The sequence below is a fragment of the Octopus bimaculoides genome, chromosome 13, assembly GCF_046866305.1.
Source record: "Octopus bimaculoides isolate indiv1 chromosome 13, ASM4686630v1, whole genome shotgun sequence".
Classification (NCBI taxonomy): domain Eukaryota; kingdom Metazoa; phylum Mollusca; class Cephalopoda; order Octopoda; family Octopodidae; genus Octopus; species Octopus bimaculoides.
The window spans coordinates 616,456-684,710 of record NC_142940.1 but is presented as its reverse complement, the minus strand read 5'-3'; the positions used below and the strand labels follow the sequence as shown (position 1 = coordinate 684,710).

General features: G+C 36.4%; 4 protein-coding genes across 9 annotated transcripts in view; 3 read left to right on the top strand and 1 right to left on the bottom strand.

Moving 5' to 3' along the window:
• Positions 1-10,603: 10,603 nt before the first annotated feature.
• On the bottom strand, positions 10,604-38,668 carry LOC106871443 (nucleotide sugar transporter SLC35D2). Its single transcript, XM_014917913.3, has 12 exons — positions 37,724-38,668; positions 35,574-35,607; positions 24,080-24,166; positions 23,386-23,453; positions 22,646-22,717; positions 19,927-19,995; positions 19,138-19,240; positions 18,375-18,467; positions 16,663-16,809; positions 15,271-15,353; positions 13,625-13,736; positions 10,604-12,527 (listed from the first exon to the last, which is right to left on the bottom strand). Exons 1-11 carry the CDS (start codon positions 37,840-37,842, stop codon positions 13,649-13,651), a joined length of 963 nt encoding a protein of 320 aa, XP_014773399.1. The 5' UTR covers positions 37,843-38,668; the 3' UTR covers positions 10,604-12,527; positions 13,625-13,648.
• Positions 38,669-41,541: 2,873 nt separating this feature from the next.
• Positions 41,542-50,065, top strand: LOC106871433 (B-box type zinc finger protein ncl-1). Of its 3 annotated transcripts, none has more exons than XM_089361350.1 (2): positions 41,542-42,000; positions 44,784-50,065. In XM_089361350.1, exon 2 carries the CDS (start codon positions 44,817-44,819, stop codon positions 47,010-47,012), a length of 2,196 nt encoding a protein of 731 aa, XP_089217476.1. In that variant the 5' UTR covers positions 41,542-42,000; positions 44,784-44,816; the 3' UTR covers positions 47,013-50,065. The 3 variants fall into 3 exon arrangements, with proteins under 3 accessions (XP_089217476.1, XP_014773371.1, XP_052828253.1); XM_014917885.3 differs by lacking the exon at positions 41,542-42,000 and adding an exon at positions 42,032-42,435; XM_052972293.2 differs by lacking the exon at positions 41,542-42,000 and adding an exon at positions 42,476-42,627.
• Positions 50,066-53,056: 2,991 nt separating this feature from the next.
• Positions 53,057-58,260, top strand: LOC106871432 (mpv17-like protein 2). Its single transcript, XM_014917884.3, has 5 exons — positions 53,057-53,360; positions 55,378-55,539; positions 55,766-55,842; positions 57,195-57,323; positions 58,077-58,260. Exons 1-5 carry the CDS (start codon positions 53,189-53,191, stop codon positions 58,134-58,136), a joined length of 600 nt encoding a protein of 199 aa, XP_014773370.1. The 5' UTR covers positions 53,057-53,188; the 3' UTR covers positions 58,137-58,260.
• Positions 58,261-65,373: 7,113 nt separating this feature from the next.
• The window catches only part of LOC106871442 (very long chain fatty acid elongase AAEL008004), a 14,994-nt gene continuing 12,112 nt past the window's right edge, over positions 65,374-68,255 (top strand). The window contains exons 1-2 of one of the 4 annotated variants that reach the window (XM_014917911.3): positions 65,374-65,967; positions 66,696-66,725. The gene's annotated coding sequence lies outside the window, so the exon portion shown is untranslated. Of the gene's footprint in view, positions 65,968-66,497; positions 66,726-67,757; positions 67,778-68,255 lie in introns of those variants that run through there. The other 3 variants (XM_052972290.2, XM_014917910.3, XM_089361351.1) reach the window with 3 other exon arrangements.

Genomic DNA, 68,255 nt, shown 5'->3' with positions numbered 1-68,255 from the left:
ACACTTTCAGCGCACCCACCCCCACTACTAACTTGGTCGCCCAGATAGCGGAAGCTATCGACTACCTCTAGTTTTTCACCCTGGAATGAGATAGAAGTTGTTTCCTGTTTGTTTGCAGTCTTTATTGCACCTGAACATCTGCCACAAACAAAAACTAACTTGCTAGTTAACCTGCCTTTGATGTTGCTGCACCTCTTATGTGTCCATAGCTTGCACCGGGTACATCTTGCATTGCTAATTAATTAATTAATCAAAATGACAGGTCTGTCAGACTTTCAAAGAGGTCAAATTGTTGGTGCTCGTATGGCAGGTGCTAGCGTAATGAAAACAGCCAAAATGTTTGGTGTATCAAGAAGTACTGTCTCGAAAGAATGATAGCCTTTGAAAAAGAGGGAAAAACCTCGTTGAAACAAAACTCTGGAAGCAAACCAAAACTTTCAGATATGGACTCTTATGTGAATTGTTAGAAAGGCTCGCAAAAGTACAGCTCCTAGAATTACTGCAGAGCTTAATAACCACCTCGAGAATGTAATCAACTTGTCCCCTCCCCACAAATTTCAAGCCTTCTGCCTTCAGTAGAAAGGATTATCTATTTTGCAAATAGTTCCCTATTTCTGCTCATTAGTGTTTCCCTGACATAAACAAGAACTAACATTATTACAAAACAAGAATCATTGAAGTAGAAGCTTCCAAATATTGGCAGAAATTCTTGGTATTCTGTAAGTTGTAAGATAACAACTACCAAAGTACATTAAAACTTCTGTTGCTGGGAGTGGTTCTAGAATATAATTGTAGTAATTTTGGAATATTAAGGTTGCTTTCATTGCAGAAATTAACAAATATTTTGGGGTCAAATGATAATGATAATTATTTGCATGAGAATTGTTGTGTTTGGTCGTTACATTTTAACATTCTACCAAAGACTTGCAGTGAAAATGAAATGGTTTTATGTTCATGGGGAATGTTCATTGAATAGTTGCATTTTCTTCATTACCAGCCTCATTTTTAATGCTCCTGTGATTTTGGTTTCCCCTAGTTGGTGGGTCTGGAGACAGAGCCAGTGCCCATAGCCTTCACAGACTCTTCTAGATTCATGCAGCTGATGCATTTAAGGTTTCTCTTGAATCTTTGCAAACCAACACCTTCAAGAAGGGTACCAAACAAGGATGCTTTGTGATATTTCTCCTGGCTCTCTACATTCACAGGTCAAGTTCTGCAACCTGTCACTGTGGTTCCAGACTCCTTCCATCCCAGTGCCTAGCATACTAATCAAGAGTCATGCAAAAGAACTTTAGATAAACAGAAACTGTATGGTGTATGTATATATATACATATATATAAAGATGCTAATTCCTTTACATATGAAGTGATTAGCACCCCCACCCCCACTTCTTTCCTTTAACACTATTAAACAAAGCACAATTTGCATAAATTTTAATTTGTTTTCTTTTATTGTTTTGTTTTTTTAGGGAAATGATGACATTTCTTTCTAAAGGAAAAGGTTGCAATTGTTGTTTTGAACTAGATCAGTCGTGAATGCACAGACAATCCAGTCATGACCAAGGCACTATGAGCAAGGCACTTGGGACTACATTGTCAAGCACATCCCTTTTGAAGACAATACGAAGGGAGATTTGGCTGCTATTTCTAGTGTGTTGTGTTACTACATAAAGTCTCCACAATTCGGTTCGTGTTTGTGATGTGTACCCAATAAGTGGCTGTAAAATTAGCGTTCTAATTAAAACAACTTAAAAACAATGAAGTAATGGATGTAATAAATTATCTAAATATCAAAACTGATCAATAACATGGCTAGGCTCGTTATAGAAGTGAGAGGATTAGTAACGAGCTAATTTTGTATACAACATGCTATCAATCAAAAATTGAAGTGTTTGTTGCTGTTGTTGTTGGTTTGACTTCAGCTCTTTTAAAAATGTCTCCAGCAACTTCATGGCAGAGCTCGATGTCACTGATTGAAAGTTCAACAGATTAGATTTCCCAACATGGTAAATCAATCAGAGTAGAATTGGGCTAATGTATTGATTCCAGCATTTTTAACATAGTCTTTTAATGAAGTGGTTTATTTGTGAATTCCATTAAAAAAAAAATTCTAAAATATTTTCATGGTTTATTTAGAGAAGAAACAACAGCTCTTATGGCCTTATTTCAGCATCTCTGAATTTATCATTGACTTTGCCACTAAGGTAGGTAAGGGCTGGCAGGATGGGGGGGGGGGTAGATTTGGTGAAGAATTAGGTCTTCCAAACAGCTTCCATCTACCAAATTTCTTGCACAAGGTTTGTGTTGACATGAAGCTACATATAACACCCTTTCCCAAGGTGCCACACACAAGGATTGAACCTGAAGTCATGTAGTTGTCAGAAGTGAAATCGTTAATCACAAAGCTATACTTGGAACCTGAAAGTTGAGATGATTTAAGAGCTGAAGTGGAATCCGGTGCCCAGATTCAATTCCTTACTGAAACCATGTTCATTATAACTCTGCTTATAAGGAAAGGATGAACATCACACAATCACATTTCCACTGTTATTTTTGAATTGTTGTTTCTATGTTATAAGTGCATGCATGGAGATGTGGTTATGGAATTTTAAGGAGTTTGTTTTCAAACTACATGGTTCCAGGTTCAATCCCTCTGTGTAACTCCTTCAGCAAGTGTTTTCTGCTATATCTATCCAGTGAGTGGAATTTCATATATTGAATTCACAGTTTATAAAGGAATGAAATAGTAGAGAGAAGAACAAAGAGTAAAACAACAGACAGACAGACAGATAGATAGATAGATAGGAGAATAAAGTTCGCAGCTCATCCTTTTCCAGGGGGTATGAAGGTTGGTCCATATTTTTGTGAAGGTGTAGGTCCTTAAGTATAATTCCAGGTAAATCCAGGTAGTATATTGGAAGCATTTTGAATGTATATTCAGCCATAGAAACGAAGACAAAAAGGAATCTTGAATGAGATGTGCTCCTCTGACCTGTCAAGGTGAGTCAAATCTCAAAATATGTGCTGAGTCCAACTATGGCCATCCATCCAACTCATGATGGTGTAGGAAGCATCCATAAAATGATTGACAACTACGGTGATGATTATCATGATAATGATGATGATGATAATATCCACAAACATCTTACTGGTTTGTTCAAAGTGGTTCCTGTGGATGAATTCTCCTCCCTGTTTAACAAATTCTCCTCAAATTCCATCAATAGTTTGTTGCTTTCTAATTTTTCAAAAATTACTTGTCTTCCTCCAAAGGGACTTCATTAAAATCCAAGACCCCTTAAATAACCCATCAAAAATTCATCAGGTCCACTTTTTCTTTTTTACACTTCTTTAAAATGTCCCATTTTTCGTTTGTGTCCTGTCTTCAGACTCTCACCATTCTTAACATTCACTCACACCTTTCCATTGTTATTTCCATATTCTGCCAGTTGTTACAATACTCTTTCAATATAAAGTTCCTCAATCACTTCTTGAGGTGTTTTTTTCCTTTTTCTTAACCTTCAACCCATTTTCCTTTATCCTCACATCCACCTCTCCTTACTTCTCTGTCCCATCCCTTTTTGTTTCCCCTCTAGCATCATGTCAGATATCTCTGTTAACTTTCTGTTCCCATTTCTTACCTAAATGACAGCCCATTTCTCTGCCGGTCTCCATTTTCTTCTTTTTTCTTCCATTTTTTTTTTCAGCTGTCTCAATTGTAATGTCTTTCACTCCAGTATTGATCTGTTTCTGCATTTAATGCGGCATATTGATTCTTCAGGTCCAGCTTATACACTTCTCTGTTGTCACTTTTATTCACTTTGTCAATATCAAAAAGTTTTGGGGGTTTTTTTTTTTAGATTTCTAAAAATGACTTTTTAGCTTTATCTTGATAAACTACTTTGCTTATGTTGTAATATGAATGAATATCTCTCATCTTCTGAACAGAAGCAAGTCTTAATCACATTAATCCTTCTGCAACTAAATGAGATGAAATTCATCAAGTTTTCAGAGCTGGTCTCACTCAGGTACGCTTAGATTCCTACATCTATCAATTTGGGACCAAAGAATAGTTTGGTTACACAGGGACCTTACTTTACACACACACATGGGTATAGGCTTCTTTCAGTTTCTATCAACTAAATCCACTTTGAAAGCTATGGTTGGCCTGAGACTATAGTAGAGACACTTGTCCAAGAGACTGGACTTAGAAATATTTTCCCACACACATGCCTACACCCTGATATTTCTACACACACACACACACACACACTTATGTGCATTTGTATGTATCTATGTGCTTGCACTCTAAGGTAAACATGTAAGCCCAATAACACATAAACACAAATACATTTAAACACAAACATAAATACATTTAAATATAGAGCGTTTGACAATACCACAATGCTTTGAAAACTGGTAGGTCAAGGCCAATCAATTTTTCAGCTTTCCTGATTAAGAAGATATCCCTGTCATACACACACAAACACACACACATGTACATATATATATATATATATATATATATATACATACATACATACATGTGTGTGTGTGTGTATACACATATGCGTACACATACACATACACACACACACACACACACACACACACACATACACACATACATATATATACTAAGTGCTTCTTTCAGCTTTCCATCAACCAAATCCATCCACAAGACTATAGTAGAAAGAAATCTGCTCCAGGTGCCATGAAGTGGGACTGAACTTGAAACAAGATGGTTGGGAAACAAACTTCTTAACCACACAGCTATGCTTGTACCAACCATTCTTACAGATATATATCATCATTGTCATCATCATCATCCTCATCATTTTAAGGTCTGCCTCCCATGCTGGCATGGGTCGGCTGGAATGGCAGGAGGCTGGCCTGGCAGAAGACTGCACCAAGCTCTACTCTCTGCTTTGGCATGGTTTCCAATAATGTGGAATGGTCAGAGCTGGGCATATTTCATCATTGGTTCCCGGGTCAGGTTTGTCTTAGAACTAATCATCAACAACAACAACAACTAAAAGCTCTGATACTAACTACTATACTAGACATTAGATAATGTAGTCCAAGATACACTGTGTCTGATTGAAGAAACCGCATAGTTTCAGGTCCTACACCTTTCATTATAGGTCCACTTTGGATCAGACCTGACCTTGGACTAAACAACAGCTGGCAGCAGCAGCAGCAGCAACTACCACCGCCACCACCACCACCTAATGTTGTGTGCTGAAGGCCATAACACCTGGCTCTGTCCACCACAAGGCCACAGCTTCACACAGACACATCACCATTGTTGTACTCACAGTAAATCAACTTGTCAGACTCTTCTCATGTTTACTTTGGTAGTTTTTATTGATTTATTTTGTTTATTTTATGTAAGCAATATTATGATTGGTTATAGATTTTTCAACCAACCACTCACTGGTTCATTATATTTCTAATGAGAAAAAGAAAGAGAGAGAGAGAGGGAGTGTGTGTGTGTGTGTGTGTGTCTATGTGTCACAATAGTGGAATAAACAACTTGATATATTGTAGTTCATTACAACAATTCATTGGGAATTCACAGATATACACATACATACACACATGCATACACACACATCATCATCATCATTGGTTTACATCCACTTTTCCTTGCTGGCAGGAGTTAGACAGGCTACTGTGATCTGAGTCAGTTGCCATTGGCAGCCAACTGCCTTCAGAGACTGCTGTTTGCATATTTTACTTTTGGTTTGGCTTCCGCGGTTGGATGCCTTTCCTGTCACCAACCACTTTATTGAGTGGATTATTTATGTGTGTGTGTGTAAGTATAACATCCTCCCCCTCCCCCTCCTCCTCCTCCTCATCATCATTTAATGTCTGTGGTCCATGTTGGCATAGGCAGGATAGTTTGAGAGGATTCAAAAGGCCCAAAGACTGCAATGTGCTCCAATGTTTGCCTTGGCTTTGCTTCTAAGGTTGGATCTCCCCTCCACCCTAATACCAACCACTTTACACAATCGACTGGTTGACACCGGCACAAAAGAAGTTGGACAGTCTTCAGCAAGAAATGATTAAAGGACCTCACAATCTGAACGCATTCACTTTTTATTCGTGAACCATTTTACAGAGTGTCCTCAGCACTTTTGTCATTGCACCAGCATTAGTGAGCTCCCTAAACGGCTGAGTAGGGCTGTGTGTGTGTGTGTGTGTGTGTGTGTGTAAGCTTCTGAACATGCATCATATTATCATCTGAATAACAGTTTCCTTCACATGGCATTGATTGGTACTCTGCAGTAAAACTGAACTCAGAATCCTTCAGTTCAAATGCAAACTTTTGAGCCACACAGCCAAGCCAGAACCACATTATTTTTTTTTGTACAAGAATCTGGTGGATGTCAGAATTGATTGATTGCCAGATAACATGATGCCGTTGGCAGTCTAATTACATTCTGAGTTCCAGTCCTACCAAGCTCACCTTTGTCCCTCACATTCCAGGGTTACTGGAATGAAGATTTACTCAACCAAAAGATCAAGCATTCAAATCATTCTTTTATCAATAAATATTAAAATGTTTCCATGTCCATTTAGATTCTGATTTATTGACACCCTATTATACAATGAACCCTTTGACCCCCAACCTATTTATAACCCTTCCTCCTAGTTATATATAATCTCCAATTATAATTTGTTATCATAATTTTCTATAAAAGTATTTTGTTAATTTAGGTTATAAAGACCAAATTAATAACGATAAAGTTTATCACTTGAGTAAATCCCAATCAATTATTAATTTCACAATTGAGACTTGGAGACTTCACTTTCATTAGAGATGGAAGCATGAAAGAGTTAATGTGAGTCTTGTTATTTTGTTAAATTATTCATTTTGTGACATTTATCTCTATTAAATCTGCTTTTCTGATGGAATACTAATGTTCCATTTAGTGACTTCTCACCGACAACATTAGCAAGAGCTAAATGTTTGCATGTTTGGAGAGTTTCATAATATATTTATGGCAGTAATTTCTCTGTTGTTAATATTGTAACAACTCTTGCTTATGTTTTGTAATGGGTCTCTAGGTTAACGTTTGGCACCTGATCTTGTTTAACTGGTTTTATCTAGTTTTCTGTGAAGAAGATGAGAAACAAATATCTTCTGGGATATGCTACCAGTCTGTCAACTCTTTCTTATTGACTTGGGATATATTCTTTTCTTCACACACACACACACACACACACACATAAATATATACAAATATATCTATACCAATCTTGCACATATAAGCGTGTGTGTGTGTGTGTGTGTGGCTTAGTAATAATGAGAGAAAAAGAAAGAAAGAAAAGAGAGAAAAGGAGAGGGAAAGATGGAGTTCAGAAAAGATGACAATTTTTTGCTATCAAATTTTGGGGTTAATGACCCAAACTTCGTTTGTTAATCTTTGAATTTTCCAAAACTTTCTCTCTTCAAGAATAGTTAACAAATATTGTTGTTGTCGTCGTTAAAGATGAACCCAGTCTATTTTGACATTTGGAATCAAAGAAGTCCAATGATTAAGAATTCTCTGAGATTAATCAGAGACATCACCTTCCAAAGTATCTCTCACCAATCTCTTCCAATATTGGAAAAACCATTATTTACCAAAGACATTAAATATTAATGAAATACAAGGAATTCTTTAATGTTTTTAATTGCAGACGTTATTAGTTTCTGTTTTTCAAAATTTCTCTCCTGATAATGTCAGAGCAATTATTTTGCAGGTGAATTTCAGGTGTGTCTAGTTATTTTGCAATCACCACACTTTACAAACAGTTATTCTAATGAAGCAGCCTCAAGGGTCACTTGACATGCTAGAAATAATAGCCAAATCCCCATTGCACTGTTTTAGGTAAGAGCATGTTGGATAATGCAAGACTGAGATTCCCTGAACATAGTATAAAGGCAGAGTGGTTCAGACTGGACTGTCTGGATCACTGGTCTGCTTCATCAGGGATGACCTAGGTCTAAACAAAAACAACAACAACCTTTTTATCTTTCCATTTTTCTTAAAACCAAACATTAATAATTTTCTCATTAATTCTTTAATGAGATTTGTATAGTTCACTTTAATATAATTTTTAGATTCAATACAAAACTGAAGCAGAACTTCCCGGCACAAAATGAAGCCCAGAATTGAAGGGCCTTAAAGTAAACAAAACTTTTAGACAGGACCTTTATAGTATCAAGGAAATGGTTGGGCTCTGTTTGCACCATCATCATCATCATCATCATTAAGTTAGCACTCTGAGCAAAATGCTTGGCAGCATTTCATCCGTCTTCACGTCCTGAGTCCAAATTCTGTCGAGGTCGACTTTGCCTTTCATCCTTTTGGGGTCAATGAAATAAGTACCAGTTGAGTGCTGGGGTCAATGTCATCAACTATCCCTCCTCCCCCAAATTTCAGGCCTTGTGTCTATAGTAGAAAGAATTATCATTATTATTATTGCCAAGCTGCAGCAATATGAACACCAAAAGAAAAAAAATAGAACACATTTTCGGACTGATTTCTCTCCCAGATTTTTGAGACATATCTTGACACCATCTCAATGCATAACCGATTCTCTGAAAGTTTGAGGAATCAATCAATCTGTTGACTCCACAGCTATTATCTAGAAGCTCATTGCTTTCTCTTCAGCAACACAACATCAGTCACCAAGTTGGAAAAACAGATGCTAAAATGATGATGATGATAATGATGATGAGCAGCAGTTGATTAAGAATTTTTGACTCTGTTTAATTTACATCACATAATTATGTCAAAGTTGTACCTAACCACACCATGAAATGTCAAAATTGCACAAACAGCATAAATGAAAGTTGCTATTGTTTAACCCTAGGACAGACTACATTAACCGATGTGTTCATCCTTATTGTTGCTGCTTAGCTCCAGGTCAAACTTCAACCATCACACTTGTGGCCATCCCATCTTTTATCCAGATGTAATATGTCTAAGATTATACTAGTGTCCTTTCTATATATGAAGACAGAGGGAGATTTGGCTGCTATTTCTAGCAACCAAGTAACCATACAGGATCAATAATCTAACATTTAAACTACTGAGAACTTTTGTCCCTGTAAGCAAGTTTCCCCCCTCCAACACCTATACAACAATTATGAAGACACAACTGCCCCACAGGCATCCTGTGTCATCTCCCAATCATGATCGAAGGACCGAAGGCCAATTTGTCATTGACTATAATCCATTATAAAACTAATTAAATTGATTAAAAATAATCCATGGAAAGAAGCCTGAGAAAGATCTCCAACAAAACCAATTTGCAGAAAAGTGAATTCATTGGTAAACATGGCCATGGAACAATGGTTGGAACAAGAGGACTGGTCTTTTAATTAGTTACTTTAAAGGGTTTAAGTGTGGCTGTGTGGTTAAAATAGTTACTTTTCAACCACATAGATCTGGATTCCATCTTATTGTGTAGCACCTGAGGCACAAGTGTTCTAACATAGTCTCAGACTGACCAAGAATTTGGAGGATGGAATTTGGTAGATGTTAACTGAGTAAAAGCCTATATATATATATATATATATATATATATATATATATATATATATATATATATATATATATATATGCCAGTTTTGTTTAACTGGCCTGTTAAAAGCAGCCATCAACTGCTGGGAAATATGTTGTGCTAGTAAAGACCTGTTGAACTGAATGAAATCATAGTCATGGCCGATGCCAGTGTCATGTAACTGGCCCGTTAAAAGAATTCTTCTATCATTGGGCGATATGTCACGCCCTACAATCTCAATGTGCTGGATTTGCCCACTTCTAGAACACATGACAATGACCCATAGACTGTGGTCAAAGTGCATCCAAGAAATTGACCTCATCAGATTTATCAAATTTTATTTTTGACATAATTAAATTAAAACATATTTCAAGCACACATGTCTCATTTCCTTTGAGGCTCAGAGTATATATATATATATATATATATATATATATATATATATATTTGTTTTGCAAGATTTTTGATGTGAAATCGTGTGTTGAAACAGATGTTGTTATATTTGGGGATGGTCATATTGTCAGTTTAGCCAATAAAAATACACGCACTGTATATTTAGTGTTAATTTGCTTCAGCTTTATATTACATTACATTACATTAATCCTATTTCGGCCAGAGTTCTTTCGTCACACTTCTGTGACCTCATCAGTGGTCTTTTGTTTTCTTCTTTCTTGTGTGTCCCACCTTGCTAACTATCAGCCATTATGTATTTTGTATTCCTATTGTATGTGTCTACTTTGTGGGTTAACAAGGCAACCAATAGTTTTATGCGAAGAGATCTTCACAATTGTTCAAGCGTGCCACATGGCAGTGTTGGTACTTATCTACATTTTGGTCATTCTCACTGTTCGATATTAGTGTATATATCCATATATATGGATATATATACATATATATGTATATATATCCATATATATGTATATATATACATATAACACATTTCAGTTTGAATACTTGATAGTTTATTTCTAATTAAAAATTTATATATGAAAATATTCAAAAAAAAAAAGAAAGAAAAAAAAGAAAATATTGCAAAGGATATCTCTGGAATATAAATTGAAATATAGATTTATTTCCTTATTTTCAGCAGTTCTGATAATTTTATAATTCATTATGCCACGGAGAAAGGAGAAAAGGAGAGAGAACATTCGTTGTTCTTTGAGATCAGGTGTACATGCATGTGTGTGTGTATATACATATCTATATAATATAGATAGATATATAAATGTCAAGTGACAATAAAAACAAATTAACATCAAACTGACTTGATATTTGTTTACTTTTTTGTAGAATACATGTTTACTAAACTTTCACAAAAGGAGGGTTGACAGTAACTGCAAAGTTTCAGTCTGGTAGCTTTTGTTGGATGAAGGCTAGCAAGCTGAGGCTTCAAAGTCACTACTCACACACACACACACACACATTCTCATACAGATTAATGCAGCTATGGAAGAGGATGTTGATTTGGTTGTGATGATGATGAGAGTATGGTCAAATGATCAACTGAGCTGCTCCCAACGTATTGTATTTTTGTGTAAATAGTCGAGTATTCCACAGACATTTATACTCTTAACGCAATCCTCTGAAAGGGTCAGTGTGACACAGTGTCTGACAAGGTTGAATCTTTGAATTACAGCGATAATCCATTGAAAAAGCTTCCACAGTTTCCATCTGCAGGTTGATGTAAAAGAGAATTACTCCGGGTGGAGAACAGTGAGATTGAACTTGGGACCACATGACTGTGAAGTAAACTTGTTAACCATTCAACCATGGAACCATATCACACAGATCAATCAGCTGTCCAGTCACCGTTATTGGAATCAATGAAAAATCAATGTTTCTTATTGGTTGTTCATAGAAGAAACTAATATGGCATGGAAGTTGAAAACTCAAAAGAAAGATTAAAACAAATGAAAAATAAACAAGTGTTTAGGAATTAAAGAATTTTAGATTCGTCTGGGAGGTTTTTTTTTTGTTTATTTTAACCAACACGGCAACCAGGCCCAGGCTGGGGCAACCATAAAGTATGTAATATCGTTTGTAACATTGATGTTATGTTATATATATATATATATATATATATATATATATATATATATATATATATATATACGTTTGTAACATTGATGAAGCTTATATTTGATATTTGTTAGTCAATAATGATGATGATGATGATGATGACAAATACAAGTCTACAGTTGACTATCAATATGAAAATTTGATGCATAAATTGTCGCCAGGAAAATGGTGACAGAATTAACGAAAGTAACAACTTAAAATACTTTTGATTGCCATCACAGTATGAATCAAACTGGAACGACAGCCAACGACACTGAAATAGGATGGTAAACCCACAGCAAAATGCTTTTCTTAGAATATAAAAAGTCTTTTATTCATAAAGTAATGATAAGAAATGATATGAACAAAGTTGTTTTTACAAGCACACACACACACACACACACACACACACTGATGTCATTTTTATACATGTTCAGAGCTGTCATTTTTTTTTCTCTCTCTCTCCAGATCTCAAACATACAATTACAACAATGTTTTCTCTTTGTCATGATATGGCTTTCTCGCAACATATCTCACATTTCAAGAGTCTTTAGGATTTATTTTCATTTCATAGAATGGCCTGCTTTCATATCACTTGTGAAAATAGGTTTGAAGCTGAAACCAGCTTTTCTTCACATCTATTTTAAAAATGAAGAACTGAAAATCTTCGATAACAGTTTCCATCAATATAAAAGATATTTACAAGCCGTGAAAAATTGCTTAGAATACAGTACATAATTAATTAAAAGAAAGAAAAATATAATTTGCTCAATAAATATTGTAGTGAGTGTCAAAGTTTGTTGAGATTCGTAATAATGGAACCAACAATATTTTCAATTTAACACAAGTCCATTGGTTTCCAGAAGACATCCAACCAATTTCTGGGCTTCAGTCAAATGACATCAAACATCCTGAAAGAAATTTATGGAGAGCGTCAAGAAATTTGAACAGAAAGATTATTTTATGTTAATTAATGTTAACGACTTTTGGTTCAACCTATGCCAGCAAAGAAAACTGGCATTGAATGATCTTTCTTTTACCATAATGTGACAGAAAATATTCTTGCATTGCTTCACAAAAATACCATTCTCTCATCAATGGGATGAAGAACAAAGACTTCAAATTGTTTAAATAGCTCAAATTATTTTCTCATTGGTAAAGAAAATAAAAATCATTTTAAGTAGATAAGAAAGGGTTTCCTTGTCAATAAGAATGAACTCTGAAGGAAACTAGGGGCCAGATAAAGTATAAACCCAACCCCCACAAATTTTCTAGTTTTATGTAAAAAAGAATAGCATCAATGCATGAGAAAATAGAAGCACCATTGTTTAGAAGGAACCGGTTAGCTTATAGAAGGTTGTAAATAGCTGAGCCAGTCAAATTCTCCGACAATTTTACAGAGAGAAGATCCACAAAACAAACTGATTTATTTGCTTCCACTTATAAAATGGGTCTAAACCCAGAAACTGGAACTACTGAGATTTTGCCAATAATTCTTAAAACAAGCAAAAAAGCTTTATGCCAAAACACAAGAGAGAGAGAGTGAGAGAGAGAGAGAGAGAGAGAGAGAGAGAGAGAGAGACAGACAGAGAGAGAGAGAGATAGAGAGAGAGAGAGAGAGAGAGAGAGAAAGAGAGAGCATTGTATTTTCTCTCCCTAATGGAGAAATCTGCAGATTTATCTCTCTGACTTCACATATCAGCAAGGTCAGAGAACTGATAATTTATCAGAGAAGCTGATTGTGTTCCAAAGAGAAAATGATTTGCTAAATCACACACGCACGCACACAGAGGTTCACTGCCCATCCATTGTAGTCATTACTTAAAAATTTCACCCTGACCAAAAGGTCATCAGTTGGTGTTTGAGGGAAGAGACTTTTCTTTAAAACTGTCGCTGGATTTGAACTCAGAACATAAAGGAATGTATTTTGTTTGACACTCTACCAATTCTGCCAACATCAGTAACAATGACAACGACAACGATGATGATGATGATAATAAATGAATACCTTCAAATAAATAACTAAATGGAACTAAGCTCGTTGTAACTGATTTGAAGATTTTGGTGCATCTGGTACACTTCGAAATGTCATGTAGGTGTACATTAGACTGCCAAAGACACTGCAAGAGAAAACACATTGAATTAGAAATTGTCAGATATCAGCAGCAACAGCAATAAGTAAGGCTTTCAGCTAAACATATAAACTTGGATGCACAACCGAAATTGATGGAAAGAAGGTCAGAGACAGCCCTTGTCAATGTGTGAAGAGCTTGGTGAAAGAAGGAGCTAGGTTAGGAGCACAGAGTTTAAAGGTAAGGTATTATCAAGAGAGGTCACCTTGCTGAGTTAAGGTGATAACTGAGTGCGGGTAGAGTGAAGGAGAGAAAGAGAAAGGTCACTTGGTTGAGTTAAAGGGATTGGTGGAGTGAAGTTAAAAGCGCTATCTGTGGAGAGTAATGTCCCCTTACCTGAGAGACAGAGAGAGAGAATGTGTAAGACTTAGCTGTTGAGTCTTGATCACGTAGACCTATAAGCAAAGACATTCCAGCCATGACCATACCATTTTATTTCCTGAATAAGACTACATTGTGTGTGGCGGTTTCTTAAAGCCAAAGGGTGTGATCTAAGGTTTGTTTGGCAGTTACTTTTAGCAGGTTGAGCAGCATTTAAAAATGCTCCTGGTATATTTTAATGTAGCAAAGGAAAAGTGAAAATGATATTAACAAAAATTGGACAGAATTACAGAAAGATTCTTGTGCCAAAAATGACCAAAGCAAGACGAAAGGTGTTCTTCCATCAGGATACTGCTTGGCCACATGACATTCCAGAGGCTGGAGCGGTTTGAATGGGAAACAATGCCCCACCCACCTTATTCACCAGACATTGCCCCACCTGATTATCATTTATTCCCCAGTCTTCAAAATCATTTGGATGGAAAAAATATGAATTCTGTAGACAAGGTCAGAACAGTATTGGAGGAGTATTTTCCATCACAGACAAGTGATGGGAGAGGGGCCTTGAAAGTCTACCAGGTAGATGGAAGAGCATTGCAGGAAATGAAGGAGAGAATATTTTAGATTAGAAAAGAACTTTGTTTATTTTAATTATGAAAAGTAAAAGAAGTATGAAAAAATCCGCATTATTTATGAGATAACCCAATATATATATATATATATATATATATATATATATAATGAAGGCGCATGGCCTTGTGGTTAGGTTGTTGGACTCAATCATTAGATCAAGAGTTCAATTCCCTGACTGGGCATTGTACACTTTATGTTGCTCCAGCCCCACTTTCAATCAGTGGGGAATGTTGGCCTGTTTGCCTGGCCATCGGAGTGGCATCATTGGAAGGCTAAAACAACGCAAAAGCACATAATGGTCAGCATTGTGTAACAACATCTGATAGCTTGGTTGGTCATGTGATTACATGATATATATATTTATGTGCCAGGCTTCCACTGAATTTCACTGAGAAGACTTTAGCAGAAGTGAAGCTATGGTAGAAGGCATTTGCCCAGCTCATGATGGGATTGAACCAAGGATTTACTATGGATGTAGAGAAACCACTTTAACCACTCAACCATCACAATTAATGACACTAATTATTAAAAGCGTTTGACTAAAAAGTCTGCTACAGTTCTCACTTACCTTATATTTAAACCAATAAAATTAGTGTAACTGAATATATAGTCACCACCAATAAACATTCCAATGTATGTAACTAACAGATTCTGAAATGGAAATAGGACAACTGGAAATTAATAGTAATTAACAGACTAAGCGAAATTTGGCTAAATTAACATTTGTCAATTACAATTTATGCTAATTATTTGAAAAGATTAAAATATTTGGCCTTTATAAAAATGAAACCATTATAAGTGATATTTGAGATGGTGTGTGTTTGTGTGTGTGTGAAAAAGTGCTAGTTTAGAATTGGTCTGATCAGTTGCACCTGCACCAACTGCAATCATTGAAATGCTAATACTTAAGTGTGACAGACAACTAAATGCACACACACACACACAAATGAGTAGGCCCTGTCTATTGTGTACAGGGAATAATAAAAAAGAGAAAAAAGGACACAACACTGGAAATAAAGTAAAATAATAAAATCCAGATATTGTAAATTTGTGTGGTTTTTGAATGTTTACTGTATTTGTAGTAGATATTTCATAAAGTGGAAAGGTCAAGATACTGGCATGGTTGGATGGTCTGACAAGACCTGGCAAAGCCAGAGAATGGCACCAGGCTCCATTGTCTGCTCTGGCATGGTTTTTATGGGGTCTGATGCCTCTTTCTAACCCCAATCACATTACAGGTGCTTTTTACATGACACCAGCACTGGCAGGGGTCACCAAATAACTTGCAAGATAAAAACCCCGACTGGGAGAGGGGGTGGTATTGAGGGAGGAGGTGGCTTTGTGCCAGTCGATGACAACAGAAGGATAGACATAGGAGAGATACTTGGCTGTCCCAGTCAGAGGAGTTAGGGAGACAGAGAGAGAGAGAGAGAGAGAGATGGTGGTGGAAATGTGTTGGAATAATGGTACAATGGGGATGAACATAAGAGGTAAAGAGGATTGGACAGGGAAGAGGCTAGAGGGGGATGTTTCATAAAAGTGTGAGGGGAGATGGGACAGAGGTGATTGTAATGGTGAGGAAAATAATACTGTATGTATAGTGTATATACAACATACTATTTTATATAATATTGTAAATATATATATAAGATGCTATTGTATAAAGTTCTCGCGGGTTGCCAGCTCCTGTCAAACCATCCAACCCATGCCAGCATGGAAAACAGACGTGATGGTGATGTTCTTCTGTATACAATACTGTATACACTTTGTCCTGTTCCTATTTCCAACCTAACAGAAATCAGCACAACTCAATAAATAAACCTACAGACTATCACCATTTCTGTAAATTCCTGTTCTTAGAAGTTAATTCCGTTTAATCTTAGATTTATGTTATTAAGCAGATGGTTAAAACATTTTCAACAATTCCATTTAATAAATGAAAAATGCTGAAGTATCTTACCTTAATGACGCCAACAATAGTTGTTGTCAGAGCGGAGTTATAAGACGTACAGAGAACAATGGAGAAGTTAAGAATAAAACCCATAACACAAGACATTAAGAAACAAGCAATAAATACAGGATCGGACCAATGTGGGAAAGAAATGATCTGAAAATAAAAGAAATAAAAAATAAATACAAATAAATTTCTTATGAAAGAGAAAACTGAAAACTTTAAATCTACAAATTTAAATATTGAAAATTTTTACATAAAATTGTGTATACAACAAAATGTGTAGAGCACCATGTATACAATAACTGCCACTTCTGTTTAAGATGACAGCAACAATAATGAATGAGACTTCACAGGGGATTAACCTCACAAGTTTTGGATCATTGTACTCTTGGTTCAAATCTTGTAGAGGTCAACTTTCCTTTTTATTCTTTAGGGGTTAATAGATGAAGTACCAGTTGTGTATTGGGGTTAATTTTTTCCTCTCTTTGGTCTTTTTCTGGAGGAAATCAACTGAAATGAGAAGGGATGGAAGCTGCAAGGTGATATGTCACAATGGCAACTTTATGATTCCATCAGAGGCTGTGGGTGTAGGGGTGGGGTGGGAGACCAAAGCATGCCATGTATTCTCCACAGACCCTCACTGTCAAATCCTATAAAACATATTCTGTGTGTGTGTGTGTGTGTGTGTGTGTGTGTGTGTGTGTGTGTGTGATGTTATAATTACAATAGTAAAAAAACACATAATATAATGTGAAGACTGGAAAGTTCTTTCTTGGAACCAGATTAATAATATTTAGGTTAACTTCAACACCTCATTAAAAAATGGGCCGAAACACTGATAGTTGTTAACAGCTGAGTCCAGTATTTTACCGCATTAATACAATAATAAAGGTCAAACGTTCTTTATTATTTTCTTTAATTGTATTCTTAAACTTTGAAAAAGCTTGAAATGACATCAGACAGCATAAAACATTGACCAATGAAACATTTTGGCTCAGGGTGGCCAGTTATTAAAAAAAAAAAATGTGTCAATCCCATCTTGGAAAGAAAACAGAGTGAAATAACGACACAATGTGTGTGTGTGTGTGTGTGTGTGTGTGTGTGTGTGTGTGTGTGTGTGCACGCCCCCTCTATATTGCAAAAACTAAAAAAGAAAATGTAAAACGTTTCTTGAGATGTTCTTTGGATTCTGCTAATCCATTACTCTAATGCTGCTGATGATAATCCTTTGTACTAATAGACACAAAGCCTGGAATTTGTGGGAAGGATTGTCTCGACTTCAATACTCAACTGATAATTGTTATATTGACCTTGAAAGGATGAAAAGGTAAAGCTGACTTTAGTAGCATTTGAACTCAGAACACAATGAACTGGAAGAAATGCCCAGCAGCTAACATTTCTGTCAGCTTACTGCCCTTAATAATAATGCTTTCAAATTTTGGCACAAGGCCAGCAATTTTAGGGGGGGGGGGTGGCTAAGTTGATTACAACTAGTACTTTATTTTCTTGATCTTAGAGGGATGAAAGGCAAAGTTGACCTCAGCAGGATTTGAACTCGGAAAGTAAAGACCTTAAGAAATGCCACTAAGCATTTTGTCCAACAGGCTAATTGGCTCTGCCTTAGAAAGGGTGATCTGAATAATGAAGTGATTTGTAAATAGATTAACTTTAATTAAAAAAATAAAATATTTTAATCTAAAAAAAAAAATGATACTCACATCTTCTAAACCTCCAGTAAATTTTGCAATCATTGTCGCTGGAATAAGCATAAATAAACTATTGTAGAACAGCAAACCATGCTTTCCAAGTTCCTGAAAGATATAAACATAAAAAAACATTTATAAAAAAAAAATATTGTCACTAATTTTGTAAATATAATTCTATAAATAATTAAATTTTTATTTGAGATACGTTTTGTTTGTTGCTCAACCCAAGTCAACCCTGGTTGACAGTCCTCTGATCAAAGACACTAGCTGTGACCAATCTATCATTTTAGGATGTCTGCAAGATTATATTATTTAATGGACTCCTTTATGATGTGATTTGAGGGAAATTTGGTGCTGTTTCTATCAGGTCAATCATATCACAGAAGCTCTGTCATTGGTTTAGACAAATTTCCTTTTATGTGATTGTGTGAAAATATTTTAAACATTTTCTTAGCAAAATTAATTAGTAATGCATTAAATTTCATTTTTTCTCAGAAACATCCTGGAAATTTTAACCAAGCTGCAAGCAATAATTCCATTTTACAGGTATTCATACTCCCAGGAGTAATGACCAGTTCAGGGTGATAAATACCCCTGGTCAGTGGGACTGAGGAGTAGCCAACATAACTGTTGAGAGAGAGAGAGAGAGAGAGAGAGAAATGGGGAAAAGAGAGGAGAGAGAGAGGGTAGGAAGGAGACAGAGGAGAGAGAGAGAGAGAGAAAAGACAGACAGACAGAGAGAAAACAGAGGAATCAAAAAAGGTAAAGTTCTTACCTTTGCATCTAATTTCTTTTTTGTATAAACACCATTCAAAGCGGTGAAGAAATCATTTAAAAGTATAAAGATATAACCTATAAGGTCAAAGGTCAAATCAGAGCTGGAAAAAAAAGAGAGAAAACCATCAAAATGAAAACTGTAAATACATATAATATAATATAAGATAATTAACGGGTTTTTTTGTCTATTTTTTTTTTACACCAGAATGGATAAGACAAGACTTCAGAGTCTGGATTCTTTTTCAGTTTTCCATAAGCTGGATGCTCTTCCAGTTGCTAACTTTTACCTTTTCCCAAACAAGACAAAATTCCTCCCCCACCACTCCTAAGTCTATTGAACCATAAACAGTCCAGACATGCTTTTGAGGTGGATTGCAAATAAACAACACCAGCTGTATGGTGGTGACAGTTTACAATCAGAGTACATCAAGATTTTCAGTTAAACCTTCAGCAAGTTGTGTGCAGCATAAATCTGTGTGTGGAGGGATTGAAAGGTTTGTAATGGGGAAGGAATTGCAGAATGTGTTTAGTGGAAGGTGTCGTGTGTGAGAGAAGGTAGGGATGAGGAGATGATGAGTTTGAGCTGGGACCTGACCAGTTTGAAAGAGTGACCTGCAGAGGTTATGGACACTGCCCACTTCTGAAGAAGCAAAAAGAGGGACTTGTCAGCGGTTGAAGATTTACTAATTAGTGGGGATAGTATGGATAATTAGGAAGAAAATGTTAAACGTAAAAATACTTTTATTTTGGTTAAAACTAAAAAAAGAAAAGAAAAGAAAAGGCTTACCTTGCTGCTATCAGAGCACCAAATATCATCAAGAACACTGTAAATTGCACATAAGTTTGGGCTCTAGTTCTAAATGCAGAAACAAACAGAAAAGAAACGAAAAAAAACATTGAAAGTTAATAAAAAAAAGATATATTTCTAGAAATCTATTAAATTGTTAAAAATCACAATATAAAATAACAATGTAAACTGTTATTAATAAAAAAAATGTGAAAATCAAATATCTTTTCTAGTGATTTCTTTTGGTTACAATAGCGTCAAACCAATTCCATCAGTTCACAAGTTCTATAAGAGAGAGAGGTGTGACACGATGGAGGTGTGACACGATGGAGGTGTGTGACGTTGTGAATGGACAACAGACTACAATTGATCTGAAAGAGAAGCTGAATATGAGAGGAATGCGAAGTAGAGAGAGAGAAAGAGAGGAAAGACTACACTGATAGGAGAGATGAGATCTAAATAAAATGGTAGAAAATGGATAGAATGTGATGAAGAGTGAAATCTAGAAAGACATGGAACAAAGCGGTTGTGACGGATTTTATGATTGCTTTGTCAAAAGAGATGACAAAGGAATGTGACAATTAACAACAAGCACAATCCAAGGAGACCTACACTTACAAGCTGGTATGGCAGGCAAAGAGGATGCTGAAACAATAGTGATGGAGTCTGGGATATTCTTAGTGTTCTTCTCCTCTGCCCCCCCCCCCACTCAGCCCGACATCCCTATACCACTTTCTTGCTTCTCACTACTCCTCTCTTCATGGCTCTCCCACCTACTCCACACACAGTCACTTCCCCATATTCACAGTACCCTATTGTACATATATCATGGGACAGAATTGGATCTCTCCACTGTCAACCCACTCCACCATCTCTCTCTCTCTCCAGCTGTCCCACTCTGGACCTTCTACTTGGCCAAGAGTGGAAGAGACAATGTCTGCTCGTGACTGCATAAGTACCAAAAGTAATTAGTAAAAGTATAAAGTGTATTACCAAGTCACATTTGCTTGCAAAGGATGGCTATGGTGTGTGTGTGTGTGTGTGTGTGTGTGTGTGTGTACATACGCACATACATGTTCATTCTCAACAAACGTTGAACAGAAAACATTCAGAGCCTTGTTTGATACTGTCACTAGACATGTTCAGTCAACCGTGTCAGCCGATGCCAGCTGGGAACCTATAACCATTTCTAAGACCAATCAGCTGACTATCCTCTACCAATCAAGTCCTACTGAAAACATTTACTAATTTGAGTAATGAACTCACAGTGCAAGCTTCAAACATTAGTCATTTGTCACATAAGTCATGCATTTCTATTTCAACATTTTGAAAATCAGTGCAAACTGTAAAACTGGTTAAATCTTTAACTATAATAATAATAATAATAATAATAATGAAATATTTTAACTATTCTCAGTACATTTTCAACTTCTATTTTCCCTATATATATAGGCCAACAGGTTTTAGGGTCTGACAATACACCATAAAGTTAAACCCTTTACGGATGGGAAACTCAGGGTAATTTCATAAACTGGCCTTCCCCAGTAAAAAAAATATACTGCTCTACATCTTAGAATGTGCTTCTTCTCCAGATTTATGTTTTCTACAAACAATATATCATCATCATCATCATCATCATCGTTGTTTAATGTTCGCTTTCCATGCTAGCATGGGTTGGACGATTTGACTGAGGACTGGTGAAACTAGTTTCACCAGTCCTCAGTCAAATCAGTTCTAAGATCCAATCTAAGACACATCCAGCTTTGTTCCTAATGTTTTATGTTTTAAAATTCCATTGTATTTGTCTATTGTCTGTTTAGTATTGTGAATAATAAAAGTTATTGATACAGGTTAGCAACTCAGCAGTTTACTATTGAGAGGGATAAAGAAATGTTAATGTGGTACAGGTGGGAGAGATACCGTCTTTTGTTTGAAAACATTGGTTTACTTATTTTCACACACAAGTGGTGTTGAAAACACATGCAGACTGCAAAACACAAACATGCACATGGGAAGAAAAAAAACCTTATTTAAAAAGAACAAATGTAGAACAGTTGTGTTTTTAAAACAGCTTTGAATGAAAATTCATTACCCTTGTGTGTGTGTGTATAGAGGGTCGGCCAAAAGTCACCCGAAAGTAAATCAAAATTCCAGGCAGCACGGAATTTTGTCAGTGAACAGGTCGTGGTCTCAAAGCGACGAAAATATTTTGACAAATTAAATTTAAATGTTGAAGTGAATCTAATGGTTTTGTGTGTTTCTTAAATGGCTTATAAACACCTTCCATGCTGCAATTGTTTTCATTCCAACACACGATCAGGTCACTTGCTATGCAAGTGCATCTCCATAATATATATGTGTGTGTGTGTGTGTGTGTGTGTGTGTGTGTGTGTGTGTGTGTGTGTGTGTGTGTGGAACATTCCTGTGGCATGTAAAAGCACCCACTACACTCTCGGAGTGGTTGGCGTTAGGAAGGGCATCCAGCTGTAGAAACTCTGCCAAATCAGATTGGAGCCTGAATTTCTTTTAATATAAAACCTTCAAAAATATTAAATGAATTTTGGGGAAATAATTTCCTTAAAGACAAACTTTGACTTTCTTCAATTCCAATATATTTGCACCAACAAAAATCTAAAATATTCCACACGTTTCATTGCAAGGTTCAACAGAACCAATTTTAAAGATGCTAGGAATATGAATGAAGCTTAATAATACTTACTTTAATATAAAATATTCTAAAATCATGGTAAATAGAATTGAAAATCTTCTCAGCACAGTGAACATGGGCAAACTGTAAAGACAAACAGAGAGTCATAAGTTGAGGGGATTCCGCACACACGCATCCCATATACTCGCACACGATTCCCACCACCATTATCACCACCTCCATCCCTATTATTATAACAAGCAACTACAACCCCTCACCCTCCATGTCCCAAATAGATCTCATTAAACAAGAAAGCACCAAATAAAATTGCTTCCAAATCACTTTTAAAAGGTTTCCAATCCATTCCCTGACAAGTATTAATTAAACCAGATAATTAAGACAAATTCAGTATTAGTAAACACTGCCTAATTAATTAATAATCAAAAATGAAAACAATTATTTTTTCAAATAATCAATGTAAATAGAATTCCACTTTAATTAAACATTGTTAAGAATGGATTTAGATATTATGTTAATGAGTTCCTTCCTTATCAATGTTGAGTTCAGATCCCTATGACCTTCCTCTCTTCCACCCCCACCCCCATCTTCCGTGCCATGGGATTGCTACATCCCCTTGGACACAGGCAAATATATGTTTGGAAGAAATATTTAAAATTTTAAATTCTTCTGAGAAACTGAAGTTGGTAAAACATTAACAAAATGAAATTAAACAGTAATTATTAACTTAAAATTATATTTGTTCTAAAGAAACAATCCAGTGGAAAGATTTCAAAGAATTTTAAAACTCTTACTTTAATTTTTTGGTGCCGCCTAATCCAAACAATAGATTTACCACATAGACAATTGGCAAAGGACACACCTAGAAATAGAAACCAATATACTGAGAGAGGAAAATTTATCAGGTAGACAATTGGTAAAGAATGCATGTAATAACAGTAATCAATATATATATATTGATACAATTTACAAATCTAAAGTTTGATTGATTGTTATTACAGTTAATATTGTTTCACCCACCAACCCCTCCTACTATATATCCCAGCATCCCACCACCATCACAACATTACCCCAGACCCCACACCTCAATTACCATAAAATATTCAACAATTACATAGGGTTCCTGCTCTGTAGAACACTGTACCAGCCATGGTTCCTATGTTACAATTTAGTAAACTGATCACTTGCTACTATGAAAACATTGGATCAAAGGTTGGAAACCCTGTCAATTCTATTTTGTTGAAGATGGAAAGCAGTTCAAAATTATGTCTTAAAAATAACTATTGTCTAAGAAGACACCATTTCCTGTCCAACCATGGCTATTCTCTTACAATGGTTCTCTTAAAGAATGACAACACAAAAAATATTCTCTTAAAAAGTAAGTGTAGATAGCATACACTATAAAAATGGGACTAATTTGCTCTGAATATCATGATTAAATTAATAACAAACTCATTTGAGGTATTTAGATATTTAATAAAAACTTACCTTTCGAAAAATATCAGATGTAAACTCTGGAAATTTAACAATATTTAATTCTTTGCCAATAAATAAGACTAAAAGACATGCCACCATCTAAAGAAGAAACAAATGAATAATTATAAAATACGAAATAAAATTTTAGTCTTGGGATATTGAAAATATCAATGTTAAACTCTCTCCACCACCACCACCACTACCATTCTGTTGGTCTATGTTTGATATCAACAGTCATAGAATGTACCATCCATGGTTCCTATTTTACAGTTTGATAAACTAATCTTTTGATACAACATAAACATTGGTTTATTGATTGAAAAGCCTGTCAGTTCCATGTTTGAGTGGTGGGCAGAGCAATTCAAAATAATGTCTTAAAGATTAGGTAACACACTATTGTCTCCGAAGACAGTGTTTCCTGTCCCATCATGCCCTTCTCTTATAATGGTTGTCTTAAAATGCTTCTAAGGTTTGTGGGGTTCAGTTGAATGTTAATTGGGCTGTAGGGTGGGTAGTGGTGGAGAAGTATTGATATATGTATATATTGGTGGGGGTGGGGGTGCAGTCTTCCCCTCGTCTTGACATTGTTGTGACTTTTGTATAAAAACCAAGGACAGCATCTGTAGAAATGGCATCATTGTTCACAGTTTGCTGTGGAAACAAATCTGGACATTGAGCTGTTCATTGTTTGAAAGTCTAAGAAATATTAGCTTTTTTGGAAATAGCTGATTGTTGGTAACAGCTAGAACCTCTGGCCATGTAACACCTTCCTTTGTAAGGCTTACCTGAGACCGTCCAACCCATGCTGGCATGGAAAACACACGTTAAACGATGATGATGATGATATATATATATATATATATATATATATATATGTATGTATGTATGTATGTATGTATGTGTGTGTGTGTGTGTGTGTGTGTGTGTGTGTGTGTGTGTGTATGAACCGATTTCATTGGGCAATATTTTAATAAGGAGAAGCCATAGAAAACTCCAGCTGAATGACAAGTATTTACTCCCAATCAGCTTTTATTTCCTGTCTGACAAGTGTCCAATGTGGCCACCACCTACGGCACGGGCAACATCAATGTGATAAGAGAATTCCTCCCAGATGCGTATCAGAGTATCACGATCCACTGAATTGATTCACTGTTGTTATTCAATATTGAAGGGCATTGAGGTTAGTGGGTGGCGTTCATGTCCCACCACCACCACCCTGGAGTCCATCTAATGTAGATTGGCTACAGCTGGGTCGTACAATTTCCAGCTTTAACAACTTTGAAAGGACACCAATTTTGTTTCTAATGGTTTTCTTGATAATCAATACTGTAACAGATGGACTTGAATAAGGCGGGGAGGGGAGTGGGGAATGTGAGGGAAGACAAACTGAAAAAAAAAAATCAATAAAACCAAACTATTTTATAGTATTGAACCCCAGGATGCTCTCAATTGAATAAACTCAAAAGACTTTCCAGCTGTGACCATCCTGACTTGTTTTCAATCACTCTATGAGACCATGATATCTAAACTGTCTCCTTTTTTAAGATGAGAGGATATTATTTGAGGGAGATTTTGCTGTTATTTCTAACAGGCAGACTGATTAGGCAGTGGTTTCAACATTGCTCTACTTTCAATTTCTATAGAAGCAGGGTCACAGGGGACAATGTATTTGCTAAATCACTGCTACTTTGTCTTTTTTTTTTATCCCAAAGGGATAAAAAGCAAACTTCATTGCTAACAGAATCTGAACTGAGAACAGAAAGAATGGGGACTCAATACTGTGAGGCCCTACAGATTCTATTTGGGCCCTACAGATTCTAAAATCTCACTGGCCTTTAATTAGGTTATCAGTGTTTTTCTGCAGCAACTAATTCTAGTGTATCACTGGTCCTGACCAAGGATGAATAGAAGTGGATATTGACAGAGGATAAAATCAAAGCTGGACCAAGGAGGCATCAGAGTAGATAAACAGTGCCCCCCGGTGGTGCTGAACACACCATGCAATTAAGCATTAATAAAATAAGATATTGTAATATAATATTTACAAGTGAACATGCTGCAAACAAACGAGAGTCATGAGGGGAAGTGGTTGTCTGCAGCTTCAGGTAAGTAGGTTGTATTAACCACAATTACACAAACACTACTCAAAGTTGGGATATAAAAACCTTACCCGACACACACACATACACACACACACATACACCACACACACACACAGAGAGACTCTTTGAACTGTTCTAAATAATACCTGTGTTCTGTACATTTGGCTGAGAGCCAACTGAAGCTATTCACGACTGTTGAAATGTTACATCACCATGAATGAAATGAATATCATCATAATAATAATAATCCTTTCTACTGAAGGGGGAGGGGGATTGACCCCAGTGCATAACTGGTACTTATTTTATTGACCCTGAAAGGATGAAAAGCAAAGTCAACTTTAGTGTAATTTGAACTCAGAACATAAAGACAGACGAAATGCTGTTAAGCCTTCTGCCTAGAATTTCTGACAATGCTGCCATACCTCATCACCGAATAAGAATTTTTTTCTAGACTAGGCACAAGGCCAGCAATTTCGGGAGAGGAGATAAGTCAGTTATATTAACTCCAGTGTTCAACTGAAACTTATTTTATCGACACCAAAAGGACAAAAGGCAAAACTGACCCTGGAATCATTTGAACCCAGAATGTAGAGATGGATGAAATGCTGCTAACCATTTTGCCCAGTAACAATTCTGTCAGCCCCACCACCGCCACTACAACAACCCTTGTCCAGGCCAGGGTCCAGGAGGCAGCTTTCCACTCCATATACATTATCAAGTATGATTAACAGAAGCTTCAGTGTGATTAAACATTGTTATCTTAAGATTCATTTATTTTGGGTTAAAAGTAGAAGAATGGGGCCACATTTTGTCTTTTATATTTTTATTAATGTTTTCATGTTGTACTTTTATTTTTTCTTTCAGTAATTAGTCAAGAAACAAAGATTGGAACAGAGGAATACTAACGGAGGAATTAATAAAATAAATCAAGTCAGGATTTAAGTTTTATTTGTAAAGAAAAATAACAAAAACAAAGGAAATTAGGCTGTAAAAATCTGTTAAGATATGAAAAAGAGAATTCTGAAAATGACGATGGTCTGGTATTGACAATGGACCATTATCACCATCATCATCATCGTTTTAATGTCTGTTTTGCATGCAGGCAGAGGTTGAACAGTTTTAGAAAAGCTGGTGAGCCAGAGGACTGTATCAAGCTAGGCTGTCTGTCGTAGCAGTTCCTACAGCTGGTTGCCCTTTCTGACACCAACCACTTTCCAGAGTGTACTGTGTACTTTTTTCATGGCACCAGCAAGGTCACCAAGTTACTCGTGAGACATGAGTGGAATGAGAGAAATAGCTTTGTGCCAAGTGTTGGGTGGTTCAAAAAGAGTTGATAGAACAATTTGAAAAATATTATTGTGAGTAGTGAAGATACACATATTTCAGGTCATCGCTGTCTATCTAAGAGAGAAGTCAAGAGGCCAATACTTTAGATAGTTCACCTCTCGAAGTAAACTCTTCAAGAAATTCTAAGATATGAAAAAAATCTTGATAACAAGCTCAGACATAAAGCTACAAGATGTAAGAAGTCTTCCAGTCAACAAGAACACATTTTACACTGTATTTCATTAGTTATGATAAAGGCTGTAAAGGTTAATTATAGCAAATTACCTAACCCTAGTCTCATTAGCTATAATGAAGGCCTAATCTTTATAGGCTTACAGAACCCTTGAAAAACATCTTACAGAACCCCTACATCATTATATATCAAAGTGTTAAGCCCTTCCGTTTTATAAAAGCTCATTTCATAAAAGATTAAACAATTTATAAACCTATCTTTGAAAGGTTTGGCATCAGACACCATAAAGAATGTTTAAGAAATTCCATCATAACAAAAATCTTGATCAGACCAAATTCCTCTGAAGAGAGAATTTTTTCCTGTAGGATCTCTTTACTACCTTCTTGATGCTAGGATTTCAAATATCTGAGCATATTTAACAAAGTTAAAAATAATGAATTAAATGCCAAAATTACTCAAAAATTCATTTACATATCATTAGTCGCTTTATCTCTATTTTTTGCAGAACCTCTCGCAACCTCTTGGCAAAGCCTGCTTTGAAAATGCTAATTAGACAATAAATTACTTGATGTTATCTCGTTAAATGTGACATAGACTGTGAATTAAAGCAAATTACTTGACACAATTTCTCATTAGTTATGCTATACACTATAAATTCTAGTTAATTACTTGATGTAATATCTCATTAGCTACAGCCTGATACTGGAAACTGCTATCATCAAACAACGCAATGGCAACGATAAGGACAGCTCTAATAAAACCGAACGACCACCTTTTGGCACCTTACAACTTCAAAGGTCGAGGTGGCTCAGTAGTTGAGGACAACAACAACAACCACCATTACAATTGTTGAAGAGCCAAACTGGGACCTGTTAATTGCTACAGTGCCCCCTATTTGGATGGAAGTCTGTAAAAGTCCCTTCCTTCTATTTTTTATCTTTTACTTGTTTCAGTCATTAGATTGCGGTCAAGCTGGGGCAATGCATTGAATTTTTAGTCAACCCTGGTGATTTTTTTTTTAAAGCCTGATACCAATTCTATCAGTCTCTTTTGCTGAACTGCTAAGTCACAGGGACATAAACAGACCAACAACAGTTGTCAAGCAGTGGGGGGAGGGGACAAACACAGACACAAAGACACACACAACAGGCTTCTTTCAGTTTCCATCGACAAAACCCACTCACAAGGCTTTGGTTGGCTAGAGGCTATAGTAGAAGGCACTTGACCAAGGTGCCATGCAGTAGGACTGAACCTGGAACCATGTGGTTGGGAAGCAAGCTTCTTACCACTCAGCCACGTCTGCGTTTAGTGAGAAACTCCACCTCAGTATGTCGAGAGCAACTCTTTTGTTCAGATTCATTGGCCCCTAAACACTTCAATGACTGACTAACAGGGTTAATACCAAATAGTTTAATTAATCTCAAATTGGAACAGTAAAATAGCTTCAATAATGAACAGCAACGAAGCCCTTCGCTCAGTGACAGCCTTCACAAAATGTCCTACTTTATCTTAGCAAAGCTTTTACAACAAAGCTCTCGACAACAATCTTGTCAAATAAACAACAGAGATACAAAATGCATTGTTGCTTAGCCCTAGGTCAATTCTGATTGAGGAAACATGCAAGAAATAGCAGCCAAATCTCCCTCAGAATAACAAGGTGTGCAGGGAAATAGATGTGTTAATGTAATTCAATGTAAAGAAATAAAAAAGATAAGATGGTCATGGCTGGAATGTCTTTGATCACAGATCTCAATTAGGGCTGACTCAAGACTAAACAACAGCATTAGCAAACATGTCTCTACATAGTTGGCTGATCTGCTAGAAATAACAGCCAAATCTCAATCATTTCACACACTATCATCTTGGGGGGAAAAACAAGATGCATGGATAATGTCATCCTGGATATAGAAAAACACAAGATGGTCATAGGTGGAATGTCTTTGAACACAGGTCTAATTGATCAGCCACTGACCTAGGGCTAAACAACAACAACAACACTGCTTTGTGTTGTTTATTTCTTTGAATAAAAATGGAGAAGAAATGTTAAACAATTAAAAGTTTATAAGAAGAGGAATAAAAGAAGACAGAGAGAAAAGAGGGGGGAGGGAGGCACAAAAAGGCAGTAATGAATAGACTCCATTGCAGGGGGTCAGAGAAACAGTCAGAAGAGAAGGAATTCAGGATATATATACATGTGTGGTAATTTATATACATAAAGGCTGTGTGAATAGCAATTTCAGAAAAAGACAACATTCTCTCTCCACCACCCCCACCCCCACCCCTGCATGACATATATTCATGTTTTTGTGTGTCTGCTTGTTTAGGTGACTGAATGGGGGAGGTGAGACAACAGAATATTTGGACATGTTACTCAAACACTTCAGAACAAACACACTAATAATTCACTCACACCTCACACACCCACCTAATCATAAATTCAATAAAAGAATATATATATATATATATATATATATATATATATATATATAAATGAGAGTGTGTGTCTGTCTGTCTGTGTGAATCCCTAAAACTCGAGAACTACGCAACCGATTTCATTCAAATTTTACACATGCCTTACTTAGGGTTCCAGTTGTGTTTTAGTCGAAAAAAATTATTAACTTCTTGCAGAGTTCGAGCACACGGCAACATAATATCTCCTCCACTATTTAAGTATTACGTGTCAAAAGTGAAACAAAAACACTCATGTCAAATACTTTCACTTTAAAAATGAAACTATTCCACTAACTGAAACAATCACATTTCGATACTGTAATGACAGATACTTTCACAGAGAGAGAAAGAGAGAAAGAGAGAGACAGAAAGAGAGAGAGAGAGATGTATATGTATACATATACATGTATATGTATACATATACATGTATATGTACACCATTTCGATACTGTAATGACAGATACTTTCAGAGAGAGAGAGAGAGAGAGAGAGAAAGAAAAGAAGAGAGAGAGAAAGAGAGAGAGAAAGAGAGAGAGAAAGAGAGAAAGAGAGAGAGAGAGAGAGAGAGAGAGAAAGAGAGATGTATATGTATACATATAGATGTACACGTATATGTATATATATATATATAGATCTATACATACATGTATATGTATACATATGTGTAGATGTATATATATATATAGATGTACATGTAATATGTACACATATATACATATATACATGCATACAGATATCTATACATATATACACCCATCACACACACATACACATGCACACAAACACACACATTAGTCATTTGTTTTCTTATCCAAAAGTACTAAATGGATCTTTATGAAATTTGGAAATTATATTCTTTGCATAACGGCCATAACTCCCATGAAAATTCATATATTTTTGATGTTGATGAAATTTTAACCCGAACATAACAGATGAGCATTATTTAGAAAATGATGTCACACGTTATCGAGGCTACCATTCTTTCTGGATGTGCAAAAGGGGATGACGTCTTTATTCCAAGAATTCCTCTTACTCCATCAGGAGCAGACATTCCTTTTACATTCAGAAGACTACAATTCCCCCTTCGTGTGACTTTTGCCATGTCCATAAACAAATATCAGGGTCAAACACTGTCTGTAGCTGGTCTTCTCTTGGAAGAGCCCTGATTCTCACATGGACAACTGTATGTTGGCTGCTCAAGAGTGGGCAGCAACAAAAAACCTATTTGTATATGCTCCACAAGGGAAAACAAGGAACATAGTTTACAATGAGGTGTCATAATCACAACAGCAAGAAAGTATGTACATGATCACCTTCTTTTACGAAACTTCATTGACTTTCATATATTTATATTGATATACATATATATACGTGTGTTTGGGTGCGTGTGTGTATATACATCTCTATATATAAAGATGATGCGTAGTCTAGACAGCGTTTTTAGATTTCATTATTCTCTTTAACCCGGGCAACGCCGGGTATTTCTGCTAGTATATATATATATATATATATATATATATAAATAAAAAATGTACACCGGCCACTATCAGGTGCTTGCAATTATCAAGTATTACCTCTAAAATTTAAGAATAGCCTGGGCAAAGTTTAGAGAGCTCTTACCTCTGCTGGCAACAAAGGGACTCTCACTCAGAGTAAAAGGCACACTGTATGACGCATGTGTACGAACAGCCATGCTACATGGCAGTGAAACATGGGCTGTAACTGCTGAGGACATGCGTAAGCTCGCAAGGAATGAAGCCAGTATGCTCCGTTGGATGTGTAATGTCAATGTGAATACCCGTCAGAGTGTAAGTATCTTGAGAGAAAAGTTGAACATTAGAAGCATCAGTTGTGGTGTGCAAGAAACACGATTGCATTGGTATGGACATGTGGTGAGAATGGATGAGGATAGCTGCGTGAAAAAGTGCCACACCCTAACAGTTGAGGGAACCCGTGGAAGAGGTAGGCCCAGGAAGACTTGGGCTGAGGTGGTGAGGCAAGACCTTCATACATTGGGCCTCACCGAGGCGATGACTACTGACCGAGACCTTTGGAAATGTGCTGTGCGTGAGAAGACCTGGCAAGCAAAGTGGACTGGCTCTTGTGCGGGTGGCACATAGGATGCACCATTTTGAGCATGGCCGTTGCCAGTACCACCTGACTGGCCTTCGTAGGATTTTCGAGCGAGATCGTTGCCAGTGCCCCTGGACTGGCTCTTGTGCGGGTGGCACATAAAAGCACCTACTACACTCTCTGAGTGGTTGGCGTTAGGAAGGGCATCCAGCTGTAGAAACTGCCAAATTTAGATTGGAGCCTGGTGTTGCCATCCGGTCTCACCAGTCCTCAGTCAAATCGTCCAACCCATGCTAGCATGGAAAGCGGACGTTAAACGATGATGATGATGATGATATATATATATATATATATATATATATATATACACACACACATGCACACACACGTGCAGTTAGTGTAATTATATCCCCACCTTGTGTGTGTGTGTCTTTAACTCTTTCCATTATAGACACAAGGCCTGAAATTTTGGGGAGGGAGATAGTCAATTACATTGACCCCAGTACTCAACTGGTACTTAATTTATCAACCCCAAAAGGATGAAAGGCAAAGTTGACCTCGGTGTGCCTTTAATGTTATGGCACTCCATCAGTTGTGATGAGAAAGGTTCCGGTTGATCTGATCAATGGAAGATCCTCCTTGTGAAATTAACATGCAAGTGGCTGAGCACTCCACAGATACATGTACCCTTCACATAGATTCTCAGGGAGATTCAGTAAGGCACAGAATATGACAAAGCTGGTCCTTATTTAATGACAAGTACAACTCATTTTTGCCAGCTGAGTGGATTAGAGCAATGTGAAACAAAGCATCTTGCTCAAGGAAGCAATGCACCACCAAGAATCGAACTGACAACTTTACAATCATAAACCAAGTACTCTAACCACAAAGTCAGGCACCTTCACTCTTTTAAAGTTCTAGTGAATCACAGTTTAATATATATATATATATACATACTTGTCACCATATATATATATATATATATATATATATATATATATATATATATATATATATATATATATATATATATACTTGTCACCCACAGTATGTATACACACTTAGAATTATTTTAACTGTCACTAACTAATTTTTTATGTTGAGGCATAATTAATGGCAAAAACAAGCTTTGAGAAAAAGAAATTCTCTGGAATGGTCATGGCTCTAGGAATGTGGGAATCTGACTGAAGTACAAAATCAGTTTAGGAAGGAATTTGGAACAGATCCATTAGTAAGAGCCACCATTACTCGGATCAGAGACAAGCTGAAATCATAACTGTTTCGGACACCTATAAAGAGCATTCTGGAACATAGGGGAAATTGTCTACAATTGTAGCAGAGCTCTTGCAAAAATCTTTTCAGCAAATATCCCATGAGGTAAGAGACCTAAAATCAACATCTCAAAGAACCCTTATTGGACAGGCTTCATTCTGGCTTTACTTCAGAACCTCAATGATGAAGGTCTTGAATCTTGAGATTGGTAGGTGGCATAATGTGCAGGGGACACACAATTTCCAAACAAGGTCCATGTCTTTCTATCATGCAGCATTACACTTCATACACAAGCATCATACAATTTATCATTTACTCTCAAAGAGCATCCTTTTTTTTGGCAACAAAGGTACCCCAAGAACTTTTTCCACCATTTCATTCTTATTCTGGCAATTATGCTTTTGGTACTGTCACTGTCAATTTGGTTGCCTCAGGACACAAAGAGCTATTCAATATTTCTACTAACATAGTATTCCACAAAACTCTCGTTCATTTATTTCCAATAAACACAGTCGAAAGAATGAACCGATTGTTACCAACAAATTTAACATTTCTTTTCTCCCAGACAACCTTCTCAACAAAAATAATTTGAAATCAAATACAATATCATGACCCAGTTTTTTCAACTTGTATGAATGCAGCTTTACACACACACACACACACACACAAACACACACACACACACACACACACAATTTTTCGGTTGCTCATGTATAGAAAACAGGCATTGTTCAGTGTTACTTAATTTTATCAAGGTTTTTCTTAATATTTGAGTCCTGGCAATTGTTTGGAAGGATACAATTTCAATAACAGGTTTACAGTGTGATAAATCATAATTGTTATCATGGCAAATCACAAAATGTAGTATGACATGGCATATATCTTTAGTATGACAAATACAGGCCTGTCATATCAAGTATGACATATCACAATCCTATTATTATGACATAGCACTATTTGTATTGGTATCCTGTCATCTCAACTCTGAGACAAAACATCCCAAGATCCCCCAAGGGGATGACAAGTCAACCTTGGCAGAATTTGAACTCAGATCATAAAGACAGATAAAATACTGCTAAGCATTTTGCCTAGCATGCTAATGATTCTGCCAGCTCACCTTTTATACCTAAATAATAATAATCCTTTCTACAATAGGCACAAGGTCGGAAACTGGGGGAGGCGGGTACCAGTCAATTACATCGACTCAACAGGTACTTTTTCCACATACCCTGAAAGCATGAAAGGCAAAGTTGACCTCAGGGGAATTTGAACTCAGAACATAGCAACAGGCAAAATACCACTAAGCATTTTGCCTGGTATGCTAACAATTCTGCCAGCTCGCCACCTTAATAATAATAATACTACTACTAATAATAATAATAATAATAATAATAATAATAACAATGGCTTCAAATTTTTGCACAAGGCCAGCGGTTTCAGAGAAGGGACTAAGTTGGTTACACCAACCCCAGTGTTCAATTGGTCCTTATTTTACTGACCCCTAAAAGGATGAAAAGCAAACTCAACCTCAGCAAAATTTGAACTCAGAATGGGAAGATGGATGAAATGCTTCTAAGAATTTTGACTGGCATGTTAATGGTTCTGCTACCTTTTGTCACCTTAATAATAATAATAATAATAATAATAATAATAATAACATTGTTTTCTTATCACTACATTATTTCTAATCAGTTTTTATCATGTCCCCTACATTAAATGAGTTTACACTAACTTACCAACTGATAACATCAGTTAACATTTCACCAAACAGGAATGCCAACGGAATCCCTTGTAAATTACATTCCTTTCCAAATATACCATTCCCTTCTAGACAAATATGCCAACTCCTTCCAAACAAAACCTCAGTCAATAAATCCTAAATTAAACCCAGATCAGTGCATTTGGAATTAATCCTTAACTAAATATCTGCTAAGCCATTATCAGTGTTAACTGTGGGAATATTTTCTTGTCATTTCAAGCATCTCAGTATAAAAAAAAAACAACCATTTATGAAGATTGTGGAGGAAATGGCAGAATCAGGAATAAAATAAAATGTGAAAAGAACTTGTTAAATAGAAAATATATTTACCTGGCCAATAGCAAGAAATTGAAATGAAGGAAAACTGAAACAGAATTAGAAATATCATTGCTTTATTTTATTTCTTATAATCAAATATAAAATCAATACGAGATGGTGCAAGGGGTTAGATCTAGCAGCCAACAAGTCTTACTTTAGAAATGTCAATTTTAAGGAGATGTGGTGTATTTGATACCTGGGAATGTAACATGTCATTTCAAATGTTAACAATATTCAGAGTCAACCACAGATATTTGTATCTCTTGTGATGTTAACCTTTTGGCATTCAGAAACTAATCAGATTTAATATTTATTGATTCACATTGTTTTGAATCAAGATTTTGATGGTGCTTTGACTAACATGAAAGGTGTGAAAGGCTGAATCTGGCCAGTTTGAATATAAAACAGGTAGAATATTTGGACTGATGTGACTGATTTAAATGCTAAAGGGTACCTGGTCCGGTGAGGAAGTCAGTAGAGAACATAGCAGAAACTGTTTGACCAGGAGATGCCAAACTCAAGCTAAAAATAGTCAATGTATGAGAAAAGATGTTTAGACATAGTGTATTTCTGGCATTGCCATCCATGAGAATGTTAAAGGATACTATCTTGGCATTGTCTGTGAGTTGCAGAGTCTCCCTGACATGTTTTGTGATCATCTCAACAGTAGATGTTTTAACAATGTGATTGTTGATAGTGGCACCAAGAGAGATGCTGTGGTTCCAAGTTAGCCCTAATTGAGTAACCTTTGATCAAAAGCATCCCAACCACGACCATCTCAATACATTTATGACAATACTGTCCACTTGACCCCCTTTTCAGAAGGAAGGATGTGAACTGAATTAAGATTTCTTTTTTCTAAAGAGAGAGAGAGACAATGTCACAGATACTGGATCTGAAATACAGGAAAACCCAGTTTGGAACTGTCAACAGTAATCTCTGGTGGAGTGGCCATGGCCAGACTCAGCATGTTGCTGTTTCAATGTTCCTATCTATGTAGTTAAAACAATAGTGTGTCCTATTGTAACAAAGCTTCTCAATGATTCTGAGGGTGTGGCGAAGTGACTTTTGACAACCTCACTTTAATTAACAGGTGTCATAGGACAGTTAATTTTGTACCCTTCACACTGCACCCGAGGGCGACTACCCGACTCCTTGCTACGTCTGTGTGTGTGTGTGTATACACGCTTTGACACCCGAGTGGTGGCTATCAAAAACAAAACCAAAATTCATACCCAACATAATTTATCTGAAGACATCGTTACAATCCGTTTCGATTTTACAGACACGATTTTATGTTTCTTTTAATTATGGTTTATATCAATAGCTGAAGTATTATTTCATTACCCTGGGCCAATTCCTGATACAGAATTACCGTACAAGAATAACAATTCCTGATGTGGTTTTACTTAATTTGACTTCACTTACATTATAGTTCTGTAAGATACATGTGTGAGAGTGTGTGACGCTCATGCCTTTCGCAAGAATGATGCTAATTTACCAAAGTTTCGTCAGTACACAATCCATCACAAAAGGAAGCAATATACAATATCTTTTTCTTTATTTATACAGAGTAGTATCATAGATACACAATGATATACATAATACTTATATATAATGCATACTTTTGTAGGGTATTTATTTATGTGTGTACATGAATAATATTTTCTGTTTACGAAACTTCAAAAGAAATAATAATAATAATAATAATAATAATTAATAATAATAATAATTATTAATAATACTATTAACTACTACAAAAATACGCTTTCCGTGTGTGAAGTGAATTAAGGATTGTGTGTGGGTATGTATCCATATACGTGTGTGTGTGTGTGTGTGTGTGTGTATACATGTGTAGCAAAGGGAGGTGTGTATACATGCTCCTTTCGACACATAATGTTTATGTACATCATATATATTCAAATGTATACACACATATATATGTGTGTGTGTCTAAGAGAGTATGTGTGCGTGTTGAATATTTTAACGTGGAATGTGAGAGAGAAATGTAACAAAGTGCGTGTGTGGTGTTGCTAAGAAGAGAGAGAGATATGTCAGATCATAGTGACAGGGTGGAATATATTGTAGAGGACAACAAGAAGAGAGGGAGAAACATTTTAGAGAGACGTGAGGTAAGATTGTAAAGAAAGAGAGAGACTTACTTGAAGTTGGTTAATATAATCTTATTAACGACAATAATTAAAAAAGAACAGCATCCATAGAATAAAGCCGATAATATTCGATACCTGACGGGCATTTTGTCTCCTGTAACTGGGTTCATATTGAAGCTGGGAGAATCAGGGAATCAGGAAAGCAGAAATAAATAAAGTTTGTGATGTGGTGTGTTGTTGTGTGGAAGTAATTAAAGGAAACGAAAACTGTTGGAGTCCAGCTTGCACACCATTCTGTGGGCCGGATGTGCTGCAAGTTATTTCCCTTACACTTCACCAAGAATACAGGACGAAGTCTTTAAGATTTGGGAAATCCAAGAGAACCAGGAGGGGGTTGGTGTGGTTTGTGGTTGTGGGAAGGACAGAAATTAATAATAGAAACGGTGGAATGATATATTTGTTGGTGAGAGAATACTTTCTGGCGGGAGCCTTCGTCGAAGAGAGAGAAATGTATTAGTAGAAATATAAAACGAGATAAGAGTGAGAGAGGGAGAAAGAAAAAAGAAAGAGAGAGAAAGGTGAAAGAATTGCGGGAGGAGGAGGAAGAGATAACAGGTACAATGATCAGTGAGGGAAGACTGGCAGGGTAACACAGTATAGACACACACACACACAGAGTATATGTGGGCGTGTATATACATGTGTGGATCCTTTCATCTCTGTACATCACAGGTGGGGCATGGCTGGAGAGTCCAGATATGTCTCTTTAATTAATGACTTCTGATAATGCATCAACAGATGTTAAATGATGATGATGATGTTGATATCTTCAGTCACTTCTCCCCACCACCACCACCACCACCACCACCACCAGTGAGACTGAACCAAGTGAATGACTGGTAGGCATGTCTTCTACTCTTGAAGGGTTGAATGTATTCCTTTTTTTAAAGTGGACTTCAGCTGGACTTTGAACTATTCCTTTGGTCCACCTGCAAGACATTGGCCACACACACACACACACACACCAGTGATCAATAATCCAAACATTAATTTCAGTCTTTGTAGTTTATAGTTTAAACATTTGTCATTTCTAGTTTCGCTTGATCGATGAACCAAATATTGAAACTGCTGTCCAGGTTTACTCAACACTTCAAACAATATACAAAACAAAATCTGTTTATAGAAATAATGATTTCTCTGTACAACTAAACTGTTGTTATAAAAATGAACGATTAATGTCCAAAGAATCCTTAACCCACTTAGCTCGGCAGTGAAAGGAAAATCTGGTTTTATCACAACTTGAACCACAAACAGTAAAAAAAACCAGTTGTTTGCCTTCTGTTCTTTTGAGGTTTTTCTAATATTTAATGAAGGAAGAGGCTGTGTTTATGGTTTCTATAAATTCGACTTATGGGGAGAGGCTATGTCCATGACCTCCTCTGGCCCATCCTAAGCGGCCAGCTTGACACATTTGAAAAGTAGCTATTTGATGTTTGCAGGAAAGACATGAGGAAAGTGGAGGGTGAGGGATTCCAGAGGGAGAACATCCTGGAGGAAAAGGACTGGGCGAGTGTAAGGCTTGTGAGTGGGTGAGAACACAATATTGATGACACAAGAAGAGAGATGCATGAGTAGGGAGTGTGTGAGTGGAGGTGGAGCAGTGGCCATTGTAGTTGTGATAGAAAAGGCAGAGGGAGAGGACACAGCATGTCTGTGAGCGAGACATTGTAGGAGTGCATTGGTGAGGGATTTCATACCAATTCGTTTGGATGCCATTTTGGTGGTCGTGGTGGGGAGTGGGTTCAGCTGTTTGTAGCAGCAGCACCATTACAGAAAAGGGGAGAAGAAACCTTGTTTTACACATAATTCATAAACAATGGAAAGACTGTATTTCTTTCCAGGTCTTTGAATTAACTAATTAACTAATCGAGGTAATCTTCTACCAAACTGGATCTTTCACTCTTTTCAGTTCCTTACTGAAACCATTCCATTTCACTAAAGACTTCGCTATAATTATTCCACACTATATCAATTACTATTCTTTTATATAAAATCTCTCATCTGACACAAGAAAAGAATCTCAAGTTTTTATAAGAATTCAATCCATTCCTTAATAAAATCTTATCTTTTAGCGAAAACACAGTGTTCCATATTTGACAGGAAATCAGATTTCATTTTGTCTTTGTGATCTTTCCTTTAAAAGCTTTATTGAAGTTAATTGGCTTTCAATCAGAAATACAAGACTTAACTGGCCAAAAACTCACCCCATACTATGTGGTGTTGCTTGACTAACCAATAATATCTTAATCTATGGCATTTGCTGACCAGTGACTGATGTCTTACTCTGTGGTGTCGATTGATTAGAGTGATGAAGTATCAGAACAAAGTTTTATATTGATTTATTAAAAATGATTAGTAGAGCAAGGTTGGAAAATCCTTTAGAATTGATCTATCAGCATTTATGAATTTAGAATTGATCTATCAGCATTTATGAATTTAGAATTGATCTATCAGCATTTATGAATATGGGCAAAGGGTTGGGAGAGAGGCTAATGTTAATCTGTCTACAATTTTGGACACAAAAAAGTCGAAAGACGTTTCTGTTACTTTTCCATAGAACCCAGTTGGTGACATGTTACTGTCTCATCATGTCTTTTCTTAGAAAATGCTGCATGTCATAGACACAACTTTAGCAAACCATATGTAAAAGCACTCTAACTGAGAGAAATTTGCCAGGACAAAATTACTTTTGGGCCCAAGGATGAAGGTTCTGATCTGAAGATAGTCCTTATCTCTCTGCTTCTTGCACCACTCAACTGGTTCAACTCCCCTCGCTCACATACAACCTGCCCCTGACCATTCCATATTTTGCCAAGGCTGTAGCCTCAGTTTCTTTCCTAACCACATGGTTCTGCGTTCAGCCCTACTACATAGTGCCTTGGCCATATGTCTTCTACTATAGCCCTGCGTTGACCAAAACCTAGTGAGTTGATCTGGTAGATGGAAACTGAAAGAAGGCCATTGCATATGTATGTGTGTGTGAATGTGTATGTTTCCTTGTCTTGGTATTGTGCAATGAGTGTAAGTGACTGTCACCATCGCACAAGCAAGGTCTGAGAAAGACTCAAAACACGAAAAACCATTTTGAAATTCTTTCTTACATAAAATTTTAAATCTCCAAATTTTGGTTAAAATAGCGATGGAGATAGGCTTTGGCATTTAAGGGTATTCTAGGGCCAGTGGAACTAAGGTTAGGGAAGGGAAAATGATTAAGCACCATAATCCAGCTCCCTCAACTGGAAAATAGGGTAACATTATCCCCTTTTATGGTCCTTCTTCCGTTTCCATCAATCTAAACATATCGTCACCGTTCAGTCCTCGATTAATTAAAAAAATTGATTTGACAATGTGTAACCATTTTTTTGTCTGTTCATTATTTTATGGCTACCATGAGGAATAAATTCTCTTTTTTCATGAAGAGATGGGATAACGTATTTACGATTGTGATGGTGAAGGGTAAACTTAATTTAGAAGTCTGAGGGAAATAGGAAGGTGAGGTGGGGGTAGAAGAAGGAGCACCAAAATGGAAACAAGGAATTGAAAAGGATAATCATTAAATATGGTGATATGGGGACCAAACGATATAATAGAAGAGCTACAGGAAACAATAGTGTTTGGAGATACAACGATGGTAGACAGAGTAGAGGACAGGATACCCAGGTACTATAAGTGTGGCCAGAAAGGTCACATTAGAGCAAACTGCCCTCAACAAAGGAAAAAAGGAAGAATTGGTAAAAGAAAAGGAGGAAACACTACCACCATCAGCAGCAGAAACAGATGAAGAAGCAAGTGGAACGGAAGACACCAGGAAACAAAAGGAAGAAGCTAGATAAAATAAATATTGAAACCCACCCCACCCATACCCTCTTCTCCCCCACCCGCTCCCTACAGACACTTAATCTAGCCGCTGCCCCCTCCAGCACGTAAACAAACACTTCAGCTTCCCCTCCCCCGGAAAAAACGAAGAAAGGAAGCTATGTAATGATGATAACACAAATATAAATTTGTATGAAGAGATAAAAAAGTGGAAAAACGTCAGAGTGGTGGACACTCGCTGGTTCGACAATGTGCAAAGGTGGAATCGCTGCCTGTTGTTGGACGAGAACCTAAGAGAGAATAGTTTAAAATTCAAGGAAGGATATAAAACATGGCTAGTCGATCTAGACATTCAAAAATCTGCCAGAGAATATGGATTACACGTTCTTACTGAAGGAGTACGGAGTGGACATTTTGGAAGGCTCCGGGTTTAAAAGGGAAAATGAACAGAGGTAAAAACGAAGTAACTCAGAAGTGGGGCTGAGGAAACTTCATTGCATTTCTCATTTTATCATTCATTCTATCATACGTTTTCCCCTTTTTCCTTTATTTGCTATGTGTCCCCACATGTCTTTGTGTTGTCCCCTCTGTGTTGGCCCCTTGTGGGCAATAAAGAAATAGAGTAGAAGGAGGAGGAAAAAGAAATGGGAATATCAGAGGAAAAATGCGTGGAAAATAAAAAAACGAAAAGAGATGGAAGGAAAAGAAGAAGAAAAGGGAAGAACTGTTAAAAGAATTGGTGACAAAAGACTGCGGCGGCGGCGGCGAGTTTTGTCCAATCAGCTTCAGGTGTTTGTATCTGATCAATTTATAGTCTTAATGAGGCAGGGGCAATAATTAAAATAATTACAGCGTGGCGGGAATTACGGTGTCTAGTCGTCTCACGTGTAAGTAAAGAATCAACTTTATTGCATTTATTTAAGGATGACATTACATAGATATTAAAGAAAAGCCATGGTTTTCTTTAGAATCTTGGGGTTTCTCACTCCCCACCATCTCTGACGTTGTTAAATTAATTCTTTGAATGAAATTTCTTTCAGAATTGAATGTTGTTCTCTCTTTTAACAACTTGTCTTAAGGTGAGAGATATTTTTATTGCCATAAGTTGTTAAAATTCGGGGGAAACGTCGTTTTTTCTTCCAGTTGATTATATATTAGTTTTTAGTATTTTAGTGTCTATTCACTGTTACATCAAATCTGTTTGAAAGGATTTGTTATCGACCAACAACTTTGACAAAGAAACGTTGTCTTCTTCGTTTAAGTTTCACAAATGAACTCAAATAACTTTCATATCGTTTATAGTTGTGTGTGAAGGCCGGCTGTTGTGATTATTATTCTTCGTACAACTTTACCATCGATTCCCTTTCATGTTCTTTAGCGATTTTCTAAAGATTGTTAATTAAATATCGATATTTTAAAATGACTTTGCTTAAACATGTTCGTCGTTCTATATTTCCATGGGGTAAAAATGTCATTTGGTGCCAAATCTAACACAGTTTCTCTCTCTTTTTCGTTGTTTGGTCTTGAAAGCATTTAAGTTTTAGAATTTTGCAATTATTGTTAATTTATTTTCAATACATACTAAAATTAGTAATTTCAATATTTCCGTAACCTCCCCAGGTAGGGCTGGCAGGGCCCCCATAATCTTCAGAGTCGACGCTTGTTGGGAGAGGGAGTTTATGAAGAAGTTTAACAAGTTTTCTTTTCCTGTCCAGTCCTACAAAGAATTGCTTCTCCATTTTTATTCCATAACCAGTTTCGGAATGTAAATGACGGTAGTGTCGTTGATAAAATGTTTCCAAGGTTGATATAAGTAATTGTTAGTTAATCGGCAATGTAACTTAATAAAATGTATTACAGCTCTGACTTCCAAAATATTTTTGTTAAATCTTTGTCTGTCTTGAGAATTAAGTGACTGAGCAAACGTTTGCTCTGCAGTTGTCTTTCTACATTTGGTCACAGCTGTTTGATCTAGTTCTGAACCTGTCAGATTAAACTTTTAACTATTAACGGTGGCTCGTGAGCTTCAGCTAGGTAATTTTTTTTTTCTTCTTGACCAAGCTGCGTTTTCCAAACAGTATTGCTGTGTGGGATTAACCAACTTCGGTAGCTTTAATTACCCAAAACACCATTATATGAATGATATCGTCGTTCTGAGAGAATTACACAGGAGTGCACCAGTTGTTACTTTGCCCTACTTCGGCAAATTAAACCCATTTGCATCACCAGTTGTAGCACCTGCGTTTGTGCTGCTGACAACTTTAATATCTCAACCAAATTTTTTTAAAAACCCATTTTAAACTTGTGAACTTTTGGTTTCTGGTTTTATTCACTTTAATGTAGAATATTTTTTAAAATTGTTTGTGTTAATATTTTTATTGTTCATATCTAAAACTTTGGTAGTTTATTCTTTGATACTAATCTTGTGAATTTCCAATATTTAAAAATTCAGCAAGAGATTTTTTTTTTTTTTTAATTTCTGTTTTAAATATAAAATTTGGAAACCCCAATTGTCTTTTTAGGCAAAAACTAAGTTCCAGTTATATTGCTTTTTGATGGTGTACAAGTTCAACTTCTAGTATAGTTGTAAATCTCAATTTATCATTAATTATACAAATAGATTTACATCATGACTATAATGCATTTAAGATTTAACAGCCTTCGATGCTTCTGTTGGTTCATAATTCTTTGATTTGGTGAAGCACCTTTTTGCCTTTCATGCTTTAGTTGCAGTTGTTGGTTCTAAATTTAGATAAATCTGTCCCAGACTTGCTGAAGTTGGGGCATTTGGAAAGCTGTTTGCATTGTCGTTGAACATCCCCTTTTCTGTGCTTGCATGGGTTATAAGGAATTTGAGGCAGACTATCGACTGTTGGATGCTCTTCCTTTCACCAACCCTTACATGTTTCCAAGTAAGGTAACAGTGCAATTAAAAATGGTTAAGTGTAGAATTGGGAGAGTTTGGAGATAGTTTTTACTTGGCAAGCATGGATAGTGAAATTCTGACCTCTCCACTTCAACCACATAGATTAATGGCTGTACTAACCTGTTCTAACATAGGTGATGGCTTAAATCGCTATGAATTGGTTTTATTAAACTTAAGTTACCAAATATGGAATTAATTTCATTTCATGCAAATGTTTAAATGGTGTTAAATAGTATTTTTTGTGTATTTATATATATATATATATATGTCTAAAACTTTGTATTGAAATCTCTCTCTCTCCAAATCTAGGTAAACTAAATTGTACCAACCATTCTTGCTGGAATGTCTTCACCAACCTTATCGCAGAGTGGATCGACTTCATCTGACTGTGAACTCCTTTGTGAAACCACTGGTTTATGTACCAAATGTCCCTCTTGCTTGGAGATGTATATAATGCCCAAAGTTCTTGATTGTTTTCATACATTTTGTCTTCCTTGTTTAGAAAAGAGTCAGGATGATCCAAGCAAGATCATCTGCTCAGAATGTTCTTTTGTAACCCATCTACCCCATGGTACTCTGGATTTGGCAACTGATTATGCTATTAGTAATGTTCTTGAGTCTTCGGTGCTACGTTGTTCAGTACAATGTACCGGTTGTAAAAACACAGATAAGATAGCTGTTGCTAAATGCTATAATTGTGCCAATCTCCTTTGTGCCAACTGTGTCATGGCACATCAGTTCATGCATTGCTTTGAAGGTCATAAAGTGTTGAATTTTACTGAAATACACGAGCTTCCCGATGACTATTCACCGTCCGAAAGATGTGTAACCTGTCCCAAACACCCATACAAAGTGCTGCAATCCTTCTGCGTGACTTGCAATATTCCTGTTTGTAAAGATTGTGCAATATCTGAGCATAATTCTGGCCATGATTGTCAGGTGTTGTTAGATGTTGTTGATAATGAACTTGAGAAACTCCAGCAACTACAGATCAAAGTAAAATCCAGATCAAAAGACCTTGAAACTATTTCTGACAAACTGAAAGACATTGATTTTCAGTTATGTTCACAATATCACAAAATCCAAAATGATATCAGTACGACTTATAATTACTTTCAAACAGTTTTGGATGAACGTAAACAGGAATTGCTACAAGAACTCGAAGACACATTTAGTAGCAAGATCATGGTTTTAAATAAGACAGACTCTAAAATCCAGCAAACCATTTCTCAAATCTCTCATGGTTGTCAGTTTATTAAAAAACTGACCAAATATGCTAATGCTTCTGAGATGTTGTTAATAAAATGTTTTATTGAGCAACAATTTCAGAGAATTCTGGAATATTATCCAAATCTACATTGTCAAGAATTTGATTTTGAATTCTTATCTAATTTCTCAGCCATTCGAGCTGGTGTTCAAAATACATTTGGTTATATTCATCAAACTGGTGACTTCGATGCAACTGATTGGAACGTGGAGCCTACAAGATGCCCAAGAAGACCATATAAAACTCCAGACAGTAAACAATTCTCTTGCCACAGTCAACAGTATAACTCTCCAGAAAAGGTCTATGAGAAATGGAATGGTGCCTTAGATGTTTCAAACGAAGAATCTGTTTATACATCACCTAACAATTTGTTAGAGTTCAAAACTAAATTAATAAATACTTCCTTTTCTACGTCCTCAAAACCACAGATAAGACGTCAAAAAATGATTTATCATTGTAAGTTTGGTGAATTTGGAACCCTTGATGGCCAATTTACAGAACCAAGTGGTGTGGCTGTCAATGCTCAAAATGACATTGTCATTGCTGATACAAATAACCACCGCATTCAAATATTTGACAAAGACGGTCGGTTCAAGTTTCAATTTGGTGAATGTGGCAAAAGGGATGGCCAGCTTCTGTATCCCAATAGAGTAGCGATTGTGAAGTCATCAGGAGATATAGTTGTTACAGAGAGGAGTCCAACCCATCAGGTTCAAATTTATAACCAATATGGACAATTTATTCGCAAGTTTGGTTCTTGTGTCTTACAGCATCCTCGTGGCATTACTGTTGATGTCAAAGGAAGAATTGTTATTGTTGAGTGCAAAGTTATGCGTGTAATTATCTTTGATCAGTTTGGTGCCGTGATAAACAAATTTGGTTGCTCACAACATTTAGAATTTCCAAATGGAGTTGTGGTGAATGATAAAGAGGAAATCTTTATAAGTGACAACCGTGCTCATTGTGTGAAAGTCTTTGATTATGCTGGAGTATTTTTGCGTCAAGTTGGTGGTGAAGGAATTACCAATTATCCAATTGGTGTGGGAATAAATTCAAACGGGGCCATAGTAATCGCTGACAACCATAACAATTTCAATGTCACAATATTTACACAATCTGGTCAGCTTATAAACGCTCTGGAAAGTAAAGTGAAGCATGCTCAGTGTTTTGATGTGGCTCTTCTCAATGGCAGTTCAATAATCCTTGCTAGTAAGGATTATAGGATTTATATATACCGTTACTCTAATTATAGACAACATTCTGTGTTGTGAAAGAAATGTTTTTTGTTGGTTTTTTTTTTTTTTTTGTTTGAACATTTGTTTATTGTTTTAGGAAGATGAAAGACCAAAGTGGATGTAATTCCAATAACATGAAAATTCATTTATTGAACATTGAGAGAAATAACTGTTGTTACTATTTAACATGGCAGAACATTTTTCAAAGGAAATTGAAAAAAATCTTGTTATTTTCTTTATCAATATTGTTTTCTCAACTAATTTTCTTACTCTACCTCACCATTAAACAAGACTGGATACTAAAATTCAAATTTGTCAGGAAGGATTTCCTTTGACTCTGTTACATTTCTAGATTTTGTATAATAGTTAGTTTTTTAAATTGATCTTTCATTTGGATAGCAAAAAAATTTTAAAAAACCCCCCTGCCATGAGCTGTTTTGAAGAGAATTTTTACTGTCTTCAATAGCTATTTTTATTTTTAAAGAAATGGTTGAATCTTCTGACTTTATATTTCTTTTAACATTGTTATTTAACCATTATTCCAGTGGAAGATTAATTTTGTTATTACAAAGGAAAAATTACAATGTTTAACTTAATATAATTTATTCTTACATTTTTTAAAAAAATTTATTTGCAATTTTTTCCTGATTTCTTTTTATTTTATTTGAAATTTCACAAAAATGTTTGTATCTTTAAATCTGTATTTTTATTTCATGTTTGTTAGCAAACTAAATATAAGATTTGATAGTCTTTCACATTCCATCATGTCCAGGTGTCTTGTTAATATTTTAAACCTTGGAATAATGTAACTTAAGTTGTAAATAATTCATCTTGGGGGGAAATCATATCCTCACTTTTAAATTATCAAGTCTCATCCTTCTCTTGATATTCATAAAGATTGGCCACTTTTGAAGAATCGTTTGGATATTAGAAAAATTTTATAAAAAATGCTATTTCATTCAGCTCTTCCAAAGATAAATTTGTTTTAATAACCTCTCCTGAGTTTACTCAGAGTTTGGAAACATCACATGGCATATCTAACTGGGCGATTTTTACCAAAGAAGTCAATATGCATATTAAAATATTCTTTGGAACCATACTATGACAAATTGGTCACTTGTCTTTCCTCTCCCTTTCAAAGAAGCACAACTTGGTAAAGTTCTCTACATTGACTTTGTCTTGTATAGAAATTATAGTGGCAACACATCTTGAGTAATTTTGATTTCGCTCAACTGAAGCATGAAGGGGGCCACTAAATGATCGTTTGATCTGTTAGAAATAGCAGCCAAATTTGCCTTGTATCACACCCAAACGGTTCAAAAAAGAAAATCATAAAATTTAATCGGATGTCTGGGTTAATCGTTAAATCCACTGACGACCACAATCTGCTGCTAATTTTACTGTAATCGATTGTGTATATCGAAGACTTCTACTATTGATGCCAAACTCTTTTCATTGCTGCAACATTGTAAAGCTTATTACTGTCTCTGTTCTCATTATCTTTATAATTGAATGAAACGTTTTAATTAAACCTTGACTTGATTTTAATTATCTCCGTTTGAGATAATCCTTGCTTGTATTCAGATGTTTCCTCAACAATAGCTCAAGTCTTCAAGAGTCTACGTTTTGTGGTGATTCTTTCCTTCTGATTCCGTTGCATATATTGTTTTTGTATCTCTCAATCCCATTGTCAACTGGAATCGAAGACTGTGATATGGAACCTGCTTGATAAAACTCATCTACTGGACACTTTGAATTCTTTTCAAGTTCTGGACAAACCAACTCAGCTGAACAGTTTCATGGTCACTCGTGAAGAGTTCCCTGTTTTACAATAAGGCATTTTCAGAAGAAAAAAAATTCACCTCAGTTGATGTAGCTGTAAATGGGTACCACTGAACATTTTAGAATTGAGGATTCAACAAATGGAAATCCCTTGTGAAGTTGCTAGACATAGCAGCCAAATAATACCCTTTTGTTTGAAAATAGACATATCCGTTATAGATACGCCCTTGAAACAGGAGGGACATGCCTGGGATATCTTAATAATTGGTCTGACCTAGGTTAAACAACTCCGCATTGAGAAGTAGGATTTAGTTAGCTTTCAGCAGTTCAGTTCTGTTTCTTCGTGAGCGGATTCTCCAAGAGACCAAACTTTCCAGCTTTTATTCCTTTATCACTTGAGATTACTCAGTCCTAAAAACACACTTAAAATAGCTTAATCTTTAACAGAAAACCAAATAGTTCAGTGATTTTGTACTTCTATGGTTGTGCCTCTCAGAAAATCAGAATATTAAAAAAAAAACTGGGTATTTGTAATTTGTGTCGAAACACTTAAATTCCAAATGGATTTTAAACTCACTAAAAATTTAGTTTATATAAACTGATATTAAAACTGAAGCAGTGAGCGGGCAGAATCGTTTGTACACCAGGCAAAATGCTTTGTGGTATTTTGTCTGTCTTTATGCTTTGAGTTCAAATTTCGCCAAAGTCAACTTTGCTTTTCACTCTCTCAGGGTCAATAAGTTGAACACTGGAGTTGATGTAATTGATTTTAACCTCTCCTCTGTGCCAAAGTTTGAAACCAGAATTAAAACTAATTAGAATTTCATGACAGAGACGATTTAATAATAACGCAAAATAGATCTGAATATCTAAACCCTAACATTAGATGAAAAATAATTTGGTCACAAATGGGAAGATGGCTACGGAACAGAAGCAAGACCTTGAGTTGCTTTTTGGTTTCAGTGATAGCCTGAACAGGTACAGAAACCACCAGAGACTGCAGAAACTTGACAAACATATTTGATAAATGGGGTCATGTGCCCTTTGAAATTCTGCAACAGTTTAAAATTATATATATATACTTGATTTGTACTTTTATTTTATCGATCGCAAACATTGACTCTGGGTTATTTGAACTTAAACTGTAAAGAGAAACCTAAAACAATGCATTTCCCCTCAACATTGTGCCAAATGAACTAATACTAATTTACGAACTAATAATAATGGTTTTAAATTTTTGGCATAAGGCCGACGGTTTCGTTGGGAGAAGTAAGTTGATTCAATCGACTGCAGTGTACTTATTTTATCGATCTCGAAAGAACGAAAGTCAAAAATCGACCTCGGTGGAATTTGAACTCTAAACGTAAAGACGGACGACATACCACTATTTTCCCCGGCATGCTAACAATTCTGCCAGCTCCCCGCCTTAATCGATAACAATATTGTTAAATTATCGAATCATTTAGTCGGGGACTAAAGAGAAATCACAAATTAATCAATGTAGTCATTAAGGGAGAGAACTTTATTAAAGTCGGAGTTATCTCCCATTGAATGTTGCAGTATTAACTAATTTTATGGAACATGAGAACATCGAAGAATTACAATGAAGGTCACCGCCCAAAGTCAATATATAGGACACTACACAAGGTCATCTTGATATGACGCCGACCCTAAAATCACTGTCATAGTTTTCCTTTTTCTGTTAATTCATTGAGCTAGGGGCCATTTCTATGGCCCTTGAAGGTCTTCCCAAACTTGTGAAAATATACAATCTGCCCTTTTACACTGACATAGAAACCCTTTGTTACTAGTAGAGGTTATAGGTTCCTCAATATTTCTAAACCTTGTTTTTCGTGAGGTTGCCTTACTTGCAGAACACCCACCTCCATTGATAAGGTTACCTTGGCAACAGAAGCTATTGGCTATTTATAGGGAGTCTTCTCAGCATGTCAAGGAATCTAGGTCACGTGTACTTGTATACACATTCACACACATCTTTATACGTCTACCTGTGTGTTTATGCCGAAGAACCAATCTTACGGAACTGGTGTCTTTTAATGTGCTGTAACTTACCAGTGCTGGAAAGTAGGAATCAATGAAATAAGTTCAAGACTGAAAAAAATATATGGTCAATGTTATTGAGGGGCAACCCTTGAAGGTGGTGGACCCAGTGAGGCCAAAGTCCAATAGCTGAAACCACCAAGAGTCCAGATTTTACAGAAAATTCCATTCAGATTTTTTATCTATAAAAAAAAAAAAAAAAAAAGGTGGTGCTATGTGGTTTTTGATCACCTTTTCTAATCTGATTGCAGAGAGGGGTGGGAGCAGTGCTGCAGTTGCATGGTTCACCTTGCTACCTTCTCTCAGTGCAGGTGTGGTATTGGTGGTGGGTTGATGACAACTAGTGTCATTATTTTGTTAGTTTTAGTGCTGCTGAGCTTCCAATCCTTCCAAGCCCAATGGGATTACGAATTTAGCCAAAGATGACCTGGTCATGAAATGGATTTTGAAGTTGCATGTTGTTGCTGATAGAATATTATTTATGCTTCATATTGGTTCAACAAAATGAGATCAATAAAATAAATATCTGAGCATTAAGTTCTGGAGTTGAGATAAATGACTAAGGGCGATGCCTCAGTTGATGAGGTTTTTTATTGTAGTTACTTTCTCATATATTCATCACACCAACAGATGTAATTGAATGACTACACTCTCAATACATTTCCCACCACTCTTCTCCATCCCATTGTCTTTTTGGTATGAGTTTGAAAAATAGTTTAGTTTAGAAAGTCTTATCGACATGTTTTTACTCATAAATTAGTGACTTCTCATGAAAATCTAAGGGTGATATCTGTTTGATTTTATCATAAAATTAGTTTTCCCTGAGACTAAATGGTTCCAGGAATGTATTTAATCAATATGTTCAGTATTATTACTTGCAGCAAACACTATTGAAACTTTATCTGAATCATATACATCTTCCTCTTTATCATTTAATAAATGATAAAACACACACACACACATCATCATCATCGTTTAACATCCGCTTTCCATGCTAGCATACGAAGGCAGGTCAAAAGGTAATGCCATTTTGTTTAGGACAGATATAATTACCAACAAAGGAACATGTATCATACATCAAAACGAAGCTCATTATGAGTTTATTGGTTTTTCCTTTTGGCAAGAAATCGACCAGAATGCCACCTTGAGCATCCCAAAAGACAGTTGCCATGATTTTTCCAGCTGACTTTTGCATCTTGAACTTCTTTGGTGGTGGTGACGTAGAGTGGCACCATTCCATTGACTGCCTCTTTGATTCTGGTTCATAATGATGAACCCATGTTTCATCACCTGTTACAAGCCTTCGAAAGGTGTTGTCTCTGACTTTGTCGTGAAGAAGTGGCTCAAAGAACAGTCAACAGAATTTTACAGGGCAGGGATACATGCTCTCATTCGAAGGTGGAACATTGCTGTTGAGGGAAACGGTGACTATGTTGAGAAGTAGGGATGTGATCCACAGAGGACCAGCTTCATTTTGATGTATGATAATTATACCTGTCCTAAACAAAATGGCATTATTTTTTGACTCACCCTCGTATATATACATCAAAATCAAATCAAATCACAATCAAATGGAAATTGTAGTTGTGATCCTGCTGGTGGCACTTAAAAAGCACCATCTGAATGTGGCCGATGCCAGTGCTGCCTTGACTGGTTTCCATGCCGGCGGCACGTAAAAAGCACCAACCGATCGTGGTCGATGCCAGCCCCCTCTGGCCCCTGTGCCAGTGGCATGTAAAAAAGCACCCACTACACTCTCAGAGTGGTTGGTGTTAGGAAGGGCATCCAGCTGCAGAAACTTAGCCAGATGAGACTGGAGCCTGGTGCAGCGTCCTGGCTTCCCAAATCCCAGTCGAACCATCCAACTCATGCCAGCATGGAAAACGGATGTCAAACGACGATGATGATGATATGAAGTAAGCAAACACAAATGGATAGCTTAAAACATCACTACATGTTTCAAAAGCATAGCTTAATTCAAATACCAAGGTATTTGGGACCTATGACCAACTGTTTAACTCAGCGTACACTGAAAATAAAATTTAGAAAGAAAAAAACAGCTAAAGAAAGCAAAACTCATGATTGGTGTTAATTACCTCTACTTGTCCAGTTCAACAGAAATTAATGTTAATTATCCATCTTCCTCCAGTCCAATTATAGTTAGTGTTAATTACCTCTATCTTCTCCAAGTTTAATGTTAATTATCGGTCCATTTTAATTAGTATAAATTAGGAGTATGTTAGAGTTACGTCCCTTGCGTTGCTAAACGGAACTTGGTGTCAAAGACAGAAATGTTAAGCGACACGAAGATGTCAGAATTATTCGGAGAACAACAAACTTTGCACAAACTCCAATTCTAGCACGAGATCATGGCTCTGTCCAAGACACGTAACGTTGTAAAGAAGTTGTTTAGTAAATATTTATTGTTGACTAATACGGTCACATGCGGTGGTTTGTTGGCTGTTGGTGATGCTTTCACTCAGAAAATCGAACATTTGGGACACGATTCTTCAACTTTTAAATATGATTGGCCTCGGACAGGTAAGGTGATGCAAGTTGAAAATATTTATTTTACTGACAGTAATAAGGGAAACTATGTATATAGGAATATATTTTTATATATATAACAAGACTTAACGCTTCGAATTCATAATTGTTAAAAAAAAAATCATTTGTAATTAGAGGGACACTGCTGACGGTCCACGTGTAATTAAAGGTTAAATCAACCTGAACAGCAAACAGTTGGTGCAACGTGGTCACTAAAGGATTTCTTTTCTCCTTCGTCGGTGAAATACAATTTAGATTGCAATGTTGGTATTTTTTCTTTTAAGAAACGTATTTTATTTACGAAAATACCTAATTTACAAAATTGATAAAAACAATGAAAATAAACAAAAAAAAAGAAAATTCACTCTTCGACTTCATTTAATTTTATTTTCCTCTAAAAACTTTCAACCACAAATACTCGTGGCATTATCGTCGGTGACCGCGAGGCTGAGAAAATAGAAACAGCCAAGTGCCGTTACGGCCATAACTAGACTGTAAGGTTTGTGATGATCAGCAATACAAATCTAACGAAACCTGTAGTTAATTGTGTGTGTGCTTGATGTGTTTAATACATTCCCAAGGTTCAGTACACAATGTACATTTAAAGCATGTAATTAATTTTTTTTTTATTGGAGCAGTATCTTCCAGCAAGACTGGAAACCAAAGACAACGAGGTGAAACTAATGCAGTTAATTACTAATGCAGTTAATTACGCTGTGTGCAGAAAATTTTTGTTTTCGATGGATGCACGACTTAAATGGATGAAGTCTTTTGTAAAGTAAAAAAGAAAAAGGTAGAACATGGAAAAGGAAATAAAAGTAGAATATGAAAAAAAAAAAACTTTACGTTTGGTGCCGGCAAATGGTAAATAGAAATAAATTTAGTTGCTAGGGAGAAAATTGATTTTTTTTCTTTTTTAGGGAAGAATTGTCTGCAGAGAGTTAGAAAAAAGATCAATGGAATGTGTAGATGTTGCAGTCAATAAGTTGTTGAATGAAAGACTTCACAGAAATACTCGTTATTTGGGGATGTGGACCACAATATACATAGACATTTATCTAAAGTAAAGTTGTACAAATGACTCGGTTCATAATTTATTGATGTTCCCACCCTGGAAATTGGGACCAATTTTAACCCTTTAGCATTTACATTACTCTGTCAAATGCTTATTCATTCACATTGTTCTGAATTATGTACAAAAATAATTTATACACTTGAAGAGTCAAAAGGGAGGAAATTCTGGAAGAAGGACTGGGTGTTGTGGTTAATAAGGGTGGCACAAGACAAAAGGTGACACAAGAGCAGTGGCTGCCGTAGTAGCTATACAAATGACAGAAGGAGGATACAGCATGTCTGTGTGATAGAGAATTCTGAAAGCTAACTGGTTACTTCGCAAAAAGGTGTATATCAGATCAAGTTTGTTCTGATATGAAAGAAAGAGAATGCAGTACTAATATTTTGTCAGAAAAGAGCATCATAATTGGACAGTGGTCAGGTGTTTACTTTTTGCAGAATATCTCAAACTCAGTTTGGTGTGAGTGTGTATGCATGAAAGAAACCTGCAGAAATATTAATCTCTTTATTGCCCACAGGGGTCTAAACATAGAGGGGGCAGACAAAGGGATTAAGTCAATTACACTGATCCCAGTGCGCAACTGGTACTTATTTAATTGACCCTGAATGGATGAAAAGCAAATTCGACTTCAGCGGAATTTGAACTCAGAACATAAAGACAGACAAAATACTGCTAAGCATTTCGCCCGGCGTCCTAACGATTCTGCCAGCTCGATGCCCTAACCTGCAGAAATATTAATAAGTTTATTGAAGTAATTTAGTAAATATTTTTATTGGTGTAATATATTCATTCACACACACAGAACTAAAATGACAGTATATAACCCTTTTTATATTAGTTCTGCTCACCTATTTCCACCCAGACAAAATAATTTTTTTGTTTTCATAAACGAGTTCAATACATTGATCGCTTTCCTATTGATTTCCTCTGTTGCAGGTCGAATGTTCACCGTTGGCCTGTTTATGGGTCCAGCCACACATTTTTGGTATACGTTCCTTGATAAAATGTTAGTCGGAACTGCAGGAATAACGGTCTTGAAGAAGATTTGTTGTGACCAGGCAGTGGCAGCGCCGTATTTCTGTACAACATTCTTAGTGGGTCAGTTCTCTCTTCTTCTTTCATCAAATATTGAACGTGTTGTCTCTTTGCTCTTTCTTAGTCAGTTGTCGGGTCCAGCCACACGCTACAATGATACACACCCCAACTGTAGTATATACATCTCTACTGTATGTAGGCCTGCTCTAATATACACCATTGTATAAGACAAAAATAAATGATAAAACATGTTGGTACCTTATGTCTACCCTATGTTCTCCATGTTTAGGTATGTCATTACTGGAAGGAAAAGGTTGGAAAGTTGCTGTCGGAGAACTGAAGGAAAAATTCCTCACCATTTATATGGTAAGACCACAACCGTTGCTACCTTCTTGTTTTTATCATTAATTTAATTTGTTTCATTTTAATTTTGGATTCATGTAATAACTTCTTCACTGGCCAAGTGGTGGTGGTGGGGGGGAGATGCCCCATGGAACATGTGATGCCTTCTTGGACAAAATTGTTTTGATATTTGGTTCAGCAACCTGAGTTCACTTGCAAATACCATTGGTGCCGAGTGGCATCAACCTTGCCATTCTGTTGAACAACATTGGTATCAATGACAGGGGTAGGAAAGGAGACATGTTGCCTGGTTGACTGTTAAGACTTGCTGTCATCTGCACCATGGAGAGAAACTGTCCGGATAGGATCTATGAGGAACCCGAACTAATAGAATCCACCGATTCATGGCATCACAGATTCTCAATATTTTATAGTTTATTCATTATTTTTCAAGTAAAAGATTTTGTGTCTGTTTTAGACTAAAATTGTGGTCTATTGGTTGATGACTGCTTACTATGGCTACCAGCTGGTTAGTTGTTAAAGGGCCAAAATACCATTAAAGGCCTTGTACCTGTGTTAAAGACTGTGATAGCATATGTACATATGTCTAATGACTATTATAAGAATCATTATCATTGTTGCCATCATTCAACAACAGAGTTTCATAGAACAGTGTACAAAAATAATTCACAATCTTTGGCTTTTTTACCTTCATATTCTCAGTTCAAACCCTGCTGAGATTATTACTTTTACCTTTCATCTCCTCGGGTCATTAAAGACAAAAACCATCTCATGTCAGAGACCATGATTATTTCATTTCTTGCAGCATCATTTCACTGCACCATTGAGTGCAGCTGTGAACACCGTGCACACATAAGAGTGATTTCCTCATTGATTGTCCTCATTGATTGTCCTCTATGGTGTGTAATGTGTGCCGTGGCTTCTGTCGCTTTCCTTATGTGGTGAATGGATCTGTAAGTCCTGGCGTTTTGGTTATGCCTTTCTCTGCATCATCTGGAACCATTCCCAAGACATCCATTCTTAGAGAGATTATTTCTCTTTTCAAACCCCACTTTCTTGTCTTCATTTCCAGACTTATTATTATTATCATTATTATTATTAAGGCTGCAAAGCTGACAGAATCATTAGCATGCTGGACAAAATGCTTCATGGCATTTTGTCCGTCTTCACGTTCTAAGTTCAAATTCTGAGGTCAACTTTTCCTTTCACCTTTTCAAGGTCAATAAATTAAGTACCAGTTATGTACTGGTATCAATGTGATCAACTATCCCCCTCCCCACAAATTCCAGGCCTTGTGCCTATAGTAGAAAGGATTATTGTTATTATTACTGACAAAACTTTTTTTCTTATTTTAGATGGATTGGTTAATTTGGCCCCCGTCCCAATTCATCAACTTCTACTTCCTGCCCACCAGGTTCCGTGTTGTTTATGTCTGTTTTATTACACTCATATGGGATGCCCTTTTGTCGTACATTAAACATAAGGTAAGATAGAGCCATTGCCTGCCCCTACAACTACTTTTTTACACTACATTCCCTCTTTTACTTTCTCACATCTATATATATATATATATATATATATATATATACAGGATGCAATGGGTAAATTGTCACCATTTTATGTTTTTAATTTCAGGAATGCAAATTGTTTGTTTTTGATTTTGTCAACTACACAGTATTGTAGGGTCAGTTGGGTATCATCTGTGTTTGAAAAACAGCATCATGACGAAATTCACTCTGCCAGAAATTTGGAAGCGACATGCTGTACTGCTTGGCATTCATGCCGGAAGCTCCAACATGAACAGATGATGAACACACTGAACAACCGTTGGCTTGTTGTATCCCCAAAACATGTACCAAGAGTGATAAATATCAAACATCCAGTCAGTATCATGGTGTTTGGAGTGATCACTAGTGATGGCGATGTTATGCCTCCATTTCATCTTCTCACACGACCTCAGATTCAACCCAGATGCCTACATCAAGTGCCTGGAGGAGGTAGTGCTGCCCTGGGTCAAGAGGGTGGCTGCTGGAAGACCCTATTTATGGCAGCAGGACTCTGCCCCATGCCACACAAGCAGGAGAACCCAGCCATGGCTGTCAGACAATCTCTGATCCAATTGATCCAACCTTTTTGCTTTGTTGATCTTAAAAGATGGAAATTTAAACAAAATACGAAAAAAGAAAATCCAGAATTGATTTTTATTTTGTTTATAAAAACTTTATTTTCTTTTACAGGACAAATCATATCAAAAACAGGATGCCTTGAAGGAGCAGGATGCGATGAAAATGTCTTGAAGTCTGGTACAAGTTTTATAACAAGAAAATATATAATTCTGTAGGGGGTGGGGGTTACTTCTGCCTCAAACTCAGTTTCAAACCTGTAATACTCATATTTTATTAAAACATCTTTTAAATGGTTTTTTTTTTTTTTTAACTTTCTTATAACTCTTTTATACTTTTTAAAATCCCGCAACTTAAAGTATGACCCACGACTCACCATTAATGAAATATTTGTTCATTTAATCTATTTCAAAATGATTTTTTTAAAAAGTAAAATGTGAAAAAAATAAAACTTTTTTTTAAAATTTAGTTCAGTAATTATTGATAAAACGAAAACAAAATTTTTAGCAGTTCTTGAGAAATCAGAAGAAACACTGTCGTAAACAAACTGTATAAAAAGAGTGGCACCTCATCTCTAATTGGTTGGTAACGATAATGATGAACAATATAGAAAGCGAGTGTGTTTATCTTCATCATTTCCATGTTGGCATGGGTCAGATGAATCAACTTAGGCTGAGCTACTCCTTATTTGGAGTAACAACCCTCGTGTGTGTGTGTGTGTGTAGAGGATGTAGGTATGTTATCTGAGTATACCTGCATATGGTTTATGTGTCTGAGAGTGTATATATAAACTGTTTATACAGTGGCCTGCCTGTGAATATATCTGTCATTCATGGGTGTATAAGTTCCTTGAATGTATCTGTGTGAAAACATTTACATGTAGGCCTTTGGTATCATCATCATCATCATTTCCATGCCAATTCCTTCCTATTTGCAGGAACTGGACTGGTCTTAGTACAGTGACCACCATTTGTTATTTTGTCTCCTGAGATCATCCACCACCATTTCTTCCCAAATAGACAGATGTAAGATAATGGTAGAGGTTCAGATGCATTTTGGGTTTGATATAAAAATTTAAAGAAAGAGGAGGAAGAAGAAGAAGAGGGAAGACAGAAGAAAAAAGAATTTTGCTTGAGAAACGTTTCCAGGAGAGAAGCTAATAATAACAACGTGAATGTTGACATCTAAACAGTGACAGAGAATGGAGCATAACACTTGTCTCTTCATCTGATTGTCATTAAAATGTCGGGAGGACACACTACTCACGGCTACCACTTAAAATTTGTGTTATTTCAAACTTGTGTGTCTAATTGTTTCAAACTGGATAAATAATGGAGGAGAAGTCATTGACATGTCATATCAATTGTCTTTTGGTTTATATATTTTGAGGAAGAACAGACCTATATCTACACCAGTATTGGTTGTTAAGTGTGGTTGAGGGGGACAAACACAGACACACAAACATTTACATACGACAGGCTTCTTTCAGTTTCCGTCTACCAAATCCACTCACAAGGCTTTGGTCGGCCTGAGGATAAAGTAAAAGACACTTGCCCGTGGTGCCACGCAGTGGGACTGAACCTGGAACTATGTGGTTGGTAAGCAAGCTACTTACCACACAGCCAATCATGAGACCATATCGTCACAGGTGTGTAAGTATGTTTTATAATATCAGGTGTTGTTTAAGTGTAATCGTTTGCCATTGTGTAAATGTGTGTGAGTGTGAGTGAACATGAATACAAATGTCAATGTATTCAACTACCATGTTGTTTAACCCCAGTGACCCTTAGTTGAGTAAACCTATGATAAAAGCATTCCAACCATGACCACCTTATTTACAATGGATCCAGATTCTTCCATTTTCGAAGATAGTAAGGTGTGGTTTGAGAAAATTTACCTATTTTTCAAGCGGATCAAGTGACTGCCTCTTTGCATTTAGCATGTATAAATAATAATAATAATAATTGACTACATCGACCCCAGTGCTCAATTGGTCCCTAATTTATCGACCTTGAAAGGATGAAAGGCAAAGTTTTGACCTCAGAAAGTAAAGACGGATAACATGTTGCTCACCCTTTTGCCAGGAATGGTAAGACTTTGACATTTGGGTGGAAAGCCAGTAAATTTTGGGAGAATCACTTCAGTCCATTACATCAAACAAAGTACCCAACTGGGGTTGATGGAAGTGTACTTTATTTAATTGATCCAGGACTTTATTTTATCGACCCTGAAAGGATAAAAGGCAAGGTGGATTTTGGTGAGATTTGAACTCAGAACACAGAGAACCTGAAGATATGTTGCTAAGCATTTTGTCTGACATGCTAACAATTCTTATTTCTTTATTGCCCACAAGGGGCCAAACAAGGACAGACAAAGGGATTAAGTCGATTACATCGACCCCAGTGCGTAACTGGTACTTAATTTATCGACCCCGAAACGATGAAAGGCAAAGTTGACCTCGGCGGAATTTGAACTCAGAACGTAACAGCAGACGAAATACCGCTAAGCATTTTGTGTGACATGCTAACAATTCTGCCAGCTCACAGCCATTAATAACGATAATAAAATTACTGGCTCTGGCTGTCCTGCATCTGTACTTACAACCCACACAGTTTAATTTTTATTCCTACACAGACACATGTGCATGTATATATAAATAAATATGTGTGTGTGCGGCTGCATCTCTCTCCCTCCCTCTCTCTTTCTCTCTCTCTCAACATATATATCATTATTGTTTTCATTTTCTGCTTTTCCCCTACTGACATAAAAGCTGGTTTGGTTTTCTCGAGCAATGTTTTATGGTTGAATTCCTGTTTGTCACCCCTTCATGACGTACTTTAAATCCAGGCTACACAATTAGATGTCAATTTACTGCTACATACATTTGCATATACACTTGTATGTATATTGTTATAAAACTATTTTTACATAGTGTATCATGGCAATACAGTTTCTGTTAAGTTTATTACTTTCTGCCTGTAATAATTAAAAGTATCTTGACCATGGTCACACTACAGGTAACAGTGTCTGGACTAACAACATTTTTTTTGAAGTTTGATCTCTTGTTTTTCAAGTTGGGTTTCACTTCCACATAGTTTCTCACATTTCAGATTCAATCCCATATATATCACAGGTACCCCTAACAATCCTATATATGCTATAAGTACCCTCAATAATCCCACATATATTACAGGTATTCCTAATTCACAATAACAAGAAGGATATCCAGTTGGAAAAACGACCCAGAAATAGCAGCTAAATCTCTGTCAGATCACACTCTACTAAGTATTAAGATGAAGGACACATTAGTTGATGTTAGTTTAGAAAAGAAGACAAGATAGTCATGGCCATGCCCCTTCTGATCAATGACAGAGCAATGAATTTTCGAGGGTTCTTTAAAATATATTGTATTGCTTTCAGCTGAGGTCAACTTTATCTTTCATCTTTTTGGAGTTAATAAATAGATTCCCAGTCTAATAGAGGTGGCCGGGTGGCTGGGTGGAATTATCATGGCATTGGATTAAATGTTTAGTGGAGTTAATCTAGTTTAATGTCTCCTGGTCCCTTGGTGGAATTCACTCTGTTCCTAACATTTGAATGAAATCTCTGGTCCCTTTCCTAGCATTGGAAACTCCTGAAAACACATAGGGGTCATAGGACGTTGCCCTTTCCTGCCAATCTGTGCTGAAGACAACAACTTCTGCATTGATAAATTATTCCACCTCCGCACAAATGGAGAATGGCAGAAAAGGAAGAAAAACAAAGAAAAGGAAGGAAGGAGGGAAAGGAAGAAAGAAAGAAAGCAGAAAATGATTAAAGTCAATATTAGTGTCTGTTGTAACGATAAGGTAATACTTGGTGAAATATTATCCGCAGTCAAAGAAAAGGTCAGTGTGTGGACGGGGGTGGGGTGGGGTGGAGCCATTATTCAACGGACAAAAGAAAGCTTTCTTTGAAGCAGAAGTTTTTGTCACCATGGTAACATAGCAACTCCTAGTTTTAGTAATTGTATTTGTTGATGGTTTTTAACTAAATATGAAAGAGAGAGAGAGAGAGAGAGAGAGGTTGGTTGAGCTACAAGTCAACAGTGACTGAATAAACCTTGGTATCATGATCATTCCAACCATGGCCATCCTTGTCTTTTCTCTATGCGTAGAGACGCCAGGACTACATCAACATGTTCTTTTAAAAAAAAAGTGATAGGTTGTGATTTGAAAGGAATTTGGCTGCTATTTCTAGCATGCTAGGTAACTACAAAGAGGTTCCCTTATTGTTATTTGTGTGTGTGCAGAATGAATTTCCAAGAAACTGCGAACTCCCCAGAAACCGTAACAAGTGAGATTCTCTGCCAAGTCAGATCTGAACATATTTCCATTAGTCATAAATATGTAATTGTTTATCTTTTAAATCAGTTTCTTGTATAAACACACACACACACACACGTTATCACAGCAAAAACGGGAGATGTTGTTGTTGTTGGGGGGTGGGGAGAAGAGTGAAATTATCAGTCACTTATCATGGAAAATATTTTTTAAGATCCACTTCAAAGATACAAGAGAAGACATTAAGTAGGAAGACATGCAAGATAAGAGGCCGTCGTGTTGATTAGAAAGCGAAAAGAACAAGAAGCGACAGAAGTTAAAAAGTAGTTACATAAGGAAGGTGGTTTTTGTGTTGTAATTATACAGCAAATCTGTTGTGTTATCTACTTCGAATGATTAGGAAACAAGAAAGTAGTAAATGACAGGATTTGTCACTAAATGAACCGAAGATATTTATACTTTAATGCAGAATGCTGCTTATTGATTAGTGGCAATTATGTAACTTTTACTAAAAAACAGAAAAAGCAATTAAAGTCTCCACTGTGTAGAAAATTTTTAAAAATTCAAATTTTAATATATTTTTATCAACCAAACAATTTTAATTCTCTGCAAGTCTTATAATCTGAGATAATCTTCATCTCCCTTTCCTCCATAACTTAGCAGTTTGGCAAAACAGACTGATAGAATAAGTACCAAGTTTTCAAAAAATAAGTATTGGAGTTTATTTCCACTAAACTGTTCAGGGTGGTGCCCCAGCATGGCCATAGTCCAATGACAATAACAAGTAAAAAAAATAAAAGATAAAAAGTGATCTAAAGAGGCAACATTGAACCTGGGACCATGTGGCTGTAAAATAAAATTCTTCACCTCACAACCCCACGTGGGGACCAAATTAAACAAAAGAATCTTCAAACAATTGTCATAAATCGTTAATTCTTCTAATTTTTGAAATAACATGAAGACTGGTTTCAAGCAGAAAACAAGTTGGAAGATCAAAAGAAAAAGACCAAAAGTGCAAATAGCTTTCTCAAACATTAACAACAGGCTTCTGTTGAAATTTAATCTTTTATGCTTATGGAAAGTCCTGAAGTAAAAAGGATTAAGGTTGAACATGGTCGGCAGACAAGGATGATGGTGCACTTGCTTTTAATGATTCTGCAAAGAAAGAGGTTTGGAGATGTCGTTATGAAAGACTGCCGAACATGGAGAATGAACGGGAGGAGCAGAGTCTGCCAAATGTTGATCCAACTCAGAGACCAGCTATCCGAATTGACAGTGCCTTGGTAGATAAAGCAACTAAGGATATGAAGACAGGGAAAGCTCCCAGCCCATCAGGAATCACCGCTGAGATGTGTAAAATATCTAGCAGTGTGGGCTATGGTCTAGTCACCCATATTGTAAATCAGGTGGTTCATAAAGGAGTCATACCAAATGACTGGTGTAGCAGCACCATAGTCAACTGCTACAAAGGTAAAGGTGATGCCTTAGATAGAAATAATTACAGAGGTATCAAATTGTTGGATCAGGTGATGAAAGTCATGGAGAGGGTCATAGTCCAACTAATTAGAGAGAGAGTTAGTCTAGATGAGATGCAGTTTGGCTCTGTGCCAGGTAGAAGCACCACTGATGCTATATTTCTGGTAAGGCAACTGCAGGAAAAATACCGGTACAAGTAGGGGTTCACCAAGCATTGGTGCTCAGCCCCCACTTGATCATCATAGTCCCCCAGGCAATAACAGAGGAATTCAAGACAGGCTGCCCCTGGGAACACTTCTATGCTGATAACCTTGTTCTTATAGCTGAATCACTACCTGAGCTACAAAAGAAGTTTCAGGTATGGAAGCAAGGTCAAGAATCAAAGGGCCTGAGGGTTAACCTAGCAAAAATCAAAGCTATAGTAAGTAGGAAGGCAGACAAATCACAAATCCACTTCAGGTAGATGGCCCTGCTCAATCTGTAGAAAAAGTGTAAGTAGAAACTCCATAAGATGCATCCAGTGTAAGCTTTGGACACACAAAAGATGCAGCAACATCAAAGGAAGGTTAACAGAGAAACTAACATGTATGTGGAAGGCACACAGGCATAATAAATCTATGTGCGGAAAATAGACTCCATCAACTGCTTGGGTGGAGGGGTGGGGGCAAGCTAGAGGTAGTAGATAGCTTCTGGTATCTAGGCAACCAGGTTAGTAGTGGAGGTGGTTGTTCCGAGAGTGTTTCTATGAGAAGAACATTAGGCTGGGCAAAGTTCAGAGAGCTCCTACCCCTACTGGCAACAAAGGGCCTCTCTCAAAGTGAAAGACAGATTGTATGATGCCTGTGTGCGAACAGCTATGCTGCATAGCAGTAAAACAAGGGCTGTGACAGCTGAGAATATGCGTAGGTTTGAAAGAAATGAAGCCAGTGTGCTTTGCTGGATGTGCAATGTCAGTGTTCAATAGAGAGTAAGCATCTTGAGAGAAAAGTTAGGCATAAGATGTGGTATGCAAGAGAGACTGTGCTGGTATGGTCATGTGATGCGTATGGACGAGGGCAGCTGTGTAAAGAAGTGCTAACTGTGGAGGGAACCCATGGTAGAGGTAGACCCAGGAAGACATGGGACAAGGTGGTGAAGCATAATCACTGAACTTTGAACCTCCCAGAGGCAATGACTAGTGACCAGGACCTTTGGCAATGTGCTCTGCTGAAGAGGACCCGTCAAACCAAGTGCACCCATGCTGGTGGCACGTAAAAAATGAACCTTTGAACATTGGGCACTAGTGGCTGAGTTCCTTTCACGCACTGGGGCCTCATGGAGACATAATGGCTGAGTCCCTTTTGAGTGTTGGGCCTCACATAAGTGAGGTGGCTGAGATCCTTTTGAGTGGCTGAGTTCCTTTTGAGCATTGTTGATGGGAAACCCAGGGTAATCCCATAAACCGGTTTTCCCCATTAAAATATGTATACACACACACACAATCACATCACGAATATATTGTTAATTGCTAGTAAGGCCTGATTAAGAAAAGTTGTTATCTAAATATTTTCAGAAGTAACCACTCCCTCTTATAAACACGCACTCACGTGTATGTATGTGTGTGTGTTGACAAAGACACCACTTGAACAGCGGGGATATTTATGTCTCGCGGCCTAGCAGTTCGACGTTCGAATTCCTATACAATGCACTACCTTACTTGGTGCTGGTGCCAGGGAGGCATCTGGTTGTAGAATACAGTCTTTAAAAATCTCGTTCAACCCATGCCAGCATGGAAAAAAGCAGATGTGATGATGATAACAGTGAACGAAGGAAGTATTGAATTGCCCCTACTTTAATGTTAACGACAAAAAAGTTATCAGCGTGTGTGTGTGTGTGTGTGCGTGTGCGTGCGAGGTGCGTGTGCGTGCGAGGTGGGTGTATTCTTTTCCTCCACTTGGAGTGGAATATTTAACCGTTCCCACTTGGATCTAATGAAGACTGCTTAGTTACCATGACAACACTTATTAGTAAAAACGTTATCAGAAATAATCAAATATATAAATTTATATTAACAGAGACAAATTTATCAGCGTTCGTGTTCGGCCATGTGAAACAAAATAAATTGAAGATAATTCGAAGGAAAAAGGCGTTTATTTAAAGTAATGCCGAGAAGAAAGGAACACAAACAGCGAGAGTAACATACGAAAAAAAAAAAAGAAAGGAAAAAGGTTGGTGAAATAGAATCTTTACTATTAGAAATGGAAATTAATTAAAAACATGTTTACTAAGACAGTAATTTCTAATACATAGAATATAAATGTTGTGAGTTGAAAGGACATGTATTATAAGTGAATGTTGGGCTTTTGGTAGATTGACAATGAGAGAGAGATAAAGCATCGTTACCGTATCTTGTCGTTAAGATAGATGTCTACAAGAAGTGTCTGTTATGTCATCTCGATGTTGTATCTCTTCATAATTATTGCCTTCACCATCGTCTTCTTGGTGCTTCGCCCCAAAACAGCTTTCAAATAGAAAACCTATCTCAATATTCTTTTTAGTTTTCATACACAATATTTACGACTACATCATTCAATATGTTATTTTTGTTTAAAGACGACAGGATATGATTTGACTGTATTTTCTAGCAGGTCGACCATCTCTACAGTAGTTCCGTCGTTGATTCATTAATAAAGAAGTAATTAAGAGAAAGTTGTAAATTGCCCAATTAGCTAGATGCGTGCGCATGCGCACTGTGTCTAGAGGCTGCGTGCGTATTACGGCCGGCCGTCTCTTTTGGCGTCGGAGCGACTTTTTGCTTTCTCTCTCCGTTCTCTTATATATAATAATATTGTATAATAGTAATATTATACAATATTTCTATATAATATTACCTATATATATATATATGTGTAGATATAAAATATTGCAGAGGTATTATTTTTTAATTGCTATTCAGAACCTCCCCTTTTTTGCGTGATTTTACTGAGTAAGTAACATTTCAAATCCATTTCATCTCCGATTTCTTCAATAAGTCTCTCAATTAAACCATACTAATTAGGTTTTCGCTTAATATATTAAAACACTTGCATGCAAGTGAAATATAAGTTGCTTCCAGATATTTCTATCTCGGATTATTTAATACTTTATAGAAGCCAGTCTATAATTCCATGCCTGTATTTTCTATTTTCTTTAATTTCAAATGAAATTACCATTATTATTATTATTATTATTATTATTATTATTGTTTACCGGGTTTGAAATTCTTACAGCTTCGAAGTCTTCAATAACTTTGAAAAAAAAAAAATTACGTTTATGATTTTCTTTCTTTGATTCAAATATTCTGCTATTTTATTCTTAATAATTCCAAATTCCATTTATTCTCCTTTCAAAGATACAACCTGCATCCATCATATTTAATGCACGTTTTCATTAAAGCAACTTACTCTTTTTATTATTATTATTATTATTATTATTATTATTATTATTATTCAAACAACTAATCTTAAAATGTGACAGAAACCTTTTTTAAAAGGAAGCATGCCTTTTATAATTTTGATTTTTTTCTTCCCGGATAATATTCTCTCGCACATGGACTATTTCGCGGTTTTATATCCTCGTTATTATTGGAGCATGAAATACTTTAAATCGTAGACTGCATTTTATTTCTGCGAATAACGTTTATTTTTAAACTGCTTTTATATAAAATATCACTTTCATATTCGGACGAATTCTCTTTGATGTAAAATACTTTCACAATGATGTTGTAATTATTTTTCTTGCAAGAGCTTGGCAAAACTATTGCTAAATTCGAAAGTGCTAAAAACTTTGTTTCCTCGCTGTGGGCCCCGCCCTTCATACCAACATTTCTTATCGCACTTCTCATCTTAACTGACTAGCTAATTCTTTGAACATTTCTTCACGAATTCATCATAAACTTTAAACTCCGAAATGACTTAATTTTTTAAATAACTGAAAACCGCAAACAGCACAAATTTTATTCGCGTTTTATTCAACACCCGTATTCAACATTTTCTTTTTGTTAGTTCTTTTTTTCTTTCTGGCAATTTAAATATAGTACCTGTCTGACTACTTGTCTATTTCTTTTTTTTTATTTCACATCTTTGGCGGTATCTAATTATGACTACTGCTATTAATTCGTTTACCCTGCTACTTGATAATGTCTACCTTAGTTGTCTTTATACTTTTTTTAAATTGCTATGCTTCACTGTTTTTGCGGTTATAAATATTATATGAGAGAGAGGGAGAGAGAGAGAAGTACTGTTATCTTCAAATGTTACTAGTTTACTTAAGTCTCAACATCTTAGCAACAGCGATGACTTCAAATTGCCTAGTGATAATCATTTAACCGCTAATTTTAGACTATCTTGGGCTCTAAATAGTAAATTGTATAAATGAAAACTTTACGAAATTCTGTTTTTCGAAAAGTTTTCCACCGTTTTCTTGTGACGATATCTCCACCAGAACATGTTTTCGGCAACTTTGGAAATATTAAAAA

Bases quoted from the DNA above. Each gene is read 5' to 3' on its own strand.
- LOC106871443 (XM_014917913.3), bottom strand. From the start codon at position 37,842: ATGAACCCAGTTACAGGAGACAAAATGCCCGTCAGGTATCGAATATTA. The intron at 19,996-22,645 runs GTAAGTATTATT...TTCTGCATTTAG, and splicing joins TTAGAATATTTTATATTAAA to AACTAGAGCCCAAACTTATG. The intron at 15,354-16,662 runs GTAAGATACTTC...TTTCCATTTCAG, and splicing joins CTATTGTTGGCGTCATTAAG to AATCTGTTAGTTACATACAT.
- LOC106871432 (XM_014917884.3), top strand. From the start codon at position 53,189: ATGGCTCTGTCCAAGACACGTAACGTTGTAAAGAAGTTGTTTAGTAAA. The intron at 53,361-55,377 runs GTAAGGTGATGC...CCTCTGTTGCAG, and splicing joins ATATGATTGGCCTCGGACAG to GTCGAATGTTCACCGTTGGC. The intron at 57,324-58,076 runs GTAAGATAGAGC...TTTCTTTTACAG, and splicing joins TGTCGTACATTAAACATAAG to GACAAATCATATCAAAAACA.
- LOC106871433 (XM_089361350.1), top strand. From the start codon at position 44,817: ATGTCTTCACCAACCTTATCGCAGAGTGGATCGACTTCATCTGACTGT.